General features: G+C 46.2%; 2 protein-coding genes across 2 annotated transcripts; both read left to right on the top strand.

Moving 5' to 3' along the window:
* Window positions 1–33381: 33381 nt before the first annotated feature.
* LOC149431514 (uncharacterized) lies at window positions 33382–36992 on the top strand. Its single transcript, XM_089665516.1, is given in 2 exon segments — window positions 33382–34497; window positions 34500–36992. Coding segments are annotated over 2 exon segments (2568 nt in total). The 5' UTR covers window positions 33382–33440; the 3' UTR covers window positions 36011–36992.
* LOC149431513 (golgin subfamily A member 7B-like) lies at window positions 36018–59678 on the top strand. The gene is made up of 4 exons (XM_089665517.1): window positions 36018–36026; window positions 39649–39801; window positions 55620–55721; window positions 58565–59678. The coding sequence occupies exons 1-4, from the start codon at window positions 36018–36020 to the stop codon at window positions 58673–58675; spliced, it is 375 nt and encodes a 124-aa protein (XP_089521643.1). The 3' UTR covers window positions 58676–59678.
* Window positions 59679–72089: the final 12411 nt, after the last annotated feature.

The raw sequence follows: 72089 nt of genomic DNA, 5'->3' as shown, positions 1-72089 counted from the left end.
AGGAAGGGGGTAGAAGTGCCCGGTAGGCAGGAAGGGGGTAGAAGTGCCCTGTAGACAGGGAGAGGGTAGAAGTGCCCTGTAGGCAGGAAGGGGGTAGAAGTGCCCAGTAGGCAGGAAGGGGGTAGAAGTGCCCTGTAGGCAGGAAGGGGGTAGAAGTTCCCGGTAGGCAGGAAGGGGGTAGAAGTGCCCGGTAGGCAGGAAGGGGGTAGAAGTGTCCGGTAGGCAGGAAGGGGGTAGAAGTGCCCGGTAGGCAGGAAGGGGGTAGAAGTGCCCGGTAGGCAGGGAGAGGGTAGAAGTGCCCTGTAGGCAGGAAGGGGGTAGAAGTGCCCGATAGGCAGGAAGGGGGTAGAAGTGCCCGGTAGGCAGGAAGGGGGTAGAAGTGCCCTGTAGGCAGGGAGAGGGTAGAAGTGCCCGGTAGGCAGGAAGGGGGTAGAAGTGTCCGGTAGGCAGGAAGGGGGTAGAAGTGTCCGGTAGGCAGGAAGGGGGTAGAAGTGCCCTGTAGGCAGGAAGGGGGTAGAAGTGCCCGGTAGGCAGGAAGGGGGTAGAAGTGCCCTGTAGGCAGGAAGGGGGTAGAAGTGCCCTGTAGGCAGGAAGGGGGTGGAAGTGCCCTGTAGGCAGGAAGGGGGTAGAAGTGTCCTGTAGGCAGGAAGGGGGTGGAAGTGCCCTGTAGGCAGGAAGGGGGTAGAAGTGCCCTGTAGGCAGGAAGGGGGTAGAAGTGCCCTGTAGGCAGGAAGGGGGTAGAAGTGCCCTGTAGGCAGGAAGGGGGTAGAAGTGTCCGGTAGGCAGGAAGGGGGTAGAAGTGCCCGGTAGGCGAGGGGTTAATATTTATTTGGGACATTATTTATATCATTAATCTAGTTTTATGGAATTCACAATTGATTCTTCTATTTCTTTCCTTGTATGCAGCTGAATGGAGGTTCTACTAGATTTCTTTTATGTAGAAGATTGTCAGCACCTCATTGAATATATATTGTTACCGGGTATAATCCCTACTACACCATTGGTCTGGGGAAATATTATACAGCCAGTGTTTAAAATAGAGATTCCTTCATCTATAGGGCGCGGCACCCATTTCTAATTGTAACACGTCACCACATATGCAGACGAGAATGTGATTGGGAGCCAGCAAACTTTTTCATAATGAAAATCAACATCTCCGTGGCTCACAAGTCATTTTATATTCATTTTTCCTGCTAAAAATAACACTGACACTGTACTAATGGCACTAGGCAGCAAGAGATTGACATCTGGGGGGGCGATCAAAGGGTTAACTGTGTGCTTTTTCTCTATGTCCTGTGTCTGTGTGCTTCACTGTAATCACACTGCTTTGCATGGCTGTGCTGTTTTCAGCCATCCAAAGCAGTGTGCACGATCCGACAGGGAGGAGAAATGTTTTGTTTACAAACAGTTCTCCTCGTCGGAGATCCTCGGCAAACACCGGGCACCGGTGAGTGATAACCGGCCCGCACCTGGTGATTGACAGCCACGACCACCAATGGCGGCACTTGTAGGGCGCGTACACACCTCTCGTGCGCCCCCTACCACAAATACAATATCACGTGTGTGTGTGTGATTTTGCACACCCGTGTCGCCCTGTAGCAGTATTTCAGCTATGGGGCGGTCGGGAAGCTGTTAATAATGAAATTAATATTTATAATGATAATAATCCCAATAATAATGGTAATAATAGTATTAAGAATGGAAATAATCATTTTTTATTTGTTTTATTTATAGGTGCGCAACAAATTCAATAAATCGTAATCTTCTCATCCATCAACCAATCACATGGTACACATAGTACAGGACCTCTACCGCCATGTCATTGGTTATAATGTATGCGGAATCTGCGTTTTGTTGTATTTGCTTCTCACCTACAAATAAAAAATCAATTTCTAATCCTATTATTGCCATTATTATTCGGATGATTCTCATTATAAATATTATTTCTATTATTAATATTATCACGCCAATACTAAGGAGGCGAAGCAGCCATCTTGGATATTGCGTTGGCTGGGAATCGAACCCAGGTCAGCTGCTTGGAAAGCAGCTATGCTAACCACTACACCACCAACACGAGGTTGCATGTTTTTAGAGTGTGGGAGGAAACCGGAGTACCCAGAGGAAACCCACGCAGGCACAGGGAGAACATGCAAACTCCATGCAGATAGGGTCCTGGTCAGGATTTCAACCAAGGACCCCAGTGCTGCAAGGCTAACCAATAAGCCTCTGTGCTGCCCATGTGTGGCCTCTGATGTATAAGGCCCGCCCCCGCAGAGCGGGGTAAATCAGTGATGTCCAGTAGAGATTAGAGATGATGTCCTCAGCTGTACATTATTGGCTGGACGGGTTCGGGGATGTCGTCCATCTTATTTCCCACATGAGTGTCCTGTCTGTGAACATGAGGAGAACTCTTTGTGTGAGATGTTGGTCTGTGGAGCGGCCATGTGAAGAACGCTTCGTGCTCATGTCTTCTGATGGTGAAGGTCTCCTCTGTGCCCCCAACCTGACCCTTAGACAACCTCATATAGGACGTCGCTGGTAGTCAGAGTTCTCATTGGCCCCAGCAGAAAAGGCCTCAAGCTGGGATGACGACTCCTCCCACTTCTGAAGCCAAGAAGCGTTCCTGACGTTTCTCTGAGACTTTAACCTCCAAGGCCAGACTTAAGCCAGGGGTCCAGTTCAGTCACAATCCTGGGGCCCCTAATACCACAAACCTACAGACAAGTTCTATTAAACATCCTAAGGGGAAGCCACCATTTCTCAAAGTGGGGGGACATCTGTTGGCCTTTGGGGTCACCTGGTCAGAGACATCTCTGCTTGGGTAAGAGACGTGGTGTCCAGAGGCTACAGGCTGGAGTTCCACTCCCTGCCCCCACCACGCTTCGTGTTGCCTTTGTCCCCGCATAGACTACTGGTCCTCCATGCTGCTCCTGCAGATCTTTTTGTTCTTTTTTTTTATTTCATGGCTTTCAAACTAACTGCACCGTGCAGCTTAGTACAAAATTTCATCAATGTCAGGATGACTGAACTCCCACGCCTGCGCGAGATTGAAGTCACCTTGGCCCAGCCAATTAAAATGGCTGGAGATTAGTGCCCAAGAGCCGGCTGGCTGAAGATGTCAGTGGCTGGTGGGGAGCTCCGGTACACCTCAGCACTGGAGCCAAGAAAAGAACAGTTCTGCTTTAAGACTAATGGAGGACCTTTTTGGTTGGTCTTCGCTTCTTCCGTCGCAGCAATAATTTCTGTAGGATAAAACGGGCGGTATCGCTAGGAATTGCTCCTCTGGATTGGACACTGGGATGGACAGTCATGGTTGTCCATTCTCACCTATTGCCAGAACTCGATCGTAGGATCATGTCTTTTGTTGGAAAGACGCCAGAAGTCGTTGATGGTAAAGTGTTATCTAATGCTGGAAAGAGTAAACCTCTTGTTGATGTGCTGGAAGGGTGACCACGGATGGGATCCCTGGGAGGTGCGACGCTGGGAATGGGAACGTCAGTATGATCCGTAGGGCTGTCCACATTTTCATTTTTTGGTGGGATGGTGTCACTCTCTGGTGGATTAAGCTCGCGGTGCCTGAACCCCTTGGTTGGCCTGCGCCTTTTCATTTGCCGGCATAAATCCTTTAGGCGAGCGCAGATGGGATCCCTAGTAGGTGCGACGCTGGGAATGGGAGAGTCAATCTTGTCCATAGCGTTGTCTGCATTTTCCCCTTTTGGTGGAATGATGACACTCGGTGGGATAATTTCTGTCTTCCGTGGGGTCTCCTCTTTGTGCTTGACCACCATTTTTGGCATGCGGTTCTTCATTTGCCGGCATAGGTGAACACTGAGGGAATCCCGAGGTGTGATGCTGCCAATGGGAATGTCGGTATCATCCGTAGCGTTGTCCGCATTTTCAATTGTTGGTGGGAAGGTGTCATTACTTTCTGGTAGAATGATGTCACTCTGTGGGCTGATGTTGCTACTCTGCTGACCCAAGGAGATCTCCCCATTGTACCAACAGCAGAAAGGTTTCCGGGTTTTTACTCCAACCGTTTCCTTGTTCTAAAGCCTCAAGGAGGACATAGGCTGCATTTACTGGGGGGATTAGGGGGCATACAGGGGATTCCTGGGGCTGGGATCACTGTGAATAGTGGGGGGTTGGCATTGCTGAAATTTCGCACTGAGCTGTGCGGGTGCAGCTTAGTGTACTGGGGTGGATAGGCAGGTAAGACACACATCACTCCACAATTGGGATGCCATTGTGATGGTGACCGTCTCTTTGGTGCCTCTTCAGACATCTCCATAAAGGACGTCACTGGCAGGAAGGGTTCTCATTGGCCCCAGTAGAAAAGGCCTCAAGCTGGAAAGACTCCTTCCACTTCTGAAGCCAATCAGAGTTCCTTTCTTTTCTCCCAGGCTTAGGCCTCTAAGGCCAAACCTAGGCCAGGGGCCCAGTTCAGTCACAATCCTGGGGCCCCTAATCCCCAAACCTTCAGACTAGTCCTATTAAACCTCCTGAAGGGAAGTCCCCATTTCCTAAAGTGGGGGGATGTCTGTTGGCCTTTGGGGTCACCTGGTCAGCAGACATCTCAGAAGCTCAGGTAAGAGACGTGGTGTCCAGGGGCTACAGGCTAGAGTTCATCTCCCTGCCCCCACCCCGCTTCGTGTTGTCCAAACTGCCGGTGTCCCCGCAGGGACTAGCGGTCCTCCATGCTGCTCCTGCAGATCTGCTGACCCAAGGAGATCTCCCCATTGGACCAACAGCAGAAAGGTTTCCGGGTTTTTACTCCAACCGTTTCCTTGTTCTAAAGCCTCAAGGAGGACATAGGCTGCATTCACTGGGGGGATTAGGGGGCATACAGGGGATTCCTGGGGCTGGGATCACTGTGAACAGTGGGGGATGGGAAGTCTGTACAAAGCAATGACAGGCTGAGCCGGGACCATTCCCATGTATCCGCACATCCATCGGTCATCTGTGGTCAGGGAAGGATGAGCGATCCTGGCCCTAACCGTAGATGACCGATGGATGTGCTTATACATGGGAATGGTCGCGGCTCCTGTCAGCCTGTCATTGCTTTGTACAGACTTCCCATCCCCCACTGTTCACAGTGATCCCATCCGCAGGAATCCCCTGTATGCCCCTAATCCCCCGAGTGAATGCAGCCTATGTCCTCCTTGAGCTCGGGTTCACACCAATGCGGTGCGGGAAACGCTGCAAATCCTGTACGTTTCCCGCACCGCATTGCAATCGCATCACGTTCATGCGATCTGGTGCGGGAGTCAGTAATAAATTATTGACACCCGAAACAGATGGCAAGACGCGATGTGATTGCCAGAAATCACATGACATGGGTGAGAAGACCCATACCATGTGATTCAGGTGCGGATCTAAAGACAGTCCTGCACCTTTGTGGTGCGGATGCGATGTGATTTGAGCCATAGGAAGTGTATGGCCCAAATCGCAGCGCACAGACATTTGCATGGAATGCGCAGAGGAATGCGGTGTGATTCCTGTGCAGACTCCATGCAGTGTCCCGCACCACATAGTGTGATCCGGCTGGGAGGCTTTAGAACAGGGAAAAGGTTGGAGTAAGGCCCCGGTCACAGGGGGCGTACTAATCCGTACAGCCGTGGGGGGCCGTGTTTACTTGCAGGGGATGTACCGGTGTTCATGCATCCCTGTGCAGGCAGGTTCATTGATGTCAGTTGGGATGCAGCGGCTGCATGGATACAGACACTGCTCCCAATGTAACATCTGTGCGGGTGAACAGCTGTGAACACAGATAGTGTGCGTTCAGGGCCATGCATCCATACGGATGTCAGATTGGGATCAGCATCTGTGTCCATGTTACCACTACGTCCCAACTGACATCAATGGAACTGCCTGCACAGGGGTGCATGAACACCGGGACATCCCCTGCAAATAAACACGGCCCCCCACGGCGGTACAGATTGGTATGTCCCCTGTGAATGTGGCCTAAAAACCGGGAACTATTCTGCTGTTGGTCCAATGGGGAGATCTCCTTGGGTCAGCAGATCTGCAGGAGCAGCATGGAGGACCGCTAGTCCCTGCGGGGACACCGGCAGGTTGGACAACACGAAGCGGGGTGGGGGCAGGGAGATGACCTCTAGCCTGTAGCCCCTGGACACCACGTCTCTTACCTGAGCTTCTGAGATGTCTGCTGACCAGGTGACCCCAAAGGCCAACAGACGTCACCCCACTTTAGAAAGTAGGGAAATCCCTGCAGGGGGTTTAATAGGACTAGTCTGCAGGTTTGAGGATTAGGGGCCCCAGGATTGTGACTGAACTGGGCCCCTGGCTTAGGTCTGCTCTTGGAGGATGAAGCTTGGGAGAAAAGAAAGAAACTCTGATTGGCTTCCGAAGTGGGAGGAGTCTTTCCAGCTTGAGGCCTTTTCTGCTGGGACCAATGAGAACCCTTCCTGCCAGTGACGTCCTTTATGGAGATGTCTGAAGAGGCACCAAAGAGACGTTCACCATCAACATGGCGCCCCGAATGCAGTGTGATGTTGCTGCAATTGTCGCATGGCAAGACGCATGAGAATTGCGGGATGACGTGTGTGTTACATCGCACCTGGCTGAAGGCACCAAAGAGACGTCCACCATCAGAAGACATATATACAATGTTCTCTCTATATTGGGGTGTCCCCCCCCCCATCATATCTGTATATACAATGCTCTCTCTATATTGGGGTGTCACCCCTCCCCCATCATATCTGTATATACAATGTTCTCTCTATATTGGGGTGTCACCCCTCCCCCATCATATCTGTGTATACAATGTTCTCTCTATATTGGGGTGTCACCCCCCCATCATATCTGTGTATACAATGTTCTCTCTATATTGGGGTGTCACCCCTCCCCCATCATATCTGTATATACAATGTTCTCTCTATATTGGGTTCCCCCCCCCCATCATATCTGTATATATAATGTTCTCTCTATATTGGGGTGTCACCCCTCCCCCATTATATCTGTATATACAATGTTCTCTCTATATTGGGTTCCCCCCCCATCATATCTGTATATACAATGTTCTCTCTATATTGGGGTGTCTCCCCTCCCCCATCATATCTGTGTATACAATGTTCTCTCTATATTGGGGTGTCACCCCTCCCCCATATCTGTATATACAATGTTCTCTCTATATTGGGGTGTCACCCCTCCCCCATCATATCTGTGTATCTAATGTTCTCTCTGAGTCTTCTGGCCGGCCTCTTCGGTTGGCCCGCGCTTCTTCTTTAGCCGCAATACATTCTATAGGTGTCAGACACCACCTGACGGTATCTCTAGTGGCCCACAGTGCGGGGTTCCTCAGCACGCGGGGTCTAAGTCCCAATCTGCTTATGCACCAGGGCCCCTGATGGTGGGGATGGACTTGGAGCAGACCGAGACCAGGGCGCGACCCCTGAGTATGTCCAGCAGTGGTAGAGAGTACCGTCAGAGGTGTTGCGGGAAATAGAGCCTGACAAGAAGAGGCTGGTAGGCCTTGCAGCAGGGACTGATCCTTGCGGGATGGATGGATGGACAGTCAGCGTGACGTAAGGCGTAGTCAGGCAGGCCGGGTCAGCAACGTGTGGGCAGTGAGGTACCGGAGGAGCAGGCAGGAGAGTGGTCAGGGTCACGAGCCGGGTTCAGCAACGTGCGGGCAGCGAGGTACCGGAGGAGCAGGCAGAGAATGGTCAGGGTCACGAGCCGGGTTCAGCAATGTGCGGGCAGCGAGGTACCGGAGGAGCAGGCAGGAGAGTGGTCAGGGTCACGAGCCGGGTTCAGCAACGTGCGGGCAGCGAGGTACCGGAGGAGCAGGCAGAGAATGGTCAGGGTCACGAGCCGGGTTCAGCAACGTGCGGGCAGCGAGGTACCGGAGGAGCAGGCAGAGAATGGTCAGGGTCACGAGCCGGGTTCAGCAATGTGCGGGCAGCGAGGTACCGGAGGAGCAGGCAGCAGAGTGGTCAGGGTCACGAGCCGGGTTCAGCAACGTGCGGGCAGCGAGGTACCGGAGGAGCAGGCAGAGAATGGTCAGGGTCACGAGCCGGGTTCAGCAACGTGCGGGCAGCGAGGTACTGGAGGAGCAGGCAGGAGAGTGGTCAGGGTCACGAGCCGGGTTCAGCAACGTGCGGGCAGCGAGGCACCGGAGGAGCAGGCAGAGAATGGTCAGGGTCACGTGCCGGGTTCAGCAACGTGCGGGCAGCGAGGTACCAGAGGAGCAGGCAGAGAATGGTCAGGTCAAGCAGGAGACAACCAGCAGGGTCAGGATCAAGCAGAGGTCGGCAACAGGAAACTTCACAAACCAGATGACAGGAACAGGATAATAAGACATACCTCCTGTCCTGTTTAAATAGCGCGCCCTGCGCTGTCATTGGTGCCGGGCGCCTGTCCGCGATCGGGAGTGCGCATGCGCGGCCGTCGCCGCCGCCATGATCGCCCAGGGCCCACTGGCTAGAGCGTGTCGGTGTTCTGTGCATGCGCCACCCGGCGTATCGCGGCAGAACACCCGACCCCTGACAATAGGTGAATACGGCTGCGATATTTAGGAGGTGACACAGTCGAAGATGAAACAGTCTGCTGGACATATAACTGGATGTCTCCCGCACAAGATGACGGCGACCTGGTATGAGGTGGGATTGTTGAGATTTTTCACCTTAGGTCGCTTGTGCTTCTTCTTTCGCTGGAATAAATTGCGTGGATTAAAGCGGGTGCCATCACTAGGAGATGCACCGCTGGGATGGCCAGTCGGTTGGTCAGTCCCAGAACTAATGTCATCGCTTGGTGGTTGGATGATGTCACTGATTGATGACATGGTAGAATATCTCTTAGGAATGATGTCATGCGTTGATGGGACGGCATCATCACCCTGTGGAATGACATCACTCGTTGATGGGACGGTATCATCAACCTGTGGAATGACATCACTCAGTAATGGGACGGTATCATCGCCCTGTGGAATGACGTCACTCATTGATGAGAACATTTTGCCATAACTGAACTCTGTGGTTGGCCAGCGCCTCTTCATTGCCCGGCATAAATCCCGTAGGATAAAACGGGCGGTATCGCTAGGAATTTCACCTCTGGATTGGACACTGGGATGGGCAGTCATGGTTGTCCATTCTCGCCTATTGCCAGAACTCGATCGTAGGATCATGTCTTTTGTTGGAAAGACGCCAGAAGTCGTTGATGGTAAAGTGTTATCTAATGCTGGAAAGAGTAAACCTCTTGTTGATGTGCTGGAAGGATGAACACGGATGGGATCCCTGGGAGGTGCGACGCTGGGAATGGGAAAGTCAGAATCTCCCGTAGCTCTGTCCGCATATTCATCTTTTGGTGGTATGTGGTCACTCTCTGGTAGATTGAGCTTGCGGTGCCTGAACTCCTTGGTTGGCCTGCGCCTCCCCATTGGCCGGCATAGATCCCGTAGGTGAGCACGGATGTCATCCCTGGGAGGTGCGACGCTGGGAATGGGAAGGTCAGTCTCTTCCATAGCACTGTCCACACTTTCACTTGTTGATGGGAAGATGTTAATGTTCCTGAGCCGCTTGTTTCGCTCGCTCCTCCTCATTTCCCGGAGTAAATCCGTTATGTGAGCACGGACGTCATTGCTAGGAGGTGTGAGGATGGGAGTACGAAAGTCAGCCTGGTCCATAGTGATGTCTGTTGTTAGATCGATGTCAATCGTCGGTGGGTTGATGTTGCTTTTCGTTGGTTGGATCCATTGGTGAAATGGCTTGAAATATTTTAGGAACATTACCAGCAGCAAGATGATAAGTCCCAACAAGCATTCTGATTGGTGCTCAGCAACAGTATTTATAAGCATGGGTAGCACTGTGTTCCCTAAGGCCGCCCACCCATTGGACCAGACTGACTGGAGCCCAGCAACCATCCATTGGTAGCAGTCAGTGGCATTTATAAGCATGGGTGGGGCTGTGTTCCCTAAGGCCGCCCACCCATTGGACCAGACTGACTGGAGCCCAGCAAACATCCATTGGTAGCAGTCAGTGGCATTTATAAGCATGGGTGGGATTCTGTTCCCTAAGGCTGCCCACCCATTGGACCAGACTGCCTGGAGCCCAGCAACCATCCATTGGTAGCAGTCAGTGGCATTTATAAGCATGGGTGGGGCTGTGTTCCCTAAGGCTGCCCACCCATTGGACCAGACTGACTGGAGCCCAGCAACCATCCATTGGTAGCAGTCAGTGGCATTTATAAGCATGGGTGGGGCTGTGTTCTCTGAGGTTGGCCCCTCGCTGTACCAGACATCGAGTAGTTGATAAAAGAATTCAATCAGCTCCAGGAACATCAAATATTGTTCTAATATTGTGGCCAGATGATTCCTGCGCAGGATGTACCTCAGAATGAGAACACTTATCAGGACTGTCCCCTTATACCAGAATGGAATGGTGGCCAGTAGTGAAAACCAACTGATGGGTCCTGGGGACTCATTTTCCAATTCTCTGACCTTTTCCTGCTCCAGTTCTTCCATCATCTTCATGGTCCTCCCCTCCTCCATGCGTATATCTGGGGAGTCTTTGATGAAATATCGGTGTTCCTCCATCATCTTCATGCTCCCCCCCTCCATGCGGATATCTGGGGAGTCTTTGATGAAATTTCTTTGTTCCTCCATAATCTTCATATCATTGTCCTTGTCCATGCCGGTCTTTGTGGAGTCTTTGATGTCCTTCCTGTGTACTCCCCAAGGGAGCAACAGGATAACAATCGCGGCAAAGATTCTGCACATTTTTGTTTTTTTTTTTTTAGAAAAAAAACAGGAGCTCTGTAAGGAAGCAGCTGTCTCTGGTGAGAGAAAACAGCAACTGAGGACTCACAGTGAGGGAGGTCATGTGACCACAGTGAGGGGGGCGGGGTTTATGTGGGACCAATCAGCAGCCTCTGTTCAGCCTGCTTTACTCTGATTGGCTCATCTGGGATCCAGTCTGTTTACAGTGCAAAGTCACAGTGAGGGGGGCGGAGTTTATGTGTGACCAATCAGCAGCCTCTGTTCAGCCTGCTTTACTCTGATTGGCTCATCTGGGATCCAGTCCAGGCGGCTTTGGATTGGATGTTGGGATGTAGAGCAGATCTGGATTGGATCCTATTATATAACATTGATACCATTTCCCTGTATTTATAATATAGACGCCTCTGTTTATATTCATACAATGTTATTATAATGTCATTTTATTTATTTTACTGTATTAATAGGATTGTAATGATTGATATGAATTGTAATATAAACAATAATGGGTGTAATATTAATAATCCCAATAATTATAATACAATAAAGCTGTTCTGTGTATTTGGATGACAGAAATCTCCTGGCCATTCTCTGTGCTGACATTTCCCTGATGTAATGCACACAGGAGCCGCTAGAGGGCAGCAACACTCAGCTCCTCCTGTAGTGTCCCATCACCATAGATTTCCTCCTGGAAGACCCATCACCATGGAGACCAGGCAGGAAGTGATCGGTGTTTTCATGGTGTCTGGAGGGGAAGTTGGGGAAGCTGCGCCCCGGGGTGGCCGGGAAGGGGAAGTGCTGGGGGAAGGGATACACTGGGGGAAGGGAGACACTGGGGGGGGGGGTCAGCCCCCATTATTATTATGGGTAATAAGATGTGTAATCATATATAATGTTATAGTGATACATCGTCATAACTCCTCTGATAGTCACACTTATTGTTATCATTAACCATCATTTCTATACCCGCCCCCATCATCACTATACCCCCCCCATCATCACTATACCCCCCCATCATCACTATACCCCCCCATCATCGCTATACCCCCCCCATCATCACTATACCCCCACCCATCACCGCTATACCCCCCCCATCATCGCTATACCCCCCCCATCATCACTATTCCCCCCCCCATCATCACTATACCCCCCCCATCATCACTATTCCCCCCCCCCATCATCACTATACCCCCCCCATCATCACTATTCCCCCCCCATCATCGCTATACCCCCCCATCATCACTATACCCCCCCCATCATCACTATACCCCCCCATCATCACTATACCCCCCCATCATCACTATACCCCCCCATCATCGCTATACCCCCCCCATCATCACTATTCCCCCACCCATCATCGCTATACCCCCCCCGTCATCACTATACCCCCACCCATCACCGCTATACCCCCCCCATCATCGCTATACCCCCCCCATCATCACTATACCCCCCCCATCATCACTATACCCCCCCCATCATCACTATACCCCCCCCATCATCACTATACCCCCCCATCATCGCTGTACCCCCCCCATCACTGCTATATTCCCCCCATCATCGCTATACCCCCCATCATCGCTATACCCCCCCCATCATCGCTATACCCCCCCCCATCACCGCTATACCCCCCCATCATTTCTATACCCCCCCATCATCACTATACCCCCCCATCATCGCTATACCCCCCCCCCATCATCGCTATACCCCCCCATCATCGCTATACCCCCCCATCATCACTATACCCCCCCATCATCGCTATACCCCCCCCCATCATCGCTGTACCCCCCCCATCACTGCTATATCCCCCCCATCATCGCTATACCCCCCATCATCGCTATACCCCACCATCATCACTGTACACCCCCCATCATCGCTGTACACCCCCCCACCATCATCGCTGTATACCCCCCCCCACCATCATCACTGTACACCCCCCCATCATCGCTGTACACCCCCCCCCCCACCATCATCGCTGTACACCCCACCATCATCGCTGTACACCCCCACATCATCACTGTACACCCCCCCCCCCCCACCATGGCTGTACACCCCCCCCCCATGTTTGGGACCCCCTGTATGACCTTTACCGGGGTAATCAGGACGGATGGCGGATGCAATGCTTTACAAGCTGCTAATAAAACAATTATAAATACACATTTTTTTTACCTGCAAAACACGGCATTTATTTATTTATTTCATTGTTTTTTAAGGTGAACTTCTATTGTTGGAGAATATTTCTCTGGCTGTCAGTTTGCATTTGTATCTTCTATGCTGGGAAAAGGTTTCTTTGAGTTGTGATGATTTGGTTTGTGATTATGATGGGTCACCATTGTGAACTAACCATCCGTTTTACTCTTCTAGAAGATCAGGAAATATTCCCGGACACATTCCTTGCTGACCCCCCAACATTAATAAAAGGGGGCGTTCAGAAGAGGGCGACAGACCCCAGTGTAGGCGAAGGGATGATGGCGTGCCCCCTGTCTTCTCTGACAGCCAATGGTGAGTTCACATGGGGAATGCCCTTCATCACTGAGCTGACAACACTGTCTCTGCTGCACTGAAATCCCAAGCAGTGTTGTCAGCCCCGGCCAGTTCTTCTCTGTATTACTAATAGCGTGTTAGGAGGCCTGGATCCCAAATGGGAAAACAGATTTGATGAAGAGAGGCAGCTCTGTAATGTGGGGTATCCCTGAGGGTCCCCAGAAAAGTGTCCAAGGATGAGAGTGCCCCCGGATAGTGTACGTCCAGTAAATGTTTATCAAATGTTACTTCAACTTTAAAGGATAAATGTAAAGGTGTACAACCCCCCCTCCCATCCCCCGATACCTGCTGTACAACCCCCCCTCCCATCCCCTGATACCTGCTGTACTTACCTTTGGGGTGGGAGCTGTCAGGGCTCCCACAGGTGACCCAGTAGTCCAGGGATTCTCTGGGCAGCACTTCCTGGAAGGAGAAAGTACAGAGGGACCTGTGGGGGGGGGGGGGGGGGGTACGGTGTTCATACACCCTCTGCACTGCATTTGTATTGTGGAGCTCACGGTGAGCTGACTATCTTCTACCCCCTCTGCTATGATATGCCCCCCCCCCCCATGTATGTATGGTGGCATCAGTCTTGGGCAAGCGCCTGGTGCTGAAATCAGCGCCATCCATCAACTCTCATCCATTCTTCAAAACATCACGGTCAGACAGCGGTGGGGGGGGGATAGAGGGGCGTGCTGTCAACCACGCTAGCCCCCAGTCTACAGCACATGTAATACATACATGCACTCTGTCACCTAGAGCTCAGGATGAAATACACATTATAGATTCTCCTTTGAAGCTGGACTCCAGGTATGAAAAGAACATCAATGAATCCTCATAATCTCCTGTACAGCAGAGCTCAGGCTGGGAGATGGAGGAGCATCAGAGGGAACCAATAGGAATAGATAGAATTTGTGGTGGTTTTTGCCCATGTGATTGGTTCTGGCCTCTTTCACATAACCGTTCCAATCAGGTCCACCTGTCAGTTTTTGGATTTGGCTAAACAGGCCAGACTTCCCTCCCCACCTCCATCAATGAGACTTCCCTCCCCACCTCCATCAATGAGACTTCCCTCCCCACCTCCATCAATGAGACTTTCCTCCTCACATCCACCAATGAGACTTCCCTCCCCACCTCCATCAATGAGACTTTCCTCCTCACATCCACCAATGAGCCCCCACTGGGTTGTTTTCTTTTTGTGCTAAAAAGATTGGGGAAAAAAAACCAAACCGTTTTCTTTGTTCTGTTATACAATTTTGCACATTCTCCTCCAGGTTGCTGATGCCTCTCCAGTCGCCGTCATCTCGTCCAGCGTGCCCGCCAGTACTGGGGTGCACTTACCTGCGGGCGCCGTAGTTACTTTGGCTCCGCCCCCAGACATCATCGGGATGAAGGACAGCGGAGGAGATGTAAGTCCCTGATTTCAGTCTTCTGCTTCATTCTGCCTCAAGTATTCAGGGAAAGGGAAAAGCTGTCACTTTGTAACAGGTTCTCTTTCTAGCCCCGCCTCCTCTGCGGCTCTTTTTGTATAAACGGTTTGGTTAGGAAGGGAAGGATTACCATACACTTACAGATCTAAAGCCAGCGAGTTATAGAGGAAATAATGCAGCATGCAGACCTTTTACTAAAGCGCAACTCCACCAAAAAGGGGAAATTCCGCTTTAACCACTTGCCTACCGGGCACTTATACCCCCTTCCTTACCAGGCCAATTTTCAGCTTTCAGCGCTCTCACACTTTGAATGACAATTACTCAGTCATGCAACACATATAAAATTTTCGTCCTTTTTTTCACACAAATAGAGCATTATTTTGGTGGTATTTACTCACCACTGGGTTTTTTATTTTTTGCACTATAAATGAAAAAAGACCGAAAATTTTGAAAAAAAATGCGTTTTTCTTAGTATTTGTTATAAAATTTTTCAAATAAGTAATTTTTCTTCATATATCTTCACCAAAATTTATACTACTACATTTGTTTGGTAAAAATAACACAAATCAGTGCATATTATTTGGTCTGTGTGAAAGCTAGAAAGTCTACAAGCTATGGTACCAATCATTGAAAATTGATCACACCTGATGTACCGATGCCCTATCTCATTTCTTGAGGCCCTAACAAGCCAGAACAGTACAAATACCCCATAAATGACCCCTTTTTGGAAAGTAGACATTCCAAAGTATTCAGTAAGAGGCATGGTGAGTTTTTTAAAGCTGTAGTTTTTTCCAAAAATTCTTTGGAAAATTAAATTTTATTTATTTATTTTTTTTTTTCCCAAAAGATTGGCATATTAACAAGTTATTTCTCACACACAGCACAGGTATACTTGCAACTACACCCCAAAATATTTTCTGCTGCTTCTCCTGAATATAATGATACCAAATGTGTTAGACTTTTGAACATCCTGACCACATAGAGAGGCCCAACATGCAAGGAGCATCAACAAGTGTTCTAGGGACATAAATTACACATCTAACATCTTGACTACGTATTACAATTTTGAAGGCCTTAAAGCACCAGGACAATGGAATTACCCACAAAATGACTCCATTTTGAGAAGCAAACACCCCAACCTATAATCCATGAGGCATAATGAGTCTTTTGAACATGTCGTTTATTTCCAAAAGTTTTCGGAATATGCGGGAAGAAAATGAAAATATATTTTTTTTACACAAAGTTGTCGATTTATAAGATATTTCTAAAGCATAGCATGTAAATACCACAAAATACACTCCAAAATACATTTTGCTACTCCTCCTGAATATAACGATACCAAATGTGTGAGACTTTTCCGCAGCCTCACCACATAGAGAGGCCCAACATGCAAGGAGCACCATCAGGTGTTCTAGGGACATAAATTGCACATTTAACATCTTGACTACCTATTACACTTTTGAAGACCTTAAAGCACCAGGACAATTGAATTACCCACAAAATGACTCCATTTTGAGAAGCAAACACCCCAACCTAACTTCCATGAGGCATAATGAGTCTTTTGAACATGTTGTTTATTTCCAAACGTTTTTGGAATATGCGGGAAGAAAATGAAAACTTATTTTTTTTTCCACAAAGTTATCCATTTATAAGATATTTCTAACACATAACATGTAAATACCACAAAATACACCCCAAAATACATTCTACTACTCCTCCTGAATATAACGATACCAAATATGTGAGACTTTTCCGCAGCCTCACCACATAGAGAGGCCCAACATGCAAGGAGCACCATCAGGTGTTCTAGGGACATAATTTACACATCTAGTATCTTGACTACCTATTACACTTTTGAAGGTCTTGAAGCACCAGGACAACTGAATTACCCACAAAATGACCACATTTTGAGAAGCAAACACCCCAACGTATATTCCGTGAGGCATAATGAGTCGTTTGAACATGTCAATTATTACCCAAAGTTTTCAGAATATGCGGGAAGAAAATGAAAACATATTTTTTTTTACAGAAAGTTGTCCATTTATAAAATATTTCTAACACACAGCACGTAAATACCAAAAAAAAAACCCCAAAATACATTCTGCTACCTCTCCTGAGTATGGCAATAGCAAATGTGTGAGACTTTTCTACAGCCTGGCCATATACAGAGGCCCAACATCCAAGTAGCATCTTTAGGCGTTCTAAGGGCAAAAATTACACATCTAATTTCTTGACAACCTAAAACACTTTTGATGGTTTTGGAGGACCAGGACAAAGGAAGCACCCACAAAATGACCCAGTTTTGGAAAGCAAACACTCCAACGTATTTTTTAGGAGGCATAATGAGTCTTTTGAACATGTCGTTTTTTTCCACAAGTTTTCAGAAAATGTGGAAAAAAAATTAAAACTTTATTTTTTTACACAAAGTTGTCGATTTATAAGATATTTCTAACACATAACATGTAAATACCACAAAATACACCCCAAAATACATTCTGCTACTCCTCCTGAGTATGGTAATACCACATGTGTGAGACTTTTCTACAGCCTGACCACATAGAGAGGCCCAACATGCAAGGAGCACCATCAGGTGTTCTAGGGACATAAATTACACATCTAATATCTTGACTACCTATTACAATTTTGAAGGCCCTGAAGCACCAGGACAATGGAATTACCCACAAAATGACCCCATTTTGAGAAGTAAACACCCCAACATATATTCTATGAGGCATAATGAGTCTTTTGAACGTGTCATTTTTTTCCACAAGCTTTCGGACTATGTAAAAAGAAAATGAAAACGTTTTTTTTTACACAACGTTGTTCATTTATAAGATATTTCTAACACATAGCATGTAAATACCACAAAATATACCCCAAAATACATTCTGCTATTCCTCCTGAGTATGGCAATACCACATATGTGACACTTTATAACAGCCTGGCCACATACAGAGGCCCAACATCAAGGTAGGTGTTCTAGGGACATAAATTACACATCTAATTTCCAGACAACCTATCATTTTTGAAGGCCCTTCATATTTCTAACACATAGCATGTACATACCAAGAATTACACCCCAAAATACATTTGAGAAAATGGTAAGCAAAAGATTACCTGTGGTTTTAGTAGTGCAGTTGTCCACAGAGGAGAGCATTGATCCAGGCAGCAGGCAGGGATGTGGTCAGCTACATCAAAAGCAATTGTCCAGGCAGCAGACAGGATTATTGTCCATTGTCAGTACAGGAAGCAGGCAGATATATCATCAGAGCAGCCAAACCATTGGTCCAGGCAGCAGGCAGAGATGTGGTCAGCAGCCAAAGGATTGTCAAGGCAGAGACACGGCATAGCCAAAATATCAGTCCCGGTAGTAGGCAGGAACATGGTCCATGGTACAGGTAGCAGGCAGAGGCGTGGTCAGTTCATGTGTCAGGCAGCGGCATGTTGGCAATAAGTTGGCAGCAGGCAGAAATATCAGGTTTAGGGCCCCGTCAGCTAAGACAGGGGTAGAGGCTTCGTCCCACCCATCTCTTCGAAGCCTCCGGACTAACAGACCCTTTTTTGGGAATTATAAAACCCAGAGAAAACCAAAAACTTAGTTTTCTCCACTCCGAAAAACTATTCTGAAGCCCCTCACATATGTGAGACCCCTGTATTATTTTGAATCATAATACTACAAAGCAGGGCAGAAGATCAGTCCAAGCGGCGGGGCAAAAAACGTGGTCAATTAACAAGCCGAGGTCAGTTCTGATGGAAAGCAGAGGCATCGTCAATAAACAGGCCAGGGTCATTTCCAGAGCAGGCAGAGATATGGTCAGTTTAGGCGGCAGGCAGAGGCGTGGTCGAATAACAGGCCAGGGTCAGTTCCAGAACAGGCAGAGGTATGGTCAGTTTAGGCAGCAGGCAGTGGCGTTGTCAAATAACAAGCTAGGGTCATTTCAGGAGCAGGCAGAGGCATGAGGAGTGAATGGCAGGAAATTCATAATTACGTTTACCATACTTCACTAATATTTTACAGAAGTATGGTAACGGCGGAAACAGTAACCTATGCAGAGGCCTGGTTGGGAAGGACACTGAGGACAATAAATGCTGGTGTCTCGTCTAACTCCTCTTCTGGAGCACACCCGACATTTTTTTTGAAGTCTTTGACCTCCTTCTCTGCGAGGGACTTTTTCAGGAAAATGCTGTTCCTGGAGTCTACTCACTACATCTGAGTGAACACTTTCTGGTGGGCCTCCAGGGTACAAAAGGGCAGTGACAATTTCTTCCTGATACCAAAGAAAGGGCATGGGTGTCTCGGTGGATTTCCGGTAGATTATATATGTGTTATAAACGGCCAAATTAAAAAAATAAATGGAGACTTTTTTATACCAATGGCGGGTTCTTCTTACAGCAAGGTAGGGCTGGATCATCTGATCATTGAAGTCAACTCCCCCCATGAATAAATTATAATCATGGACACATTCTGGTTTTTGGAATGCGCCATTTTTTCTGGTGATTTGCACGTGGTTGTCATTATGAATTGATGAGAGCATGTAGATGTCTCGTTTGTCCCTCCACTTCAAAGCCAATATCTCTTCGTTCCGCAAAGTCACTGACTCCCCTCTCTGTAGTCTTGTGTTCACCAGCCTTTGCGGGAATCCCTTCCTATTCGATCTCACGGTGCCACATGCTAGTGTTCTCCTTCGGTGAAGATTGCGGAAAAGGGGTAAGCTGGTGTAAAAGTTATCAACATAGAGATGATAACCCTTTTCAAAGAGTGGAAACACAAGCTCCCAAACAACTTTTCCACATGCTCCAATATAATCTGGGCATTCAGGGGGATGCAGTTGGCTGTCCTTTCCTTCGTACACGAGGAAGGCGTACACGTACCCCGTGGCTCTGTCGCATAACTTATAAAGTTTAATCCCATATCGGGCCCTTTTGCTGGGGATAAACTGCTTGAAACTCAGCCTGCCACTGAAGGGGACAAGTGACTCATCCACGCAGATGTGTTTTTCTGGGACAAATAATTGGGCAAATTTATCAGAGAAGAAATTAAGGAGTGGCCGAATTTTATATAGTTTATCATATTCTGGGTCATTTTGAGGAAGGCACTGGGTGTTATCATTGTAATGCAGGAACCTCATGATCATTTGATATCTTGTTCTGGACATGACTGATGAGAAAACTGGCATGTGATAGATTGGGCGGGTAGACCAGTAGGAGTGTAATTGATTTTTTTTGTGAGTCCCATATTAAATGTGAGGCCCAAAAATGTTTTAAATTCCTCCACTGTCAACTGCTTCCATTCATACGGACGGGCATAACATGAATCTGGGTTTGTAGCTATGAACTGTTGGGCATAGAGGTTGCACTGGTCCACAATTAAATTTAGAAAGTCATTGGTAAAAATTAAATTAAAAAAATCAATAGGGGCAAAATTTTCTGTGTTTACCTGGACTCCTGGCTGGGCAGTAAAAGGGGGGATGTTAGCTGCTCCAGAGTTAGAGGGAAGCCATAGGGGGTTTTGAAGGGCATATGGAAGAGTGGCATGGGTCCTAACCCTTTGGGGCTGAGGTAACACCTGACTAGGACCTGGTCTTTCTTGACGTCCTCCATTTCTTGTGGAAGCCACTGCTCTGCTAGTGGATGCTACCGCGCTACTTTTGGTAGCCTGCTCCTCACCAGAACGCCTTCGTTTGATGGGCACAATTTCCTCCTCCTCCGATGATGATTCTGTAACAGATCCACTGCTTAAAACGGGCTCATACTCCAAATCAGAACCACGCTCATAATCCAAATCAGAATCATGCTCTGAGAGCTCCCCGCTGCTCTCGTCGGTCATGGATAAAATTTGGTACGCCTCCTCGCAAGAAAATAATTTTTTGGACATACTGGGACAGTTGAGGCTGCACTGATGGGTGCTGATGAGGCTGCACTTGTGGGTGCTGATGGGGGTACACTGCTAGGTCCTGATGAGGGTGCGCTGATGGGGATGCACTGATGAGAGTGCACTGACGGGTGCTGATGAGGCTGCACTTGTTGGTGATTATAGGGGTGCACTGCTGAGCACTGATGAGGGTGCGCTGTTGGGGGTGCACTGATGGGTGCTGCTGATGAGGCTGCACTAATGGACACTGATGAGGTTGCACTGCTGTGCAATAATGGGCTGCACTGATAAACTGCCACTGATGTGCTCTGATGGGTGCTAATGAGGATCCACTGATAGGGTGGTACTGATGTGTATGAATAAGTGGCACTGATGTACACTGATAAGCTGCAGTGATGAAGCAGCACTGGTGGACACTGATGAGCACCGATAAGTTGCAGTGATGAGACAGCACTGATGAGCACTGATAAGCTGCAGTGATGAAGCAGCACTGGTGGACACTGATGAGCCCTCACTAATGGGCACTGATGAGCACTTGCTGATGGGCACTGATGTGCACAGATCGGCACTGATGAGCACCGATATGCACAGTTGAGCACTGATGGGCACTCACTGGTGGGCACTGATGAGCACAGATGGGTACTGACAGGCACCGATGAGCAGATGGGCACTGATGTGCACTCACTGGTGGACACTGATGAGGACAGATGGGCACTCACTGGTGGGCACTGATGAGCACTGACAGGCACCGATGAGCACTGATGTGCACTCACTGGCGGGTACTGATGAGCACAGATGGGCACTCACTGGTGGGCACTGACATGCACAGATGGGCACCGACGGGCACCGATGAGCACAGATAAGCACTGACGGGCACAGATGAGTACTCACTGGTGGGCACCGAGGAGCACAGATGAGCACTGATGGGCACTGATATACACACTGGCAGGCACAGATGAGCACAGATGGGCATTCACTGGTGGGCACTGATGAGCACAGATGGGCACTGACAGGCACCGAGGAGCACTGATGGGCACTGATGTGCACTCACTGGCGGGTACTGATGAGGACAGATGGGCACTCACTGGTGGGCACTGACATGCACAGATGGGCACTGACGGGCACAGGCACTGATATACACACTGGCAGGCACTGATGAGTACAGATGGGCACTGTAGATCACAGATGGGCACTGATGAGCAAAGATGGGCACTGTAGATCGCAAATGGTCACTGTAGAGCACAGGGCACTGTAGAGCACTGATGGGCACTGTAGAGCACTGATGGGCACTGTAGATCACAGGTGGGCACTGTAGAGCACTGATGGGCACTGTTGATCACAGGTGGGCACTGTTGATCACAGGTGGGCACTGTAGAGCACCGGCTATGCGCGGTCGGCAAGAAGTTAAAGTGACATCAACCACTTGCCTACCGGGCACTTTTACCCCCTTCCTGCCCAGGCCAGATGTCACACTTTGAATAACAATCGCACGGTCATGCAACATTGCATCCAAACTAAATTTATATCTTTTTTTTGACAAATAGAGCTTTTTTTTTGCTATTTAATCATCACTGGGGGGGGGGGGGGGGGAAGGGGGGTTATTTTGTGCTAAACAAAAGAAAGACCAGACATTATGAAAAAAATATATATTTTCTCTAAAGTTTTGTAAATAGGTGATGTTTCTCCTTCAATGATGTGTGCAGATGAGGCTGCACTGATGGGCACTGAGAGCCAGCACTGATGGGCATTGATTGGTGGGACTGATGGGCACTGACAGCCAGCACTGAGAAGGCACTGATAGTCAGCACTGATGGGTATTGATCAGGAGGCACTGTTGAGGCTGCACCAATATGCAGAACTGATAGACGGCACTGCTGGGCACTGATGGGCACAGACAAGCGGCCCTGATGGGCATTTATTGGAGGGACTGATGGGTACTGACATCCAGCACTGAGGAGACACTGATACTCAGCACTGATGGGTATTGATGAGGAGGCCGTGTTGAGGCTACACCAATATGATGCACTGATGGGACCTTAAATTCAACACTTATAAGCACTGATAGCGTGCACTGATGGCACCGATACAAAGCACTGATGGGGCTACACTGATAAGTGCCCTGATGATCAGTGTATTTGTCCCCTCTGAGAAATGCCGCTTCCCAGCTCTCCTCTCCTCATGTGCTGTGAGCGGAAGGAGAGGACTGCCGATATCCAGCATTTCTGATTTACACTGATCGGCTGTGATTGGGCACAGCTGACCACATGGTAAAAGGCTGCTCTGATTGGCCCTTTTCTTGGACATATGATCAGCTGTGGCTGAAGGAGACAGGGATCAAAGAATTCTATGTTTTATTGTATTTGCTTCTCACCTACAAATAAAAAAAAATATTTTTTCCATTTCTAATCCTATTATTGCCATTATTATTCGGATAATTATCATTATAAATATTTTTTCTATTATTAATATTATCACGTCAATACTAAGGAGGCGAAGCAGCCATCTTGGATATTGCGTTGGCTGGGAATCGAACCCAGGTCAGCTGCTTGGAAAGCGGCTATGCTAACCACTACACCACCAACACGAGGTTGCATGTTTTTAGAATGTGGGAGAAAACCGGAGTACCCGGAGGAAACCCACGCAGGCACAGGGAGAACATGCAAAGTCCATGCAGATAGGGTCCTGGTCAGGATTTCAACCAAGGACCCCAGTGCTGCAAGGCTAACCAATAAGCCTCTGTGCTGCCCATATTTTGGCCTCTGATGTATAAGGCCCGCCCCCGCTGAGCGGGGTAAATCAGTGATGTCCAGTAGAGATTAGAGATGATGTCTTCAGCTGTACATTATTGGCTGGACGGGTTCGGGGATGTCGTCCATCTTATTTCCCACATGAGTGTCCTGTCTGTGAACATGAGGAGAACTCTTTGTGTGAGATGTTGGTCTGTGGAGCGGCGATGTGAAGAACGCTTCGTGCTCATGTCTTCTGATGGTGAAGGTCTCCTCTGTGCCCCCAACCTGACCCTTAGACAACCTCATATAGGACGTCGCTGGTAGTCAGAGTTCTCATTGGCCCAGCAGAAAAGGCCTCAAGCTGAGACGACTCCTCCCACTTCTGAAGCCAAGAAGCGTTCCTGACATTTCTCTGAGACTTCAACCTCCAAGGCCAGACCTAAGCCAGGGGCCCAGTTCAGTCACAAGTCTGGGGCCCCTAATCCCCAAACCTACAGACAAGTTCAATGAAACGTCCTAAGGGGAAGCCGCTATTTCCCAACGTGGGGGGACATCCCAATATAGAGAGAACATTGTATATACAGATATGATGGGGGAGGGGTGACACCCCAATATAGAGAGAACATTGTATATACAGATATGATGGGGGAGGGGTTATACCCCAATATAGAGAGAACATTGTATATACAGATATGATGGGGGAGGGGTGACACCCCAATATAGAGAGAACATTGTATATATGTCTTCTGATGGTGGACGTCTCTTTGGTGCCTTCAGCCAGGTGCGATGTAACACACACGTCATCCCGCAATTCTCATGCGTCTTGCCATGCGACAATTGCAGCAACATCACACTGCATTCGGCGCGCCATGTTGATGGTGAACGTCTCTTTGGTGCCTCTTCAGACATCTCCATAGAGGACGTCACTGGCAGGAAGGGTTCTCATTGGCCCCAGCAGAAAAGGCCTCAAGCTGGAAAGACTCCTCCCACTTCGGAAGCCAATCAGAGTTCCTTTCTTTTCTCCCAAGCTTCATCCTCCAAGACCAGACCTAAGCCAGGGGCCCAGTTCAGTCACAATCCTGGGGCCCCTAATCCCCAAACCTGCAGACTAGCCCTATAAAACCTCCTGAAGGGAAGCCCCCATTTCCTAAAGTGGGGGGACGTCTGTTGGCCTTTGGGGTCACCTGGTCAGCAGACATCTCAGAAGCTCAGGTAAGAGACGTGGTGTCCAGGGGCTACAGGCTAGAGGTCATCTCCCTGCCCCCACCCTGCTTCGTGTTGTCCAACCTGCCGGTGTCCCCGCAGGGACTAGCGGTCCTCCATGCTGCTCCTGCAGATCTGCTGACCCAAGGAGATCTCCCCATTGGACCAACAGCAGAAAGGTTTCCGGGTTTTTACTCCAACCGTTTCCTTGTTCTAAAGCCTCAAGGAGGACATAGGCTGCATTCACTGGGGGGATTAGGGGGCATACAGGGGATTCCTGGGGCTGGGATCACTGTGAACAGTGGGGGATGGGAAGTCTGTACAAAGCAATGACAGGCTGAGCCGGGACCATTCCCATGTATCCGCACATCCATCGGTCATCTGTGGTCAGGGAAGGATGAGCGATCCTGGCCCTAACCGTAGATGACCGATGGATGTGCGGATACATGGGAATGGTCGCGGCTCCTGTCAGCCTGTCATTGCTTTGTACAGACTTCCCATCCCCCACTGTTCACAGTGATCCCATCCGCAGGAATCCCCTGTATGCCCCTAATCCCCCGAGTGAATGCAGCCTATGTCCTCCTTGAGCTCGGGTTCACACCAATGAGGTGCGGGAAACGCTGCGAATCCTGTACGTTTCCCGCACCGCATTGCAATCGCATCACGTTCATGCGATCTGGTGCGGGAGTCAGTAATAAATTATTGACACCCGAAACAGATGGTAAGACGCGATGTGATTGCCAGAAATCACATGACATGGGTGAGAAGACCCATACCATGTGATTCAGGTGCGGATCTAAAGACAGTCCTGCACCTTTGTGGTGCGGATGCGATGTGATTTGAGCCATAGGAAGTGTATGGCCCAAATCGCAGCGCACAGACATGTGCATGGAATGCGCAGAGGAATGCGGCGTGATTCCTGTGCAGACTCCATGCAGTGTCCCGCACCACATAGTGTGAACCGGCTGGGAGGCTTTAGAACAGGGAAAAGGTTGGAGTAAGGCCCCGTGTTAAATATCGTGACACTTATATTATTTAAGTGTCTGTCTTTAGGTGTTTGAGGTAAAGTGTTCTAGTGCCAGGCTGATTTAAAACAGTGTGACTTTTATTTAACTCACACTTGGCATCAAAAATGAATACAAAAGATAAAATAAAATACAGAGTAAAATATAACAAAAGTTGTAGATTATGGAAAAAGAAATGAGCTTTGGAGAAATGTCTAATCTCTTGCCTGTTCTATGACAAGTGTTTCAGTCTCGGCAAGGAAGACAACAGGTGTATCAAGGCTTTGCAGGCCTTACCAGGAGACAAATATGTCAGTGCGTGTCAGCTGTATAATGTCTTGATGTATGAGTGTGAGTGAGTGTATGTGTCTCTCTATCTCTAAGGCACATGTTATATATATTTTACCAGACCAACCCACTAAACAGTTATTTCCTAATTCAGTGTGAGCTAAATAAGTAAAACCCTTATTTGTGCTTCTTCTAAACTTATACTCTTAGGGGTTTATTTACTAAAGCTGGAGAGTCCAAAATCAGACTCCCTTCTGCATAGAAACCAATCAGCTTCCAGGTTTCATTGCCAAAGCTTCATTGAACAAGCTGAGGTTAGAAGCTGATTGGTTTCTATGCAGAAGGGAGTCTGATTTTGGACTCTCCAGCTTTAGTAAATAAACCCCACAGTGTCCATATATGTAAGCCTTCTAAACTATACTTAGTATGACGTTATTTGAAAACCTCTTAGAAGACAGAAATACATGATACTGTAATATAATATACACAATGGCTTCACATATCTTTAGCAAGGGACAATGTTCACATAAATGCATATAACCAACTATAATTGATACTAAACTTATCACACACTATTCCTAACTAATAAATTGATTATATGAAATAATTATCCAACTAACTATATTATGGATTAGACATGATTTTCTTTATAAAAGACATATCCTTTCTTTGTTCTACTACATATCAATATCTTTTTACATTCCAATTGCTATTCTTAAAACTAAGCTTATGACCTGCTGACCTCTTAGACATGAATATACCATGGTTCATCTTTAACACCTGTTTTCCAAAGCTTCATTCACACGCAAAGTTAAAATTACTTCTCAATGACTTTTGCTGTCATTTTGAAAGATATGAGACGTCTGTTTTATGGTGAATTAATTTCTACAATATTCCCCCTAAATATAATTTATCATATAATATTATATATACATTCATACTTCATTCATGGCCCAACTATACGCGCTCTGAATCAGTTGTTCCAGATGCACCATTTTCTATAACCAGGTCAGTTAGGTCAGAGGTAACCTTCCTTCTAATAATACCTGACAGGATTTTTTCACCTTCTTTCATTTGTTTCTTAATCAATTTGTAAAATTGTTTCATTCTAATCATAATACATATTTGAAATAAAATACATAAAATCATAATAATAAATATAATAATTAATGGGTGTAATAATATATTTCCGACAGCTGCTGTTACTGAAGTTTTTCCCCACATTGATACAGTATTTTTAAATTTTGACCACCATGAATGTAGAAATTATGTAGCTTAAAACAGACATCTCATATCTTTCATAATGACAGCAAAAGTCATTTAGAAGTAATTTTAACTTCACGTGTGAATGAAGCTTTAGAAAACAGGTGTTAAAGATGAACCATGGTATATTCATGTCTAAGAGGTCAGCAGGTCATAAGCTTAGTTTTAAGAATAGCAATTGGAATGTAAAAAGATATTGGTATGCAGTAGAACAAAGAAAGGATATGTCTTTTATAAAGAAAATCATGTCTAATCCATAATATAGTTAGTTGGATAATTATTTCATATAATCAATTTATTAGTTAGGAATAGTGTGTGATAAGTTTAGTATCAATTATTGTTGGTTATATCTATGCATTTATGTGACCATTATCCTTTCTAAAGATATGTGAAGCCATTATATCAGATGACAGTATCATATATTTCTGTCTTCTAAGAGGTTTTCAAATAACATCATACTAAGTATAGTTTAGAAGGTTTACATATATGGACACTAAGAGTATATGTTTAGAAGAAGCACAAATAAGGGTTTTACTTATTTAGCTCACACTGAATTAGGAAATAACTGTTTAGTGGGTTGGTCTGGTAAAATATATATAACATGTGCCTTAGAGATAGAGAGACACATACACTCACTCACACTCATACATCAAGACATTATACAGCTGACACGCACTGACATATTTGTCTCCTGGTAAGGCCTGCAAAGCCTTGATACACCTGTTGTCTTCCTTGCCGAGACTGAAACACTTGTCATAGAACAGACAAGAGATTAGACATTTCTCCAAAGCTTATTTCTTTTTCCATAATATACAACTTTTGTTATATTTTACTCTGTATTTTATTTTATCTTTTGTATTCATTTTTGATGCCAAGTGTGCATTAAATAAAGTCACACTGTTTTAAGTCAGCCTGGCACTAGAACAATTTGCCTCAAACGCCTAAAGACAGACACTTAAATAATATAAGTGTCACGATATTTAACATTTGGCTAAGCCAGCCTCCGCCACCGTTTTTCCGGGTTTTTCATTCCTTGCTAAAGGGGGAGAGAGCACAGACTGATCAAGTCTTGGAAAAACACGGTGCAAAGAACCTAGAAGTGAAGGCGTTTGTGTTTCGTCAGACGTGGACGAGAGGTCCAGTGACGGAGCCACCGGCTGAAAAAAAGAAAATCATGTGATTACGGTGAGTAAAAGTTATGGAATTTATTGATAAACTAGCTATAGAAAGCAAGTTAGAGTTTAAGGATGTTTCTTTATATCCTGATGATGGTAAATTATGGCAGTACATGTACAAGGAATGTTTACAGGCCAATGTTCAGATAGATAAATCTAGATTTACTGTAAACAAACAGCATAAGAAGATATCTAATATCTTAAAGTTGGTAAGAATATTCAACAAAATGATTTTGAATATTGATTTACCTGCTAAAAGTGTTTCTACACTAAAGCACACAGAATGTAGCACTGTACAGAACACAGAAATGCATGAAAATTTGTCTCAAGATCCTCTTAATTGTCCAAATTGTGACATACTTTGTAATTACATAGAAAATCTTGAGGAGCAAATTGATTCTAAAACAAATCTTTTGTTAAGACTGCAGAATGACAGAAAAGAGGTTGCTGTATTAACAAAAGGTGGTAAAAAGACTGATTCTAAACAGTCAAAGCCTCAAGCTTCCTGCATTCCTGAAATGGGGGAAGATGACGCAAATGACGAAGCCGAAGTTAGAAAGAAAAAACTACTAGACCGTGCAGCTAAATTAAAATTACAAATTCATGATCAATTAATTAAAATTTTAAAAGATATTCCAGCGTATGACTCAAAGGTCGATGCCTTTTATAATGCGGACATCTTCGAGTCTTATACAGATCGTTATCACTTGACTGACGAACAGCGTAACCGTATCTATTATCTTTGGATCCCAGCTCATTTTGCTAGACGACTTGTGCAATCACCTGTTATTGACGATGACGGACAGGAGATACATAGTGACGCATCAGACAGATTACGACAATTGTTGTTATGTACCACAGGTGAGGAAGTACCTTCTTTAGAAGTACTAGACTCATTACAGACTTCAGTTAGAGAAGACCCTTATGAATTTAAAATTAAATTCACAAAGGCATACAAAATGGTCTTGGGCGTAGATGATGAAAACGATACAGGGATGAATTTAAATATCTTGATCCAACTTCTTTGGCCATTGTGCAAGATAAAACTTCGATTACAGATGCTTGTTCATTCATTGATAAAATCAGAAGACAAATGAAACAGAACTATCTCAAGTCTAAGATAGCTCTAGTTCAAAATGACACTTTAAATAGGAACGGTCAAACTACAGCTAAGACAGGAATGACTGCTCTTAGTAAAAGTGACAGATACAAGCAGGTGAGACAGAGAGAGCCAATAACTTGTTACTACTGTCAAAAGCCTGGACATTTAAAATGGAAATGTAAAAAATTCTTAAAGGATATGCAGATAAAGGATTCAAGAAATTTAGGTAAAGAAAATGGACTTATCTCTCTTGAACCATCTGCTCCTCCTAGTCAGAAGGAAACTCAATCTTCTTCTCCCTATGCTCCTCTGATAAAACAGATCAGAGAGTTATCGGTCAGCAGCGGTTTGACTGAAAAGAACTTGCAGTCAACCACTGTTAATTCAGCTCCATTATTGCCTACTCCATGACTAGACAATAAAAAGGAAATAAAATCTCATCATCTAGAATATGTAACACCAATATGTCTAGATAAATGTGGACGCCCTTACATTAAAGCAAAATTGAATGGACAAAAGCTCAAGTTTCTAATCGATACAGGTGCCGAAATTTCTATTACTGGTGTAAGATTACCTCTTTTGACAGATGCAACAGTATGTACAGTTGTTGGATTTAACGGATCAGGTAATTCGAAAGCTTCAATGTGTAAAAATGTTTCATTTGAAATCCCTGATTATTTGGATACTGAGATTGATATTTGGTATTGTCAAGGTGCAGAGAATATCATTGGGACAGATATCCTTCAACGAAGAGGTTGGATAATTGATCTTGGTAATGGCATTGTATGGAAAGGTTCCATTAATCGTAAGCCTGTGGTAATTGACCCAGCAGATTACTGTGAGGTCGGCAGCATCTGTTTAACAGAAGTGCTTGCTGCAGACCATAAATGGCCAGATAGTGGTGACAATCAACAATTAGAACAATTGGTCAAATCATACAAAAATCTTTGGAGCCAAGGCAAAAATGAGGCCGGTCTATTTAAAGACATAGAAGTAGACGTGCAAGGCAAGGATCCGCCCCCACAGAAGCAATACAAATTGCCACCAGAATCTATTGAACCAGTATCAATAGTCATACAGGAGCTTCTGCAACAAGGTATTATCAGAAAAACAAATTCTGTAACAAACAATCCATTTTGGGTAGTACCTAAACGTGATGACCCTAAATCATTCAGGCTTCTGGTAGATCTCAGAATGCTGAATAAATATACCCCAAGCTGCGCTCCAATAGTGGCAGATACACCAGATATAATGTCCCGAATTGATGCAAAAGCAAAAGTGTTCTCTGTGATTGACATTGCAAATGGATTTTTCTCAATCTCTTTATCTAAAAGCTGTCAATATAAATTTGCCTTCTCCTTTGCAAATTCTCAGTATACCTTTAATCGTCTTCCGCAAGGCCTCCATTTGAGTCCTAGCGTATTTCATCAAGCTTTAGCGGAAGTCCTATCCAAATTTTCTAGGCCAGATTGTATCCTACAATATGTGGACGATATCTTGTTATCAACAGAAAATGACCAAGAACATTTAACCCTTTTGGCAGAATTGTTTGATCTGTTGCAAGATGCAGGTCTCAAGCTGAATACTCGTAAGGTTCAGCTCATGAAAAGCGAGGTCAAGTTTCTCGGCATTCAGATCAGTCCGGGTAAACGCCAACCTTTGCAAGAAAGGGTTAATGCTATTGCTGCACTTCCTGTACCAACAACATTCAAAGCACTAAGACAATTCCTAGGATTAGTGAATTTTTCTAGAGAGTTCATTGAGTCATTTGCTGATAAAGCAAAACCTCTGTATGAACTTCTAAAGAATAATGAGGAAAATGGTTTTGGTCCTTGGACAGAAGTTCAGCAAAAGGCCTTTGAATCTTTGAAAAAAGATTTGCAGACAGCACCAGCCCTAACTACAGTAGAAAAGCAAGCACCATTTGCTTTGCAGGTACATACATCTGAAACTGCTATTTCTTCGGTGTTGCTTCAGCTACAAGGAGGAAATTGGAGGATCCTAGCATATTTCTCTAGGCTTTTAACACCTGTTGAGAAAGGTTTTGACACATGTGTTAAACAATTGGTAGGAGTTCACTATGCAGTAAAAGCAACTGAGCACATTGTAGGATTCAACAAAATTATCTTACAAACACCTCATTCCACCCTGAAATTTCTCCTTGAAAAAAACATCCCAGGTGTTTCCAATCAAAGATTTTCACAATGGTTGTTGGCTTTATCACCCAAACAGATCCAGGTTGAACATAATGCCAAATATGTACTCCCTCAATTGATGGAATATAATGGATCAGAACATGAGTGTTCATGTGAAGTCCAAGACACTCACTCTCCTCTGTTTCGCAGAGAAGCAGAGAAGACTGATGAACCTGTGTTTGTGGATGGTTCACGTTATTGTGTCTCAGGGGAGTATTTTTCAGGTTATGCAATCTGGTTTCCAAAGAGAGGATATGCCATACAACACAGACTTCCAGGACACTTTTCAGCACAAAAAGCAGAACTGATAGCCATTGAGACAGTGTTAACTGTAGACAAAGAAGAGAATCAAGGTCCACTAGTGATTTATAGTGACAGTTCATATGTTGTGCGTTCTCTTACTGATTATCTTCCAATTTGGAAAAGACAAGGTTTTGTAGATGCTTCAAACAAAGCTTTAGCACACAGAGAGATACTAGAGTCAATTTTTGCACTAGCAGGGATAAACCCTTGTGCCTATGCAATTGTTAAAGTACCAGCGCATAGGAAAGACAATGATGAACTGAGCATAGGAAATATGATAGCTGACACATTAGCAAAAGAAGCAGCTGTTAATGAACAGTCAGAGACTCCATCTGAAGTAGTTTCAGTAAACACAGTCAGAAAAACAGATACACAGATCCCCTCATTTGCAGAAGAACAGAAAAAGGACCCGTCCCTTTCTGCTTCTCAGGTTGATACAGAATCTTCCTTTGTTTTTGAAAACGAGATTTTGTTTCATGACTGTAACGGGGTTCTGCGTCCTGTCATACCAAAACATTTACAAGTGGAGTTCACAAAATACAATCATGAAAGTTTAGGCCATGTAGGTAAGCAGAGATTGTTAGAGATTCTCAAAGAGAAATTTTTCTGGGAAAAAATGGATGAGACTGCAGACAATGTAATTCAATCTTGTCTTATTTGTGCTCAAGTGAACCCCAGGCCAAAAGGACAGAAACCTCCTTTACAAAGAACTCCTCCAGCTAATGGTCCATGGTCCACATTACAACTTGACTATATAGGACCATTACCAACAGGAAAAAATGGTTTCAAATATGCTCTCATAATTGTTGATGTTTTCTCAAAATGGGTTGAGATTTTACCTGTACGCACAGACGATGCACTAACAACTGCAAGAATGTTAATTAATCATGTTTTTCCTACTTGGGGGATCCCAATTGATATCAGTTCAGATCGAGGAACTCATTTCACAGGTAAAGTAATGCAGGCAATGTGTAAAATTTTGGGAATCCAGCAAAGATTTCATGTTCCATACCATCCGCAATCTGCAGGTATTGTGGAAAGAATGAACAGGACTATCAAATCCAGAATTGCTAAAATGTTGTTAGACAAAGGACATACATGGGTAGATGCCGTGCCTTTTGTTCTGATGAGTATCAGAAGTACAACATCTTCATCTACACAATACAGTCCATTTGAACTGATGACAGGTAGAAAAATGCCGCTTGTTTTTCCACATGATCCGTGTTTTTTGTCAACTCCGCAGAAAGAAGCAATTGAGAAAACCAAATGGTTACAGATGTTGCAAGACCATCTAAATGCCATTTTGCCACATGCAGCTACTCACATGCAGAAAATGATCCCTCCACACTCCTCAAAATTTGAGAAAGGTGGACAAGTCCAAAGACCTCTCAATTCTGTTAAAAATGCACGGAGACAACAAAAAATATGGGTTCACACTGATCAATGCAAGCTGTTTATGCCAAGATAATGATACTGCATTTCTTTTGCAGAAATTACATCTGATAATCAAATATGGAGGAACATCAAACTCCAAAAAGAAATACTGACAACATCAGAAAAGTGGAAAGAAAGAAAGAACATTAAAAGGAGAAAATTCGTCATCACAGGACTCCTTTTCTCATTAATGACATTTTTATTCCTAAAAACTTATATGACTTTTTCCAGCCCAGCAGAGAAGAACAAGTCTGAGACCCTGCATAAAAGAGAATTGCCTTTATCCAGAAACAAGAGACATTTTCCAAGATACAGTGACATTGACACAGCCGTAGACTTGTATGGACTTGCTTGTATAGGTCATGGAGCTACTTGTTGTATGCAGTTTTATTTTCTTCATAGTAACTCTATTGAAATACAAGCTAGAATAGAATCTAAAACAAAGTTTACAAAAATGCAAGGATCATATGTACATAATAATAAAACTGGTACATATGAATGTAATTTAACTGAGATGGGCTTCTGGTCCATAGTTTTAAAAGGAAATGAGTCTACAATTTGGACTGGCGATGTAACTGGAGATAGAGTAGGTTCTTCTTCTGTAGGAGGATCCAAAACAGATATTTGGTTTTTGACCCAATATTATTTACAGTTTATGGATCCTGAACACTTAAAGATTACAGGAGATGAAGAAGGAGATGTAATTAGAGTATGGGATTTTCAAATAACAAGAGGTTCAGCTCACGTTAAAGTGAGAGTAACTATTTCAATTGTAGACTTGATTATTCCAGATATAAAAGTATCCCCTCAAGCTGTTAAAATTATTGAAGGAAAGGATGATTTAAATTTGATATGTACTACACAAATATATTTACCTCAAAATTCCCTATTAACTTGGAAAAGAAATGGTGAATTTTTGGGCAGTCTTTTCCATAGCTCTACTAATATAATTCGTAAGAGTAATCTTGGAAATGTAGATTGGACTAACAATAACTTTATTTATCAACACAGTAGTCCAAATCTTAATGACAGAGGCATATATGAATGTTGCATATCATTAGAAAATAATCCAATGAAATGTGATACTGCAAATGTTATAATTTCATCTCCTAGGAACATTAAGTGTATTGATGAAAAATTTATTCCTTCTAGTCCATTTCAAATTAATCATTTCCAACCCAGACATCTCTTAAGAGAAGGACATTTTGTGATTATACTTTGGAAATTTAATGTTTCTGAATGGAAAACTAGTATCCTCAATGTCAAGAATACTTAATTAATATGGAATTGGGTATGGATAAATGGTTTGGAGCTAATAATAAAAATAACAATAGGAATAAACGAGGTATCATAGAAGGAATTTTAGGTGGAATTGGTACTATTGGAAGTATTACCAATAGTATGGATATTAATACATTACAGTCTGATCTGGAAACAGCGGGCTTAGTGGGTAGTAAAAGTATTAAAGTTCAAAGAAATGTAAATCAAATATTAGAAAATATGTTAATGAAGACAGCTACGGTTATAGGCCCAGCTGTAGTCCACTTACAAGATGTTACTTTGAATTTAATGGACAGAGAACAACATTCCCACATAGCCAGAACATGTCTAGAAATACAGACAGAGTATTCTACCAATTTTAAAATAATTGCACAAGCATTCCAAAGTGGAATAACTCCTCTAAGTCTTTTGCAAAGTTTACCTAATGAATATGTATTTGCAAAAAATCATACAGATTTATGGGTAAATAAATGGGTAGGATGTAATCAACATGAATGCTATGGTACCTCAATGATTCCCATTGCTGGGAAAGAACAAATGTTAGTTCCAGTTACAGTCTTAGGATTGCCAGTTAGTAATACCCAGTTGTTATATTATCAATTACAATTTGTAGATTTTGCTTTGGATACTAATACATCTGAACCAGAACAATTAGATTTATCTTCTTGTTTACATTTTCAATCAAAAGTAATATGTTTGCCTAATCAGGACAAAAGTATTTTTCACTCTTGTTTTCATAATCATTCATTATGTACAGCAAGAATAGAAAAAGTAAAAACTTCACTTGACCTAGTCACTGTTGTAGGAAAGAGGAAAGTCTGTTTTCAAGTCATGACAGACACTGAAACAGTGAAAGCTTTCTTCCTATCCTGCACACATACAGATATCCTGAGTCGAGGCTTGTATTGTATAGAAGGAGATCTTACAGGAATTAGTTTAAATGAAATTAGAGTAAATTTAACTAATATACTTACGAAAAATGTGAGTGTTCTACCTATACAATATAATATATCTCAAGTAGATGAGTTTCCATGGAAGGAATGGGCAGAGATCATACAAAAGGATAAGGGATTATTAATTGCTTTGTCTGAAGAACTTCAGAAAGCAGAAATAATATTTAAGCATGAACAAGGAAATCTACTAGAGATAGAACATGATTGGTCTGAATTTTCAGGTCGTTCATGGTGGTCAAAATTTAAAAATACTGTATCAATGTGGGGAAAAACTTCAGTAACAGCAGCTGTTGGAAATATATTATTACACCCATTAATTATTATATTTATTATTATGATTTTATGTATTTTATTTCAAATCTGTATTATGATTAGAATGAAACGATTTTACAAATTGATTAAGAAACAAATGAAAGAAGGTGAAAAAATCCTGTCAGGTATTATTAGAAGGAAGGTTACCTCTGACCTAACTGACCTGGTTATAGAAAATGGTGCATCTGGAACAACTGATTCAGAGCGCGTATAGTTGGGCCATGAATGAAGTATGAATGTATATATAATATTATATGATAAATTATATTTAGGGGGAATATTGTAGAAATTATGTAGCTTAAAACAGACGTCTCATATCTTTCATAATGACAGCAAAAGTCATTTAGAAGTAATTTTAACTTCACGTGTGAATGAAGCTTTAGAAAACAGGTGTTAAAGATGAACCATGGTATATTCATGTCTAAGAGGTCAGCAGGTCATAAGCTTAGTTTTAAGAATAGCAATTGGAATGTAAAAAGATATTGGTATGCAGTAGAACAAAGAAAGGATATGTCTTTTATAAAGAAAATCATGTCTAATCCATAATATAGTTAGTTGGATAATTATTTCATATAATCAATTTATTAGTTAGGAATAGTGTGTGATAAGTTTAGTATCAATTATTGTTGGTTATATCTATGCATTTATGTGACCATTATCCTTTCTAAAGATATGTGAAGCCATTATATCAGATGACAGTATCATATATTTCTGTCTTCTAAGAGGTTTTCAAATAACATCATACTAAGTATAGTTTAGAAGGTTTACATATATGGACACTAAGAGTATATGTTTAGAAGAAGCACAAATAAGGGTTTTACTTATTTAGCTCACACTGAATTAGGAAATAACTGTTTAGTGGGTTGGTCTGGTAAAATATATATAACATGTGCCTTAGAGATAGAGAGTCACATACACTCACTCACACTCATACATCAAGACATTATACAGCTGACACGCACTGACATATTTGTCTCCTGGTAAGGCCTGCAAAGCCTTGATACACCTGTTGTCTTCCTTGCCGAGACTGAAACACTTGTCATAGAACAGACAAGAGATTAGACATTTCTCCAAAGCTTATTTCTTTTTCCATAATATACAACTTTTGTTATATTTTACTCTGTATTTTATTTTATCTTTTGTATTCATTTTTGATGCCAAGTGTGCATTAAATAAAGTCACACTGTTTTAAGTCAGCCTGGCACTAGAACAATTTGCCTCAAACGCCTAAAGACAGACACTTAAATAATATAAGTGTCACGATATTTAACAGATCCCCTATCATTCAGCAGGATTTCTGGCTCCCAGGTGTCTCTCATACAGGTAACAAGCTGAGATTAGAAGCAGTCTCTTAAAGGAAGTGCTGCTAATCTCATTGTGTTACCTGTATAAAAGACACCTGTCCACAGGAGCAATCAAACCATCAGATTCCAAACTCTCCACCATGGCAAAGACCAAAGAGCTGTCCAAGGATGTCAGGGACAAGATGGTAGACCTACACAAGGCTGGACTGGGCTACCAAACTATGGCCAAGCAGCTTGGTGAGAAGGTGACAACAGTTGGTGCAATCATTCACAAATGGAAGAAACACAAAACAAGTGTCAGTCTCCCTAGGTCTGGTGCACCATGCAAGATCTCACCTCGTGGGGTGTCAATGATCATGAGAACAGTGAGGAATCATCCCAGAACTACACGTGAGGATCTTGTCAATGATCTCCAGGCAGCTGGGACCACAGTCACCAAGAAAACAATTGGTAACACACTACGCCGACAAGGACTGAAATCCTGCAGTGCCCGCAAGGTCCCTCTGCTCAAGAAAGCACATGTCCAGCCCGTCTGAGGTCTGCCACTGAACATCTGAATGATGCAGAGGAGGACTGGTGGGAAGTGTTGTGGTCAGATGAGACCAAAATCCAGCTCTTTGGCATCAACTCAACTCGCCGTGTTTGGAGGAGGAGGAATGCCGCCTATGACCCCAAGAACACCATCCCAACTGTGAAACATGGTGGTGGAAACATTCTGCTTTGGGGGTGTTTTTCTGCTAAGGGGACAGGACAACTGCACCGCATCAAAGGGACGATGGACGGGGCAATGTACCCTCAAATCTTGGGCGAGAACCTTCTTCCCTCAGCCAGGGCATTGAAAATGGGTGGTGGATGGGTGTTCCAGCATGACAATAACCCAAAACACACGGCCAAGGCAACAAAGGAGCGGCTCAAGAAGAAGCACATTAAGGTCCTGGAGTGGCCTAGCCGGTCTCCAGACCTTAATCCGAATACTTATTTCCCTCATGAACATCCAGCCACCTCCTGTACAATGCCTACAGCTCCCAAACATCAACTGTATTATGCCCGCAGTCCCTAGCCATCTCCTGTCCCATGCTTACAGTCCTTAACAATCTCCTTTACCATGACTGCAGTCTCTAACCATCTCTTAAACCATTCCTGCAGTCCACGAACATCTCCTTTACCATTCCTGCAGTCCCCAACCATCACCTGTACCATGTCTGCGATTTACAACCATCTCAATTTTCATGCCTACAGTTCCCAAACATCTCCTCTACTAGGCCCGCAGTCCTTAACATTCTCCTGTACTATGCCTGCAATCCCCAACCATCTCCTGTACCATGCCTGCAGTCTCCAACCATCTCCTGTACCATGTCTGCAGTCTCCAACCATCTCTTGTACCATACCTGCAGTCTCCAACCATCTCCTGTACCATGTCTGCAATCCCCAACCATCTCCCGTACCATGCCTGTAGCCCCCAACCATCTCCCGTACCATGCCTGTAGCCCCCAACCATCTCCTGTATCATGCCTGCAGTCTCCAACCATCTCCTGTACCATACCTGCAGTCCCCAACCATCTCTTGTACCATGCCTGTAGCCCCCAACCATCTCCTGTACAATGCCTGTAGCCCCCAACTATCTCCTGTACCATGCCTGCAGCCCCCAACCATCTCCTGTACCATACCTGCAGTCCACAACCATCTCCTGTACCATGCCTGCAGTCCCCAACCATCTCCTGTACCATTCCTGCAGTCCCCAACCATCTCCTGTACCATTCCTGCAGTCCCCAACCATCTCCTGTACCATTCCTGCAGTCCCCAACCATCTCCTGTACCATACCTGCTTTCCCCAACCATCTCCTGTACCATTCCTGCAGTCCCCAACCATCTCCTGTACCATTCCTGCAGTCCCCAACCATCTCCTATACAATGCCTGCAGTCTCCAACCATCTCCTATACCATGCCTGCAGTCCCCAACCATCTCCTGTACCATGCCTGTAGCCCCCAACCATCTTCTGTACCATGCCTGTAGCCTCCAACCATCTCCTGTATCATGCCTGCAGTCTCCATTCATCTCCTGTACCATGCCTGCAGTCCCCAACCATCTCCTGTACCATACCTGCTTTCCCCAACCATCTCTTGTACCATGCCTGCAGTCCCCAACCATCTCCTGTACCATGCCTGTAGCCCCCAACCATCTTCTGTACCATGCCTGTAGCCCCCAACCATCTTCTGTACCATACCTGCAGTCCCCAACCATCTCCCGTACCATGCCTGTAGCCTCCAACCATCTCTTGTACCATGCCTGTAGCCCCCAACCATCTCCTGTACCATGCCTGCAGCCCCCAACCATCTCCTGTACCATGCCTGCAGTCCCCAACCATCTCCTGTACCATGCCTGCAGTCCCCAACCATCTCCTGTACCATGCCTGCAGCCCCCAACCATCTCCCGTACCATGCCTGCAGTCTTTTCAGCAGTCTGTCTGAACAATGATGTGGAATAATAAAATATCACAGTATCGGTTGTTCATGTCAGTTTTGTATTTGTTCTTTATGTTTTCACCAGATTGAGAAGCAACTGTTTGAGGAGACAGTGAAGACTCTGAATATGTACTACATAGAGGCGGAGAAGATCGGAGGCAGCTCTTATCTAGAGGGATGCCTGGCTTGTGCTACAGCGTATTTCATCTTCCTGTGCATGGAGACACACTATGAGAAGGTAAACTGGATTATGTCATCATTGTTGAAGAGATCCGGTCATTGCACCCATGTAGGACGAGTCCTCCGGAAGGACAACCCTCCACCCGCCGTTCTATTCTTCTCTGCTTCAATCCCCTTGTTAGCTCTGTGTTGGGCCTGTGATGGTATTAATATCCTCTTTCCCTCCCTCATCTACACAACATCCTGGGACCAGACTGTGGGGGGGGCTCCCCCGGGGGCTCCCCCATGTTCAAAAGCATGGTGTATTAGCAAGGTGAATTTTTGGGAAGAGTTAGCACCCTTGTCTAGCTTTAATTGCTTAGGTAAGCCACAAAGATTGCCAAATGATTGTCTCGGAGTGAAATGTCTTCTACTGATATTACAGATGACAATACAAAAAAATGAAAGACAACCAACATGTTTCAGGGGCTCAAAAAATCCCCCTTCATCAGGGCTTAAACAATGTAGCAACAGTATCTATACGACTCCAAATAAAAGCTCCTGGATAGAAGGTTGGGGGCTGACCAGATAAGTCCACCCAATGCTGCTTCCTGTGATGAGGTGACAACGATGCTGCAATGCTCCCAAATTCAGAGCAGTGTTGTCACCCTGTGCATGCTTGTACTACACTGGGAGGAGATGTTGCAGGGTTCTTGGCTATTGGCATTGTCATTGCTAACTGACACGCCTGTAACTTGTCAACCAGCACTTGGGCACACCTCATGCTGCCCAACTGCAGGCTTGGTACATGAGATGGTTGGGGATTGCAGACATGGTACAGGAGATGGTTGGGGACTGCAGGAATGGTACAGGAGATGGTTGGGAACTGCGGGCATGGTACAGGAGATGGTTGGGAACTGCGGGCATGGTACAGGAGATGGTTGGGTACTGCAGGCATGGTACAGGAGATGGTTGGGGACTGCAGAAAAGGTACTGAAGGTGGTTGGGGACTGCAGACATAGTACAGGAGATGGTTGGGGACTACAGACATAGTACAGGAGATGGTTGGGGACTACAGGAATGGTACAGGAGATGGTTGGGGACTGCAGGAATAGTACAGGAGATGGTTGGGGACTACAGGCATGGTACAGGAGATGGTTGGGGACTGCAGAAAAGGTACTGAAGGTGGTTGGGGACTGCAGGCATAGTACAGGAGATGGTTGGGAATTGCAGAAATAGTAAAGGGGTTACTGAAATCCTCCCACCATGAGCTGCAGTGTCTGTGAGGGGGAGCGTGTGAAACACGAAGGAGGATTTAGCTCAGTCATAAGGCTTGTACATCACATAGGAACTGGATTTCAGACTTGTTTTGCTTGGTATACAGAAGCCTTTAGATGTCTCTTAGTTGTCCATCTTTAAAGGGTAAGTACACCTCTAGTAAACGTAAATTCTGCCGTCCTTTTTATTATAATAAGAATGTAAAGTCGGATGAACAATGTCCTGATGAATCAATGATGGTCTCATGTGTGGTCCATATTGATGCCCGAGAGCAGGAACAGTCCTTAGCCTGGGGTGGGACCTTCCACTTTGCCCCGTGTGTCCCACAGGGAGAATTGGTAGGAATTCTGCTTACATTATGTTACCAAAGGGCAAGAAAGGATTTGAATTTCGCAGAGCCGCCGAGTCTCAGCGCCACGCTACAGCTTTGAACTCGGTCCATCATAGACATAGCTAAACTGTGGAGGGCGGGATGGAGTCGCACGTCAGGGCCGGCATTTCACATTATTATCCGGCTATTTCTTGGTGAGCAGATTTAATCCTTCCTTCAAACACTTGGGAAAGGTTGTCTCAACACGCCGGCACTCAGCAAGCTCAGCTAATTGCACGGTCTCTTTATATCACACCGTCCATCTGGGCATCGGGCCAAAGCAAACTCAACCTTTGTAAGCTGGAAATTAATTTCCCAGCAGATTCTGTTCCCACTTCAACCCGAGCTGATACCGAGAGAGGATACATGATGTAGTAGGGAGGGATCCGGAGCTTTTCTATAGATACGTACCTCCAGCCGATGGAACCTAGTAAAATACATTGGTTGATGGAGCCTTTTATTAGAGTCACATGAATCGAGTTGGTCAGCTGTACCCAATCACATCACTCCTTTTATTCTTGCCTTCAGTGATAACCTGCTAATTCCAAGCTTCCTCGAGTCCCCATCTACAGTGGAGGAAATGCGTATTTGCTCCCCTGCTGATGTTGAATGTTCGCCCCTCACACAGAAATGATCGGTCTAACAATGGAATGTTCGCCCCTCACACAGAAATGATCGGTCTAACAATGGAATGTTCGCCCCTCACACAGAAATGATCGGTCTAACAATGGAATGTTCGGTGTAACACTGAGAGACAGAATACAACAACAAATTCAGCAGAAATGCGTCTAACGAATGATGACTGATCTGCATGTTCATGAGGGAAAGAAGGATTTGATCCCCTTCACAAAACATGACTTGGTACTTGGTGGCAAATCCCTTGTTGGCACAGAGGTCAGACGTTTTCTGGAGTTGGCCCCCAGGTTCGCACACATCTCAGGAGGGATTTTGGCCCACTCCTCTTGGCAGATCCTCTCCAAGTCATTAAGGTTTGGTGACTGATGTTTGGCAACTCAAACTTTCAGCTCCCTCCACAGATTTTCAATCGGATGAAGGTCTGGAGACTGGCTAGGCCACTCCAGGACCTTAATGTGCTTCTTCTTGAGCCGCTCCTTTGTTGCCTTGGCCGTGTGTTTTGGGTCATTGTCATGCTGGAACACCCATCCACCACCCATTTTCAATGCCCTGGCTGAGGGAAGAAGGTTCTCACCCAAATTTGATGGTACATTGCCCCGTCCATCGTCCCTTTGATGCGGTGCAGTTGTCCTGTCCCCTTAGCAGAAAAACACCCCCAAAGCAGAATGTTTCCACCACCATGTTTCACAATTGGGATGGTGTTCTTGGGGTCATAGGCAGCATTCCTCCTCCTCCTCCAAACACGGCAAGTTGAGTTGATGCCAAAGAGCTGGATTTTGGTCTCATCTGACCACAACACTTCCCACCAGTCCTCCTCTGCATCATTCAGATGTTCAGTGGCAGACTTCAGACGGGCCTGGACATGTGCTTTCTTGAGGAACCTTGCGGGCACTGCAGGATTTCAATCCTTGTCGGCATAGGCAACACACAAAATGCCCCCCCCCCCCACCCAAGAGAGAGACTTGCCATCACAGCTCTCCGAAATGAAACCATTTTTAGATGTCTTCATTCCCACCGACAGCCCTCTGCTCCATCAGTGCTACCTATATCACTCACCCGACTCCCCTCCCGGAGTCTCAACGCCACTCCCTCGGCTCCCCTCACTCCGCTCTGCTCTTCCACCTGCTGCCCAGCCCTAGTGTCCCTTGCAGCCTCCTCAGACACACCGCCACCCGCTCCTGGTCACCGCACAGGAACCGGTGGCTGAAGGCTCAGGGCGTGCAGTACAACCAGTGTCCCTTCTTCCAGGGGGCCGCACCACCCCCCTGAAAGAGGCCGCCCAAGGCAAACGCCTTGTTTGCCTCGCAGTAAATTCGCCCCTGGGTACAGATTGAAGGCTTTTGGCACCCAGAAGTGTCAGATGCCAAAAGATTCTGCTGGAGGCTGTAGCTCTTCAGAAGAGCTGGTTATTATTGACCTCTCCCAACTTAAATGGGCAGTCATATGACCGCTGTGATTGGCTGTTCCAGTGGTCACATGGTCAGGGGCTGGTCCTGTCAGCTACTGATTGTTAGTGGGGAACGAGAGTTGTCCTTGACAGCTTGGGGGTGGGAACACCCAGTGATGCATATGTGCAGGGCGTGGGCATTAAAGCCCACCTATGTACCACATCATTACATGCGATATGTGGGCAGTAACAGGTTAAAGGATAAGTACACCTTTAAGAGAAAAAAAATAAAAGCAAAATGTGCAAATATATATATAAATAATTTTTTTTCCCACTGGATCCTGCAAAGCATTGCACTCACAATCAGTGGCTGGCTGGTGCAATGCCAGGCTCCTGCAGCCTCTTCCTCCAGCTCACTGTCTGTAGCTCTGTATTGGCTGCCGGAATCCTCCATGGACTCTGAGTGCGCTGAACATCGCCTTTGTGATTGATAACTGCAAGTCCGTCTGTGTCCATTTGGGGCCATGCACCCATGCTGATGTCACATCGGGAGCAGCGGCCATGCCCGTGCGGCCGCTGCATCCCAATTGACAGCAATGGGACTGCCTGCATGGAGCACCTGTGCATTCTCATGCAGCCCCCACACGGGGAATAGATTCCTACACCCCGTGTGAACAAGGCCTTAGATGACAGGTGTCAAACCGCGGCTCTCCAGCTGCGGAGAAACTACAAGTCCCATCATGCCTCAGCCTTTGGGAGACTATCAGCCCTGCAACACCTCATGGGATTTGTAGTTCGGTGAGGGCTGCAGTTTGACACCACGGCTTAGATTCTCCAGTCTCTGTCATTTGTTCTTTTGGTTTTCTTCTTTTTTTTTGTGCTTTTTTGTCGTTTTCCTCCTTCCTCTTCCCACTTTTTATGATGGTTTCCTTTCTTGTATTCTCTGATTCCTTTTTATTATCTTGTTTTCATATTCGCTGAGCTTATAAAATAGTATTTCGGGTTGTAGGCGTAGATTAGGATAACCGTACCATTCTTCTTATTCAATAGTTTTTATTGTAGAGTTTTGTGCACATTTACGGATACAAAGAAATGTATACAAAAGACAAAACTCTACCTTGACGGTACATCTGTGCAGGCGTAGCAATGCTGCCAAATATTACTTATTCTTTCTCTTTCCAGACCTCTACTTTTTCTTCTTCATTGATGAATAAATGCCCCCCCAGTACATATCAGCCCCTCCACCCCACCTTCTATTACAAGTCCTCTCCCGTCCCAGTGTGCCCCCCAGTACATATCAGCCCCTCCACCCCACCTTCTATTACAAGTCCTCTCCCGTCCCAACGTGCCCCCCAGTACATATCAGCCCCTCCACCCCACCTTCTATTACAAGACCTCTCCCGTCCCAACGTGCCCCCCCAGTACATATCAGCCCCTCCACCCCACCTTCCATTACAAGTCCTCTGCTGTCCCAACGTGCCTCCCAGTACATATCAGCCCCTCCACCCCACCTTCCATTACAAGTCCTCTGCTGTCCCAACGTGCCCCCCAATACATATCAGCCCCTCCACCCCACCTTCTATTACAAGTCCTCTCCCGTCCCAACGTGCCCCCCAGTACATAGCCCCTCCACCCCACCTTCTATTACAAGTCCTCTCCCGTCCCAGTGTGCCCCCCCAGTACATATCTGCCCCCCAGTACATATCAGCCCCTCCACCCCACCTTCTATTACAAGTCCTCTCCCGTCCCAATGTGCCCCCCCGTACATATCAGCTCCTCAACCCCACCTTCTATTACAAGTCCTCTCCCGTCCCAATGTGCCCCCCCAGTACATATCAGCCCCTCCACCCCACCTTCTATTACAAGTCCTCTCCCGTCCCAATTTCCCCCCCGTACATATCAGCTCCTCAACCCCACCTTCTATTACAAGTCCTCTTGTGCCCCCCAGTACATATCAGCCCCTCCACCCCACCTTCTATTACAAGTCCTCTCCCATCCCAACATTCCCCCCCCCCGTACATATCAGCCCCACCACCCCACCTTCTATTACAAGTCCTCTCCTGTCCCAGTGTTCCCCCCACCACCCCACCTTCTATTACAAGTCCTCTCCCATCCCAATGTGCCCCCCAGTACATATCAGCCCCTCCACCCCACCTTCTATTACAAGTCCTCTCCCGTCCCAACGTGCCCCCCAGTACATATCAGCCCCTCCACCCCACCTTCTATTACAAGACCTCTCCCGTCCCAACGTGCCCCCCCAGTACATATCAGCCCCTCCACCCCACCTTCTATTACAAGTCCTCTCCCGTCCCAACGTGCCCCCCAATACATATCAGCCCCTCCACCCCACCTTCTATTACAAGTCCTCTCCCGTCCCAACGTGCCCCCCAGTACATATCAGCCCCTCCACCCCACCTTCTATTACAAGTCCTCTCCCGTCCCAATGTGCCCCCCCGTACATATCAGCCCCTCCACCCCACCTTCTATTACAAGTCCTCTCCCGTCCCAATGTGCCCCCCCATACATATCAGCTCCTCAACCCCACCTTCTATTACAAGTCCTCTCCCGTCCCAATGTGCCCCCCCAGTACATATCAGCCCCTCCACCCCACCTTCTATTACAAGTCCTCTCCCGTCCCAATGTGCCCCCCCATACATATCAGCTCCTCAACCCCACCTTCTATTACAAGTCCTCTCCCGTCCCAATGTCCCCCCCCCGTACATATCAGCTCCTCAACCCCACCTTCTATTATAAGTCCTCTTGTGCCCCCCCCAGTACATATCAGCCCCTCCACCCCACCTTCTGCTACAAGTCCTCTCCTGTCCCAATGTGCCCACCGGTACATATCTGCCCCCCAGTACATATCAGCCCCTCCACCCCACCTTCTATTACAAGTCCTCTCCCATCCCAACATTCCCCCCCCCGTACATATCAGCCCCACCACCCCACCTTCTATTACAAGTCCTCTCCTGTCCCAGTGTTCCCCCCACCACCCCACCTTCTATTACAAGTCCTCTCCCGTCCCAGTATTCCCCCCAGTACATATCAGCCCCTCCACCCCACCTTCTATTACAAGTCCTCTCCCGTCCCAACGTGCCCCCCAGTACATATCAGCCCCTCCACCCCACCTTCTATTACAAGTCCTCTCCCGTCCCAACGTGCCCCCCCAGTACATATCAGTCCCTCCACCCCACCTTCTATTACAAGTCCTCTCCCGTCCCAACGTGCCCCCCAGTACATATCAGCCCCTCCACCCCACCTTCTATTACAAGTTCTCTCCCGTCCCAGTGTTCCCCCCAGTACATATCAGCCCCTCCACCCCACCTTCCATTACAAGTCCTCTGCTGTCCCAACGTGCCCCCCAGTACATATCAGCCCCTCCACCCCACCTTCTATTACAAGTCCTCTCCCGTCCCAACGTGCCCCCCAATACATATCAGCCCCTCCACCCCACCTTCTATTACAAGTCCTCTCCCGTCCCAACGTGCCCCCCAGTACATATCAGCCCCTCCACCCCACCTTCTATTACAAGTCCTCTCCCGTCCCAACGTGCCCCCCCAGTACATATCAGCCCCTCCACCCCACCTTCTATTACAAGACCTCTCCCGTCCCAACGTGCCCCCCCAGTACATATCAGCCCCTCCACCCCACCTTCCATTACAAGTCCTCTGCTGTCCCAACGTGCCCCCCAATACATATCAGCCCCTCCACCCCACCTTCTATTACAAGTCCTCTCCCGTCCCAACGTGCCCCCCAGTACATATCAGCCCCTCCACCCCACCTTCTATTACAAGTCCTCTCCCGTCCCAGTGTTCCCCCCAGTACATATCAGCCCCTCCACCCCACCTTCTATTACAAGTCCTCTGCTGTCCCAACGTGCCCCCCAGTACATATCAGCCCCTCCACCCCACCTTTCTCACTGATCATTCTATAAGGCCTGGTTCACACCAATGCGGTTTTTATATTACCTTTTTGCATTTTTACAGTCCATTTAACATGGTTTATTATGGGACACGTTCAGCTCTGCTTTTTTAAGCTGTTGCATTTTTTGGAAAGGTTCGGGGACTTTTTTTTAAGCCCAGCAACAAGTTGGCCTAAAAAAAAAATGAAGAAAACGCAAAGCGCACCTCAAACAGCGCTGCAAAATGGACAAAATGCAAACTTCATTGTTGTGATCCAGGCCTAGCTCATAGGGCGGTTGGGTGTCCTCCTAATCTCTACGAAGTCCATACCTTTCCATCCATCCTCAAAACCCTTCTAAACCTTTTGTTTGTTGTCTCCATTTTGAACTGTAAAACCTCTTCTGTTCTTAGACCTTTTTGTATCCATATGTGTGTGTTTTTTCCTTTAATTGGCTCAGTGTGTGTCCTTCAAGTGTGTAAGTCTCAACACTGAGCTGCACAAAGCCCCCTAATAGAATGGCCCAGAATAGCCCCTTATGGTGTAAAGTTCTCGAGAGTCTGGTCTGGTTCCCAGATCCTGGAGACAAAAGCGAGGAGCCGGTAAGAAGGTGGATTCCTCTCCAGGAACTTCCCGGCGGTCTGTTTTGCTGATAAATGTTACATAGAATCTGAACAATGGTTGGAAGTGCTCTCCATCCAATAAGTGGACTCAATGGGTGGCTGCTGGTCCACACAATAGAGGCACCATTTTCAGGCAGGCCTACAAGGGTGCTAACCAGGACTTCCTTCAGCAGATAGAACATCTTCCAAACGTGTATTTTTCATGTTGTGTCTAGTTCAGGGTTTCTCATCAAGGGTTCCATTGAACTCTAGGGTTCCTCCAGAGGTTGCTAGGGGTTCCTGTCTCTCAGAAAAGTTCCCACCAACATCATTGATCTTTTTAGTTATCTATAAGGGGGGTAATTCTTCCCACTGACCAGAAGTGTAAGCAGCATTCTTCCCAGTGACCACAACACTCATGTATCGTGAGTTGTATATATGGTTGTCACTCTTGTGATGCATAGCCCCCTCTGGACTGCATAGCCCGGTATTCACTAAAGTGGTAAAGGTAACCTGGAAACACTTGGGTTGGCTCCACCAGGGCCGGGGTTGCTACTAACAGAATATACCTATCTTTTCATGACGCAAGACCTGCAAGAGTTTAAATATTTTTTTATGGCAATGAACACCCAAGTTACCTACTTCATATACGAGGTGGTCAAAAGGTTTTGAGAGTTTTGTAACATGCCAGCAAATGGGAACACAAGGCTACACGCACAGTCAAGGGGAGCACCGACCTTCATAAGTCAATGTGCCAAAAGACATCGCCCTGTGTACATCAGGAGCTGTGTAACTGGTGTGGTTCTGACCACACCAATAGACATCGTCCTGTGTACATCAGGAGCTACTAGTGCCATTCTGACCACACCAATAGACATCGCCCTGTGTACATCGGGAGCTGTGCAACTGGTGCTATTCTGACTACGCCAATAGACATCGTCCTGTGTACATCGGGAGCTGTGCAACTGGTGCTATTCTGACTACGCCAATAGACATTGCCCTGTGTACATCGGGAGCTGTGCAACTGGTGCTATTCTGACTACGCCAATAGACATTGCCCTGTGTACATCGGGAGCTGTGCAAATGGTGCTATTCTGACCACGCCAATAGACATAGCCCTGTGTACATCGGGAGATGTGTAACTGGTGTGGTTCTGACCATGCCAATAGACATCGTCCTGTGTACATCGGGAGCTACTGGTGCCATTCTGACTACTCCAAAAGGACATCTCCCTGTGTACATCGGGAGCTGTGTATTTGGTGTTATTCTGACCACGCCAATAGACATCGTCCTGTGTACATCGGGAGCTGTGTAACTGGTGCCATTCTGACCACACCAATAGACATTGCCTTGTGTACATCGGGAGCTGTGTAACTGGTGCTATTCTGACCAGACCAATAGACATCTCCCTGTGTACATCGGGAGCTGTGCAACTGGTGCTATTCTGGCCATGCCAATAGACATCGTCCTGTGTACATGGAGAGCTGTGTAACTGGTGCTATTCTGACCACGCCAATAGACATTGCCCTGTGTACATCGGGAGCTGTGGAACTGGTGCCATTCTGACCACACCAATAGACATTGCCCTGTGTACATCGGGAGCTGTGGAACTGGTGCCATTCTGACCACGCCAATAGACATTGCCCTGTGTACATCGGGAGCTGTGCAACTGGTGCTATTCTGGCCATGCCAATAGACCAATAGACATCGTCCTGTGTACATGGAGAGCTGTGTAACTGGTGCTATTCTGGCCACGCCAATAGACATCTCCCTGTGTACATCGGGAGCTGTGTAACTGGTGCCATTCTGACCACACCAATAGACATTGCCCTGTGTACATCGGGAGCTGTGCAACCGGTGCTATTCTGACCACACCAATAGACATAGCCCTGTGTACATTGGGAGCTGTGCAACCGGTGCTATTCTGACCACGCCAATAGACATAGCCCTGTGTACATCGGGAGCTGTGCAACTGGTGCTATTCTGACCACGTGCGTTACCATGTCTGCCATTTCATCATGGACAGCAAGTTAGAACAAAGAGCAAATGTGAAATTCTCAAACACACAAGTTTCACCACCGGTAATGATCCTCAACATGAAGGATGGATCATCCATGGCATGCTGATGGAGTTCTTGGCAGACTTTGACATGGTGTTCTTTCTGTTCCTGGGTCAGCAGCCTGGGGACGAACTTGACAGCAACATGGTGAATGTTCAAATCACATGTGAGGATTGCCTGGACTGTCCCATATGACACACCGACAATGGCAGCAATATGGTGGATTGTTCTCTGACCATCATCATGCACAAGTTGCCGAATGGTTTCCACATTTTTGGGGGTTGAGCTCGTTGAAGGTCTTCCTGATCTCTCGTTGTCTTCCAGCGATGTTCTGCTCTTGAAGTGCGCGTGCCGCTCAAAACACCTTGAATTACTCATTTCAGCATCGCCGTAAACTTGCTGAATCGTGCCAGATGTCTCTGTGGCAGATTTACCCCGTTTCATGCAGAATTTCACGTTTGCTCTTTGTTCCAACTTGCTGTCCATGATGAAATAGCAGACGTGGTAACACATGTGGTCAGAATAGCACCAGTTGGACAGCTCCCAATGTACACAGGACGATGTCTTTTGGCACACTGACTTATGAAGGTTGGTACTCTGTGTGACTTCATTCCCTTCACTGGAACTAGGGGGCCAAGCCCAACCCCTGAAAAACACCCCCACACCATAATCTCCCCTCCATCAAACTTTACATTTGGCACAATGCAGTCACGCAAGTACAGTTCTCCTGGCCACCACCAAACCCAGACAGGTCCATCGGATTGACAGACAGAGAAGTGTGATTGGTCCCTCCAGAGAACACGTCTCCACTGCTCTAGAGTCCAGTGGCGGTGTGCTTTACACCACGGCATCCGACGCTTTGCATTGCACTTGGTGATGGAAGGCTTGGATGCAGCTGCTCGGCCATGGAAACCCATTCCATGAAGCTCTCTACGCACTGTTGTTGGGCTCATCTGAAGGCCACACCAAGTTTGGAGGTCTTTAGCTATTGACTCTGCAGACAGTTGGTGACTTCTGCGCACTGTGCACTTCAGCATGCGCTGACCCCGCCCTGTCATGTGACGTGGCCTACCACTTGGTGGCTGAGTGGCTGTTGTTCCCAGTGGCTTCCACTTTGTTATAATCCCACTAACAGTTGAGCGTGGAATATTTAGTAGCCAGGAAATGTCACGGATGGATTTATTGCCCAGGTGGCCACCTATCACGGGACCACGCTTGGAGTCACTGAGCTCCTGAGAGCGACCCATTCTTTCACCAATGTTTGTAGAAGCAGTCTGCATGTCTAGGGGCTTGATTGTATACACCTGTGTCCATGGAGCAGCACAGTGGCTAAATGGTTAGCACTTCCGCCTGGCAGTACTCGGGTCGTTGGTTCGAATCCCAGCCACGGCACCACCTGACTGGAGTTTGCATGTTCTCCCTGTGCCTGCGTGGGTTTCCCACAGGGACTTCGGTTTCCTCCCACACTCCAAACACATGCTGGTAAGTTCATTGGATCCTTTATAAATTGGCCCAAATATGTGTATGTATAAATGTAAGTTAGGGACCTTAGATTGTACACCCCTTGAGGGTTAGGGACTGATGTGAATGTACAATATATACAGTCATGGCCGAAATTGTTGGCACCCTTGATATTTTTCCTGAAAATCAAGTATTTCACACAAAAAAGGTATTGCATTAACACATGTTTTGCTATACACATGTTTATTCCCTTTGTATGTATTGGAACAAATATAAAACAGAGGCAGAAAAGCAAATATGACATAATGTCACACAAAACCCCAAAAATGGGCTGGACAAAAGTATTGGCACCCTTAACTTAATATTTGGTTGCACACCCTTTGGAAAACATAACTGAAATCAGTCGCTTCCTATAACCATCAATAAGCTTCTGACACCTCTCACCCGGAATTTTGGACCACTCTTCCTTTGCAAACAGCTCCAGGTCTCTCTTATTGGAAGGACACCTTTTCCCAACAGCAATTTTAAGATCTCTCCACAGGTGTTCAATGGGATTTAGATCTGGGCTCATTGCTGGCCACTTCAGAACTCTCCAGCGCTTCTTTGCCATCCATTTCTGAGTGCTTTTTGACGTATGTTTGGGGTCATTGTCCTGCTGGAAGACCCAGGATCTTGGACGCAAACCCAGCTTTCTGACACTGGGCCCTACAGTGCGACCCAAAATCCTTTGGTAATCCTCAGATTTCATGATGCCTTGCACACAGTCAAGGCACCCAGTGCCAGAGGCAGCAAAACAACCCCAAAACATCATTGAACCTCCACCATATTTTACCGTAGGTACTGTGTTTTGTTCTTTGTAGGCCTCATTCCGTTTTCGGTAAACAGTAGAATGATGTGCTTTACCGAAAAGCTCTATCTTGGTCTCATCTGTCCACAAGACGTTTTCCCAGAAGGCTTTTGGCTTACTCAAGTACATTTTGGCAAACTGTAGTCTTGCTTTTTTATGTCTCTGTGTCAGCAGTGGGGTCCTCCTGGGTCTCCTGCCATAGCGTTTCATTTCATTTAAATGTCGACGGATAGTTCGCGCTGACACTGATGCTCCCTGAGCCTGCAGGACAGCTTGAATGTCTTTGGAACATGTTTGGGGCTGCTTATCCACCATCCGGACTATTCTGCGTTGCAATCTTTCATCAATTTTCCTCATCCGTCCACGACCAGGGAGATTAGCTACAGTGCCATGGGTTGCAAACTTCTTGATAATGTTGCGCACTGTGGACAAAGGCAAATCTAGTTCTCTGGAGATGGACTTGTAACCTTGAGATTGTTGATATTTTGCCACAATTTTGGTTCTCAGGTCCTCAGACAGTTCTCGTCTCCTCTTTCTGTTGTCCATGCTTAGTGTGGCACAGACAGACACACAATGCAAAGGTTAAGTGAACGTCTCTCCTTTTTATCTGCTTTCAGGTGTGATTTCTATATTGCCCACACCTGTTACTTGCCCCAGGTGAGTTTACAGGAGCATCACATGCTTGTAACATTCTTATTTATCCGCAGTTGTGAAAGGGTGCCAATACTTTTGTCCAGCCCATTTTTGGAGGTTTGTGTGACATTATGTCGAATTTGCTTTCTTTCCTCCCTTTTTTTGTTTTGTCCCAATACACACAAAGGGAATAAACATGTGTATAGCAAAACATGTGTTAATGCAATACGTTTCGTGAGAAATACATGATTTCCTGGAGAAATATCAAGGGTGCCAACAATTTCGGCCATGACTGTATGTGTGAAGGGCTGCGTAAATTGACGGCGCTATATAAATACCTGAAAAATAAAACAAAAATAAATGGAGGGGGTTGGAACACCTGAATCACATATTATGGAGGGGATTGGAACACCTGAATCACATGATATGGAGGGGATTGGAACACCTGAATCACATGATTTGGAGGGGATTGGAACACCTGAATCACATGATATGGAGGGGATTGGAACACCTGAATCACATGATATGGAGGGGATTGGAACACCTGAATCACATGATATGAAGGGGATTGGAACACCTGAATCCAATGATTGGGAGGGGTGGGGACAATACGTCTGGCAATATAGCGTGTGTATGTATGTATATATACAGTTGTGTTCAAAATACTAGCAGTCAGACATCACTAACCGGATCAATCTCTGTTTTTGATAGAAATGATATTTCTACATGGCAAATAATTTCCTAGCAGGTGTAGTAGAGTCATAGAAATCCAACAGACCCGACAGTCATGACATGCATGCTGCTGATTCTGTGTCATTGAATCACTCATTGAAAGGGGCGTGTTCAATATAATAGCCGTGTGATGAAAAAAGTGACTAAAGCTGCAAATCCTTCTAATAGCTTTTATTTCCATCCACACAAATGCATTGGGAACACGACACATTCTATTCTAAATCACAACATGAAGAAAAATACATCAAATTTGTGTTGTTCCTCTAAAAAAATGGAAGAAAAGTGAATATTAGACGGTTCAAAAAAATCTCAGTGTTTGTATTCTTCTTTACAAACTCAAACATTCACTATATAAACTGAGAAATGTTTGAAGATTTTGCTTTCCTTTGAATGACTTCATGAATATTTGGTTGTAGTCGCACTGTTTCTGAGAACTGCTGTACATCTGTGTTGCATGGAGTCCCCCAACTTCTGGCCCCTGTGATCAGGTTTTCCAGCCCAGGATGATTGGACCACATTCCACAGTTCTTCTCTATTTCTTGGTTTGGCCTCAGAAACGGCATTTTTGATGTCACCCCACAAGTTTTCTATTGGATGAAGATCCGGGGATTGGGCTGGTCACTCCATAACGTCCATCTTGTTGGTCTGGAACCAAGATGTTGCCCGTTTACTGGTGTGTTTGGGGTCGTTGTCTTGTTGGAACACCCATTTCAAGGGCATTTCCTCTTCAGCATAAGGCAGCATGACCTCTTCAAGTATTCTGATGGATTCAAACTGATCCATGATCCCTGGTATGTAATAAATAGGCCCAACACCGTAGTATGAGAAACATCCCCATATCATGATGCTTGCACCACCATGCTTCACGGTCTTCACAGTGTACTGTGGCCTGAATTCAGTGTTTGGGGGTCGTCTGACAAACTGTCTCCGCCCACTAGACCCAAAAAGAACAATCTTACTTTCATCAGTCCACAAAATGTTGCCCCATTTCTCTTTAGGCCGGTCAATGTGCTCTTTGGCAGATTGTAACCTCTTCAGCACACATCTTTTTCCCAACAGTGGGACTTTGCGGGGACTTCTTGCAGATAGCTTGGCTTCACATCGGCGTCTTCTAATTGTAACAGTCCTCACAGGGAACGTCACACCTTCTTTCATCTTCCTGGAGCTGATTGTTGGCTGAGTCCTCACAGGGAACGTCACACCTTCTTTCATCTTCCTGGAGCTGATTGTTGGCTGAGTCCGCGCCATGTTGGCTATTCTTCTATCCATTCCAATGGTAGTTTTTCGCTTTCTTCCACGTCTTTCAGGTTTTGGTTGCCATTTTATAGCATTTGTGATCATTTTAGCTGAGCAGCCGATCATTTTCTGCACTTCTTTATATGTTTTCCCCTCCAATCAACTTTTTAATCAAGGTACGCTGTTCTTCTGAACAATGTCTGGAACGACCCATTTTCCTCAGAATTTCAGAGAGAAATGCACTGTAACCAGCATGTCCAACATTTGCTGCCTTCCTTCCTTAAATAAGGGCAATAATTGCCACCTGTTTGTCAAAGAATGAATGACCTCACTAATAGAACTCCACACGGCTATTATTGTGAACACGCCCCTTTCAATGAGTGATTCAATGACACAGAATCAGCAGCATGCATGTCATGACTGTTGGGTCTGTTGGATTTCTATGACTCTACTACACCTGCTAGGAAATTATTTGCCATGTAGATGTATCATTTCTACCAAAACCAGTGATTGATCCGGTTAGTGATGTCTGACGGCTAGTATTTTCAACACAACTGTCTATATTAGAATCCATGAATCACATGTAATCTCTATATTGTATATAATATATTTAGTATGATTATTATTGGTACGGCATTGACTGGTATTAATATTCCCAGAACTTCCGGCTGGCCGCCCGGATCTTCCACGGTTCCCCGATAATTCAGAATTTCAGCGTATTCCTATTCTCATCCAGCCTCTATTTCTGTGTTGAAGGTTTTGAAGAAAATCTCAAAATACATCCAAGAGCAAAATGAGAAGATCTACGCTCCCCGAGGTCTCCTAATCACTGATCCCGTAGAACGAGGATTGCGTGTCGTATCCTTTTTGTAACAATTTTTTTTTTTTTTTGCATCGGGTCGGGTAAGTGTTCGTTGTTTTACAGTTGCAAGAAAAAGTATGTGAACCCCTTGGGATTACGTGGAGTTTTGCATGAATTGGGCATAAAATGTGCTCTGAACGTCATCTAAGTCACAACAATAGAAGAACACAGTCTGCTGAACATAATACTACACAAACATTAGACGTTGCCATGGTTTAATTGCACATAACATGTAAACATTCACAGTGCAGGGAGGAAAAAGTATGTGAACCTTTGGACTTAATAACTGGTTGACCCTCCTTTGGCAGCAATAACCTCAACCAAACGTTTCCTGTAGTTGCAGATCAGACCTGCACAACGATCTGGAGTCATTTTTACAGGACGACCACGCCTAGGGAGAGTAGCAACAGTGCTAAACTTTCTCCATTTGTAGACAGTCTGTCTTACCGTGGACACAGGAACATCAAGGCTTTTGGAGATACCTTTGTAACCCTTTCCAGCTTCATGCAAGTCAACAATTCTTGATGGTAGGTCTTCTGAGAGCTCTTTTCTGCGAGGCATGGTTCACATCATACAGTGCTTCTTGAAACCAGTAAACCCAAAACAGGTGTCAGCAACACATCCAATATCATCACACTGATTGGAGTCAAGGTTGGCTCACTCCTGGCTCCAATTAGCTCAGGGAGAAGTCATTAAGCTAGGGCCTCACATACTTTTTCCTCCCTGCACTGTGAATGTTTACATGTTAAGTGCAATGAAACCATGGCAACATCTAATGTTTGTGTAGTATTATGTTCAGCAGACTGTGTTCTTCTATTGTTGTGACTTAGATGACGTTCAGAGCACATTTTATGCCCAATTCATGCAAAACTCCACGTAATCCCAAGGGGTTCACATACTTTTTCTTGCAACTGTACACTTTCCACTGGCTGCTATCCTGATTGGTTCTAATGCCAAAAGGTTCTTTAGTATCTTAGTGTGTTACCTGCATTATGGTAAAAAAACCTTCCACAGGTTGTCCCCCTCTCCCCCAAAATACTTACCCTGTAGTCCTGTATTGATCCAGCGCTGTGCCCATCTGCAGCAGCGCTCTCTCTCCCCTCTCATGGGCTCAGAGACAGTAGATGGCTCCTGCTGCTGTCAATCAAATCCCGTGAGGAGAAAACAGGGGGTGGGGCCAAGCCACTCTGTGCGTGTCTATGGGTGCACACAGCCCAGCTTGGGAGCAAGCCAGCAGGTGCGCCCTCTGTAGGAAGCGGATTCCTATGGTGGCGCACAGGGAAGAGGAGTAGCCAATATTACCGGTGCGGGACCCCAGAAGAACCCCAGAACCAATAGTATTGCACAGAGCAGGTAAGTATGACAGTTTGCTATTTTAGTTAAGAAAAAAAAAAAAACTTTATAAATGCTTTAATGATGCAGCTGTAATACTGCATGTCACGCGAACCGAGAGCGCAGGGAGAGAGCACACGGAGACAGATTGCACGGAACCCGACATGCCGGTGTTTATTGGGGTACAGACAATAGATCCGTTAATCTACAGATCCACACCAGACACAGCAACACAGTAACTTTCTTTGGAAGGCAATATGGAACAACAGGGAGCTGGTAGTCCACAGTGTTCAGTAAGACAGGGGCGTGGCAGTTTCGTGGGACTTCAGGTTCCTGGGGAGAATTGGGCTCAGTCTTTTGGGCAGCACGGGGTTAGTCCACTTACTGGATGCAGGGAGCTGGACACGGAGGGTTGCAGTCCACACAGGAACCACAGCAGAGGGCAGTTCAGGCAGGCGATGGGTAAGTCCGGGCGCACAGCAGAGGGCAGTTCAGGCAGGCGATGGGTAAGTCCGGGCGCACAGCACAGGGCAGTTCAGGCAGGCGATGGGTAAGTCCGGGCGCACAGCAGAGGGCAGTTCAGGCAGGCAATGGGTAAGTCTGGGCACACAGCAGAGGGCAGACTGGCAGGCGATGGGTAAGTCTGGGCACACAGCAGAGGGCAGACTGGCAGGCGATGGGTAAGTCCGGGCACACAGCAGAGGGCAGTTCAGGCAGGCAATGGGTAAGTCAAGGCACACAGCAGAGGGCAGACTGGCAGGCGATGGGTAAGTCCGGGCACACAGCAGAGGGCAAGCTGGCAGGCAATGGGTAAGTCGGGGCACACAGCAGAGGGCAAGCTGGCAGGCAATGGGTAAGTCGGGGCACACTGCAGCGGGGCAGACTGGCAGGCAATGGGTAAGTCGGGGCACACAGCAGAGGGCAAGCTGGCAGGCAATGGGTAAGTCGGGGCACACAGCAGAGGGCAAGATGGCAGGCAATGGGTAAGTTGGGGCACACAGCAGAGGGGCAGACTGGCAGGCAATGGGTAAGTCCGGGCACACAGCACAGGCAGTTCAGGTAGGCAGCAAGCCTGGAGGATGGGGGGGGGGGGAACCAGCTCCGTGACACTGCACAAAGGCAATAGGGGTGGCCATTAAATTTTAAAAAAGTTACATTTTCCAGGAAATCCTATCTTTTAGCCGTCAACAATATATTATGATAGTAATTCTGTACAATGCCCAATACGCGGAATTCGAACCATGTATGGCCTGCATAAGTCAACATTCCAATTTTTTTGCTGTCTTGCAGACCACTCTGGTTATTTTCCGCCATTGTCCATTCCGAATGGATACCAAATGTTGCATTGATACCTTTCCATTGTGTCCCTACTAATGAGGACCCCTGTTGTATTCATTCTTGGAGAAGGTAGGTAAGTATTGCTGTGTGTGTATAAAATCCAGAGGCCCTGGATGGAGGTAGGAGTGACCAATCACACAAGTGTCTTCCTTGATCCCTTCTATTAAAGATCGAGATCTCCATCTATGAAGATCGATGCAGTAGCGGCAGCAGCAGCAGTGGGAGCTCCAGCAGCACCAGCAGCGCCGGCGGCGGCGGAGTAGCCAGTCGTGCCCGATGACTGGCAGAGAGTCCCTGCGGGGACCTGTACTGCCGAGATGATGGCCTTTCTGAAATTCGAAGACTGCGATATCAGAGCACCAGGTTCTAACTGTAGATAGGACTCCTTGTAGCCGGACACGACGTGGAGCATCTGTAACGGAACCGGACCCCAACTGCACTAGGGTATTTCCGTTAGATTCCCGCTTCCCTGTCCGAACACAGATCCATGGCCACCACTGCTGACCATACAAGACGAGACAGCACCAGGCTTGTATTAAAACAGGAAATAGACTGCTTTATTTTAACAGACACAAGATATATACACAGGGCGGGGCAATACATTTAGTAACAAGAGACACATCCTAACAGACAGTCCCATCAGGGGGAAGGGCTGCCGGAAACACCCCCCACCAAGCCAATACACATAAACACATACATCCCATAATAGTTTTCTCCCAAGCAAGACACAATAGAACAATGGGACTTCGTGGCAGTAAACAATGAACAACCCCCACACCCCACCTATACCTGTCTACACAATATCAGGACATTCCACCCTGTACCCCTAACAGGCACAGGGTGACTTACACATAATATGGATATGGGGAGCTGAGAAAGGGGTCTCCCCACCTCTCCAAAGGGGGCTGTGTTCCATGGGCCCCCCCACCCAAAGTCACTCCCGTCACAACTTCACAAGGTTTCCATCGACTTCCTTGACAAGAACCTGAACAAATCGAGCAAAACAAACAGACGCACCTTTTAATGAAGGCTTCCACCGTTCCACCCGCCATGGAACGTGCAATCACATAGGTTTATATATTCTAGTTTCTATTTATTTTTCAGATTAAGCAATTCTAGCTGCTGCGTATGAAATGACGCATCATCTCCAAACGTTACTTTGTAGCTGTAACTGGGATACATATCAATCTTCTGCCTGATCTAAGGAACGTATCGTGGAAAATGAAATCTATTTTAGGAAATATATATATATATCACTGAGTTTAAAAACCATTTGGATGATACCTGCATGTTTCCACAATGGAATCTGTAACCACAGACTAATTACTAGATGTTTCCTGTATTTATAACAAAAAAAAAAAAATAATTCAACCTATTAGGAATGCTTCCATTGACGGAGATTTCTGAACAACGCAAGTTGGAGAAAACTCTCAAGTTCAACTTCCTGACCCGAAACCTCATCTTATTCTGTTGCCTTAAATTGAATAAATGTGTAGACGATTGTAAATATCTCATTGGACGACAATGACTTGGAGCAGAGCCCTTTTACCATTGGACGTTGGTGTAATAATGGAGATTAATGAGGTATTTTCCATTGTGCTGAGAATTGTTCATGGATGATCATGTAGTAATGTTTTGGGGGGGGTTTCCTGCATTCTTCCTTCCCATGACTTGTACATTTGTATCTCTGGTGGTTTTACATAACGTTGTGATCTCCGGATGCCATTGAAAACCTAACGCTGAACTACGGGTAAAGGAAAAGCCCACCATTGCAATGATTCTGCACCCCCATTCCATTGGGTTACCTGCTCGTTTGTGTCTAGGGGGACGGGGCAAAGCAGGTTTACTTTGGGGGTGCAGCCCTACGGCAAGGGCTTGGGCTTTAATGGCTGTGTATTATCTAGTAGTAGTCACATTCAGTTGGACCTGTGTTGTAATGTTGACCTTTTGTAGCTTCCCCCAACCACCTCTTTAGTTCGAATCAGGGTCAGGAACATAGCCCAGCATTTATATCCACAGAGGTGGCACGCAAAGGCAAAGGTTATTGTCCAAGGACCGGATTGGAGGTGTGAAAATGGTGGAACCACCATGCTATACTTACATAGTTCCAGCCTTGGAGGTCAGGAAGGCTTCATCCATGTAATACTTTGATTTACTTGGCTGAAGGTGCGTATTGTTATCAAAAAGCCACATTAGATGTCACGGTCAGGAGTCAGGCTCGGAGTCCAATAGCTTTAATAGTAGAGAGGCTCCCACTGATCAGCAGGACAATTATACAAGCAGGACACCCTGACGGAGCTCACCCGAAGGTGCAGGGTCTAAGTACTAACCACCAGAGCTCCTGATGGTGGAAATGGGTTTTGCTGCGTGTTAGTACCAGGTCAGGGTCGCCCGACCAGGAGGTGAGCAAACCCAGGTACAGTAGAAAATATAACGGGTTGGGATCACGCAGAAGCGTAGTCAGTAAACAAATCAAAAGGACGGTAACAAGTAGTCACAGGTTGGGATCAAGCGGAAGCGTAGTCAGTGAACAAGTCAAAGGATGGTAACAAGTAGTCACAGGTTGGGATCAAGCGGAAGCGTAGTCAGTAAACGAGCCAAAGGTCGGTAACAAGTAGTCGCAGGTTGGGATCAAGCGGAAGCGTCGTCAGTAAACGAGCCAAAGGTCGGTTACAAGTAGTCGCAGGTTGGGATCAGGCAAAAGCGTAGTCAGTAAACGAGCCAAAGGTCGGTAACAAGTAGTCGCAGGTTGGGATCAGGCGGAAGCGTAGTCAGTAAACGAGCCAAAGGTCGGTAACAAGTAGTCGCAGGTTGGGATCAAGCGGAAGCGTAGTCAGTAAACGAGCCAAAGGTCGGTAACAAGTAGTCGCAGGTTGGGATCAAGCGGAAGCGTAGTCAGTAAATGAGCCAAAGGACGGTAACAAGTAGTCGCAGGTTGGGATCAAGCGGAAGCGTAGTCAGTAAACGAGCCAAAGGACGGTAACAAGTAGTCGCAGGTTGGGATCAAGCGGAAGCTTAGTCTGTAAACGAGTCACAGGACGGTAACAAGTAGTCGCAGGTTGGGATCAAGCGGAAGCGTAGTCAGTAAACGAGCCAAAGGAAGGTAACAAGTAGTCACAGGTTGGGATCAAGCGGAAGCTTAGTCTGTAAACAAGCCACAGGACGGTAACAAGTAGTCACAGGTTGGGATCAAGCAGAAGCGTAGTCAGTAAACGAGCCAAAGGTCGGTAACAAGTAGTCGCAGGTTGGGATCAAGCAGAAGCGTCGTCAGTAAACGAGCCAAAGGAAGGTAACAAGTAGTCACAGGTTGGGATCAAGGGGAAGCGTAGTCAGTAAACGAGCCAAAGGAAGGTAACAAGTAGTCACAGGTTGGGATCAAGGGGAAGCGTAGTCAGTAAACGAGCCAAAGGACGGTAACAAGTAGTCGCAGGTTGGGATCAAGCGGAAGCTTAGTCTGTAAACGAGCCACAGGACGGTAACAAGTAGTCGCAGGTTGGGATCAAGCAGAAGCGTAGTCTGTAAACGAGCCAAAGGTCGGTAACAAGTAGTCGCAGGTTGGGATCAAGCAGAAGCGTAGTCAGTAAACGAGCCAAAGGAAGGTAACAAGTAGTCACAGGTTGGGATCAAGGGGAAGCGTAGTCAGTAAACGAGCCAAAGGAAGGTAACAAGTAGTCACAGGTTGGGATCAAGGGGAAGCGTAGTCAGTAAACGAGCCAAAGGAAGGTAACAAGTAGTCACAGGTTGGGATCAAGCAGAAGCGTAGTTAAGGAAGAAGCAAAAAGTCGGTAACGAAGGGTATCAAAGATGAAGACGGCAGCAGGAGAGACAAAAGTGAGATATTGGCTGGAGAGAGCATAATAATCTGGAAAACAGGAACTGCAGAGACGTGGCTTAAGTAGGAAGTTCATGGGAGGAGTAAAGAGTTCAAGGATGACCAAAAACAAGGTACAAGGCAAGATTGGCTAAAGCAGGTGTCTCCAAACTTTCTAAAGACAGGGCCAGTTTTTTTACCTTCAGACTTTACAGGGGCCAGACTCTGGTCAGTGGGAGTAAAAAACGACCTGGTATTAGTGGGAGTAAATAATGCCCCGTTGTTGACATCATTAGTGTTTGTGGAAGGAATAGTGTCCAATCATTGGTGTCAGCGGGAGGAATGGTGCCCCAGCACTTGTCAGTTGTGGATAAAATAGTGCCTCAAGGTCCGGATAGAGGCAAGCAAAGGGCCACATCTAGCCCCAGGGCCACAATTTGGAGACCACTGGTCTAAAGGGTCAGAAAGGAGCTATCCAGCATCTCAGGTAGTTCAATAAGGAGAATTACTGCCAGACACAGCAGAGGTCCCAGGTTCAGATCTTGGTCCTGACAGTAGAGATGGTAAATTGGCATTATATGTGGAAGACAGAGGGTATCGAAGGCCTCCACCCCTATCCAGTAAAGGTTGCTCCTGTTTGACATAGATGGCCTTTTTCACAGAAGCTGAGCCTCCGTCCAGAACTTGAACCTCAGGAGGTTGTCTTTTCTCCATAAGGAGTATGAAAAGTCTTGACCTGTAGAATTTGTCCTCCTGTTTGGCTGTTTACTTGCTAAGAAGTTGCATCATCTCCTCAATGTCCAGGTCTTTGTGTTGCTCAGTACCTTGCACTCCAGATACCAAGTTACTTGTGTGCACCACCAGCCATCTACATCAAAGGACTAACGCCAGTGAAGCTTTCCTTTGGGATGGGATAATAAAACTACAACTAGCTTTCACACCTCCCAACCTTGGACAATAACTTCTGTCCTTCCATGTTGACTGAATGAAGGTGTCAGTGCTCTCGGTGGGGTTGTGAATGTTGGGGGAGTCTCCTGACGTGGGTTGGATCCAAAGAAGTGGCTTGGACGATCTACAAAATGTCTTCAACGTTACCGAACAAGACCAGGTAAATGTGACCTACGCCCTCCCCCATGACCTCGATGAAGGAGAACCTTCACAGACTTGTAGATAAGACCCTCGCCGTTACACAAATCCGGGTACAAAAACGCATTGGAATATGGCAGAACTTGGCATGAAGACCAAAGGCTGCGATCTTATGGGCCACCTGCTTTCAACTAACCTATTGTGTTACAGATGATTAACAGATAACCTGCAAAAAGAAAGCGAAATATTTACCTCTTGGTTGGTGGTTAGTAAAATTCTTCCATCAGTTCCAGAGATATAGGTGCTGCTGCTCTCCAACCCTTCCGGGTGTGTCCACTATCAGCAGGGCCTGAGGCACTTCAGGAGCATAAGGATTTAAAACAGATCTTTCCAAACAAAGGGCCAGTTTATTGTCCTTCAGGCTTTAGTGGGGCTGGACTGTGGCCAGTGAGAGAAGAAAATGCACTAAATTTGGTGGTCAGTGGGAGCAAAAACAAAAAGCATAGCACCTGTGGTCAATAAGAGGAATAATGCCCCGTCATTGGTGTCAGTGGGAGGAATAGTTCCCCATCATTGGTGTCAGTGGGAGGAATAGTGACCTATCATGGTGGGGAGGAATAGTGCCCCATCATTGGTGTCAGTGGAAGGAATAGTGCCCCATCCTTGGTGTCAGTGGGAGGAATAGTGCCCCATCATTGGTATCAGTGGGAGGAATAGTGCCCCATCATTGGTGTCAGTGGGAGTAGTGCCCCATCATTAGTGTCAGTGGGAGGAGTAGTGCCCCATCATTAGTGTCAGGGGAAGGAGTAGTGCCCCATCATTGGTGTCAGTGGGAGGAATAGTGTCCCATCATTGGTGTCAGTGGGAGGAATAGTGCCCCATCATTGGTGTCAGTGGGAGGAATAGTGCCCCATCATTGGTGTCAGCGGAAGGAGTAGTGCCCCATCATTGGTGTCAGCGGGAGGAATAGTGCCCCATCATTGGTGTCAGCGGGAGGAGTAGTGCCCCATCATTGGTGTCAGCGGGAGGAGTAGTGCCCCATCATTGGTGTCAGCGAGAGGAATAGTGCCCCATCATTGGTAATGGTGGGAGGAATAGTGTCCCATCATTGGTGTCAGTGGAAGGAATAGTGTCCCATCATTGGTGTCAGTGGGAGGAATAGTGCCCCATCATTGGTGTCAGTGGGAGGAATAGTGCCCCATCATTGGTGTCAGTGGGAGGAATAGTGCCCCATCATTGGTGTCAGTGGGAGTAGTGTCCCATCATTGGTCTCAGTGGGAGGAATAGTGCCCCATCATTGGTATCAGTGGGAGGAATAGTGCCCCATCAATGGTGTCAGTGGGAGGAATAGTGCCCCGTCATTGGTGTCAGTGAGAGGAATAGTGTCCCGTCATTCGTGTCAGTGGGAGGAATAGCGCCCCATCATTGGTGTCAGTGGGAGGAATAGCTCCCCATCATTGGTGTCAGTGGGGGGAATAGTGCCCCGTCATTCGTGTCAGTGGGAGGAATAGTGTCCCATCATTGGTGTCAGTGGGAGGAATAGCGCCCCATCATTGGTGTCAGTGGGAGGAATAGCTCCCCGTCATTAGTGTCAGTGGGGGGAATAGTGCCCCGTCATTGGTATCAGTGGGAGGAATAGTGCCCCGTCATTGGTGTCAGTGGGAGGAATAGTGCCCCGTCATTGGTGTCAGTGGGAGGAATAGTGCCCCGTCATTGGTATCAGTGGGAGGAATAGTGCCCCGTCATTGGTATCAGTGGGAGGAATAGTGCCCCGTCATTGGTGTCAGTGGGAGGAATAGTGCCCCGTCATTGGTATCAGTGGGAGGACTAGTGCCCCGTCATTGGTGTCTGGGAGGAATAGCGCCCCATCATTGGTGTCAGTGGGAGGAATAGCGCCGCATCATTGGTGTCAGTGGGAGGAATAGCGCCCCATCATTGGTGTCAGTGGGGGGAATAGCGCCCCATCATTGTTATCAGTGGGAGGAATAGTGCCCAGTCATTGGTGTCAGTGGATAGCATGGTGTCCCATCATTGGTGTCAGTGGATAGCATGGTGCCCCAAGAGCAAGACAAGTATAAAGGGAAGCAGAGGGCTACATCCATCCTGTGGGCCGCAGTCTGGAGACGACATTTGTAGGAGACAAAGGTGTTGCTTAGTACTACCAGTCCTCTTCATCACGTCACTGCATCTATGGAGGGGCAGTGTAGCCCACCCTGGTCAGCAGCATTGTCAATAGGTGGAGAAAGTGGTGTTGGATGGTCAAGGAGATGGACTTTGCGTTGGTGACAACGAATGTGAAGCCTGACTCCAGCCAACACTTCAGCAGTTACAGCAATAATTGATTTCCTTTTGGGATAAAGATATAGCATACATGAATAAAGCTGATGGTTGTAAGCACCCCTATCAGTGGTAAATGGTTTATCCCAACTGGCTAACTGCCATTTTTTTATGCACCACTTGGCTCTATAGAGGAAACTCATTAACAACAGACTTTCTAGCATAATCATCGGGTAACAAACTATGGTACAGGGGGGACTCAGAAAAACAAAGATTGCTGTGTTGATGTACTGACAGACTGGACCGGATACATTGTGTCATTTTGTATTCCTATCTGTCACCATTCATCTATATAAACAATCTGTTCAGACTTTCCACAAGAACCGAAAGGTCCATCTCACTGTCCTGCCCCGGAGAAAAGGCGGCGAATCCCTTAAAGCTGAACTCCAGGCAGATATAAACAACAACACAAAAAATAATGCCACTCTGTAACCATCAGCACAACAATAATTGCACTTTGTATAGGCTGGTCCCTGAATGGGACCTGGTGTCAGCCCCTTGCAGTCCCCGTACGGCAGGGCTGGACTGCGAGCGGAAGCAGCAGCGCAAGAGGCCAGTCGGTTCATGTGCATACTGTTAGGAGAAGAGAGCAGAGAGATGAGCTCATCGCCATGCTGCTTCTCCTTTCACTCTCCAGTCACTGGTTGGAGGATCGTCCGGGATGACCTGGGCTGAAGGGAAGGCGGTTGTATGATGCCGGCCATCAGACCGAGGACATCTTGTGGCTGAGAAGGACTGCAGGGGTGATCTCTGGATTCAGAGTCGGTGGCAGCCATTGGCTAAAGGCGCCGGGAAATTTTCCAACATCCAATCTTGTGTTTTTTTTATTAGTTTTCCTTGGATATTTTTCAGCAAATGAAGCTCTGGAGATCAGTAGACCAACCCCCAATATCGCCACACATGGAGTGTTCATTTTATCTTGTCGTTTTTGGCTGGAGTTTAATGCTGTTACAGTTATGACCTTTCCTATAATAATAATAATAATTGCATTGTCAAAATGATCCCCTAAATGTTTCCAACCCAGTAAATGTAAATTCTTGTGTTTTGTTGTGAAATGTATTTTATTATCAGAGAATTCCAAGGATTTGGTGGAGATTCCTCTGTTGACAGTTAAATCAAGATGGGGGTAAAAAGGGGGGAGGTGCCTGTGACCACTGTGTGTCAAAGCTCCCATGAGATAGAACACTGTGGTCACTGACACGCCCCCATTTTTTAATTACAGTGGGTATTCATGGGCGGAGCATGCTTTTCAGAATCCCGCCCCCACCAGGCTAATGTCGGCATTACCACCCTGGAGCCGAACGACTCAGACAAGGAGCAGAAATTGTAAAATAAAATGAACACGGGGATTCCCTATATCATGAAAAACAGTCCAGTTGTATCGCACAGCATTTCAAGATGGCTACAGTTTAGTTTTGGATCGTGTGGGGGAGGAGTTAAATTTGGGTTTGGAGCTCTATCTGTGGCCCCGTTGCGGAGCTTTTTCTTCACTTTCTGTTCCTTGTGATTCCCATACAAGAGAAAAGTCGTAGAGCAATAAAAACGTCACAAGTTCATCCTGTTCTTCACGTTTGTGTCTGTGTCCATGTTGGAGAGATTTCCTCTCACTTCCTGTCCTGACGGCGAAACCTGGACAGGAGCTCTCTAACTCTTCTCTAGGATGGCCTCCAATTTTCCAAAAAAAAAAAAAAAATACTCCAGCACTTAATTGGGTGTGGCTCTGGGTTTGGAACCCATGGAACCTTGTGGATTTGGAACCTTGTGGGTTTGACTAAACATGGGTTCCGAACTTGAAGTCCTGAAGCTCGACTCATTGGCTTAGCACCCATCGACACCGACAGCTCCAGTTATGGAACCCTTGTTCAGGTTAACCCAGAAGACAGCTGTCGGTGGTGGGCCAATGAGCTGTGGGTGGGGGATTTTCCACCTATGGCTTCACATACACAAAGGGGTGGGGCTGCTCATGATATCATTGACCTATTTTGGACATGTGGCCATAATAGGTCAATAAAATGGTCATACATATTGGACTAATGTCATTGACCTATTTTGGACATGTGGCCATGTTAAGTCAATGACGTGGCCATAGTAGGACAATAAAATGGTCATACTGGGTAAATGTAATTACCATGTGACCATATTAAGTCAATGATGTCATGAGCATCCCCGCCCCTTGTGTACATGCAGCAGAAAATCCCCCACTGGGTTTGGCTAAACATGGGTTCCGAACTTGGAGTCCAGAAGTTGGCTCATTGGCTTAGCACCCATTGGCACCGACAACTCCAGTTATGGATCCCTTGTTCAGGCAAGACCCAGAAGGCAGCTGTCGGTGGCGGGCCAATGAGCTGTGGGTGGGGGATTTTCTACCTATTGCTTCACATACACAAAGGGGTGGGGCTGCTCATGACATCATTGACCTATTTTGGACATGTGGCCATGTTAAATCAATGATGTGACCATATTAAGTCGATGATGTCATGAGCATCCCCGCCCCTTGTGTACATGCAGCAGAAAATCCCCCACTGGGTTTGACTAAACATGGGTTATGAATTTGGAGTCCAGAAGTTGGCTCATTGGCTTAGCACCCATTGGCACTGACAACTCCAGTTATGGAACCCTTGTTCAGGCAAGACCCAGAAGGCAGCTGTCGGTAGCGAGCCAAAAAACTGTGGGTGGGGGATTTTCCACCTATCACTTCACGTACACAAAGGGGTGGGGCTGCTCATGACAGCATTGACCTAATATGGCCATATTGGACTAACGTCATTGACCTATTTTGGACATGTGGCCATGTTAAGTCAATGACGTGGCCATAGTAGGACAATAAAATGGTCATACTGGGTAAAGGTTAAGTGTCATGTGACCATATTAGGTCAATGATGTCATGAGCATCCGCGCCCCTTGTGTACATGCAGCAGAAAATTCCTCACTGGGTTTGGCTAAACATGGGTTCCGAACTTGGGAGTCCTGAAGCTCGACTCATTGGTTAGCACCCATTGGCACCGACAACTCCAGTTATGGAACCCTTGTTCAGGCAAGACCCAGAAGGCAGCTGTCGGTGGCGGACCAATGAGCTGTGGATGGGGGATTTTCCACCTATTGCTTCACGTACACAAAGGGGTGGGGCTGCTCATGACATCATTGACCTAATATGGTCATATTGGACTAACGTCATTGACCTATTTTGGACATGTGGCCATGTTAAGTCAATGATGTGGCCATAATAGGACAATAAAATGGTCATACTGGGTAAAGGTAAGTGTCATGTGACCATATTAGGTCAATGATGTCATGAGCATCCCCGCCCCTTGTGTACATGCAGCAGAAAATCCCCCACTGGGTTTGACTAAACATGGGTTCCGAACTTGGAGTCCAGAAGTTGGCTCATTGGCTTAGCACCCATTGGCACCAACAGCTCCAGTTATGGAACCCTTGTTCAGGTTAACCCAGAAGGCAGCTGTCGGTGGCGGGCCAATGAGCTGTGGGTGGGGGATTTTCCACCTATTGCTTCACGTACACAAAGGGGTGGGGCTGCTCATGACATCATTGACCTAATATGGTCATATTGGACTAACGTCATTGACCTATTTTGGACATGTGGCCATGTTAAGTCAATGATGTGGCCATAATAGGTCAATAAAATGGTCATACTGGGTAAAGGTAAGTGTCATGTGACCATATTAGGTCAGTGATGTCATGAGCATCCCCGCCCCTTGTGTACATGCAGCAGAAACTGGGTTTGACTAAACATGGGTTCTGAACTTGATGCCGCACCATGTTCAGCACTGAAGCTCAGCTCATTGGCCCAGCAGTCAACAGCTGGGCGTAGCTGCAGAGTCAGAACCCATGTTCAGTCAAATCCAGAAAGCAACTACAGATATCACCTGATGGCAGAATGACCACATTTACACTTGTTTTATTTCATGTCATTTATTCTCTTTATTTATTGTATCTATTTATTTTCTTTATTATATGTATTTATTTTGTTTATTGCATGTATTTTATTTATGTAATAAATAAAATAAATTAATAAAATAACATTTACTTATTTACAGTGGGGCAAAAAAGTATTTAGTCCCCACCAATGGTGCAAGTTCTCCCACTTACAAAGATGAGAGAGGCCTGTAATTGGCATCATAGGGAGACCTCAACTATGAGAGACAAAATGAGAAAACAAATCCAGACAATCACATTGGCTGATCTGGAAAGAATTTATTTGCAAATTATGGTGGAAAATAAGTATTTGGTCACCTACAAACAAGCAAGATTTCTGGCTCTCACAGACCTGGACCTTCTTCTTTAACCACTTCCAGACCGGACACTTTTACCCCCTTCCTGACCAGGGCAATTTTCAGCTTTAAGCGCTATCACACTTTGAATGACAATTGCGCGGTCATGCAACACTGTACCCAAATGAATTTTTTACCATTTTTTTGAGATAGATAAAGCTTTATTTTGGTGGTATTTATTCACCACTGGGATTTGTATTTTTTTTGCTATGTAAATGAAATGTCCGAAAATTTTTTAAAAAAGTGTTTTTTTAATAAAATTTTGCAAATAAATAATATTTCATCATAAATCTTAGCCAAAATTTATTCCATTATCTTTTTAGTAAAAAAAAAAAAAATCCAAATTAGTTTATAAGCAAAAATTATAATTTTTAAACATTTTTTTTTACATTTTTATTTTATTTTTTTATATTATTATTTTTTATTTTTATTTTTATTTTTTACATACTGTCACCCTAGCAGTACAGTGTCACCATGGTGACACTGTACTACTTGTGAGGGGTGATGAAGATTTTTTTTTTTTTTTTACACTGATTGCTTTTACACCCATATAGGATGTAAAAGCAATCATTTCTCTTTCTCTCTGTGTGCATTCATGCACTCATTGAGAAGAACTGAGTGAGCTGTGATTGGTCACATCCTGTCACATGGTACAAGGCTTTTGTGAATAGCCTTGTACCATGTGACCTCTGTGATCATTCACAGATTTCACACGTAGTAAGCAATGATGTCACAAGTGACATCTTGCTTACTACTTTGCATGTGATCACTGATTGGCCAATCAGTGATCACATGATCGGGACCTCGTACAGAGGTCCCGTCCGACGATCGGTGTTTCACTGTGTCCGGAGGACACAGCGGGCACCGGATCGCAGTGCTGCGCGCTCCCAGGGAGCGTGCACAAGCAGGGTGCGGGGAGGCCGTTTATTGACGGCCACCCGACCCTGCAGTGCCACCGTCCGGCCGTTTATATACAACGGCCGGTCGGCAAGTGGTTAAGAGGCTCCTCTGTCCTGCACTCATTACCTGTATCAATGGCACCTGTTTGAACTTGTTATCAGTATAAAAGACACCTGTCCACAACCTCAAACAGTCACACTCCAAACTCCACTATGGTGAAGACCAAAGAGCTGTCGAAGGACACCAGAAACAAAATTGTAGACCTGCACCAGGCTGGGAAGACTGAATCTGCAATAGGCAAGCAGCTTGGTGTGAACAAATCAACTGTGGGAGCAATAATTAGAAAATGGAAGACATACAAGACCACTGATAATCTCCCTCCATCTGGGGCTCCACGCAAGATCTCACCCCGTGGGGTCAAAATGATCACAAGAACGGTGAGCAAAAATCCCAGGAATACACGGGGGGACCTAGTGAATGACCTGCAGAGAGCTGGGACCAACATAACAAAGGCTACCATCAGTAACACACTACGCCGCCAGGGACTCAGATCCTGCAGTGCCAGACGTGTCCCCCTGCTTAAGCCAGTACATGTCGGGGCCCGTCTGAGGTTTGCTAGAGAGCATTTGGATGATCCAGAAGAGGATTGGGAGAATGTCATATGGTCAGATGAAACCAAAATAGAACTGTTTGGTAGAAACACAACTCGTCGTGTTTGGAGGAGAGAGAATGCTGAGTTGCATCCAAAGAACACCATACCTACTGTGAAGCATGGGGGTGGCAACATCATGCTTTGGGGCTGTTTCTCCGCATAGGGACCAGGACGACTGATCCATGTACAGGACAGAATGAATGGGGCCATGTATTGTGAGATTTTGAGTGCAAACCTCCTTCCATCAGCAAGGGCATTGAAGATGAAACATGGCTGGGTCTTCCAACATGACAATGATCCCAAACATACCACCCGGGCAACGAAGGAGTGGCTTCGTAAGAAGCATTTCAAGGTCCTGGAGTGGCCTAGCCAGTCTCCAGATCTCAACCCCATAGAAAACCTTTGGAGGGAGTTGAAAGTCTGTGTTGCCCAGCGACAGCCCCAAAACATCACTGCTCTAGAGGAGATCTGCATGGAGGAGGAGATCTGCATGGAGGATGGGCCAACATACCAGCAACAGTGTGTGCCAACCTTGTGAGGACTTCCAGGAAACGTCTGACCTCTGTCATTGCCAACAAAGGATATATAACAAAGTATTGACATGAACTTTTCATATTCA

The sequence above is a fragment of the Staurois parvus genome, unplaced genomic scaffold, assembly GCF_062004578.1.
Source record: "Staurois parvus isolate SC_StPar_1 unplaced genomic scaffold, SC_StPar_1.0 ptg002227l, whole genome shotgun sequence".
In the NCBI taxonomy this organism is placed as follows: domain Eukaryota; kingdom Metazoa; phylum Chordata; class Amphibia; order Anura; family Ranidae; genus Staurois; species Staurois parvus.
Note: the sequence above shows the minus strand (reverse complement) of the source record. Positions and strands in the feature narration are given on the sequence as shown.

Bases quoted from the DNA above. Each gene is read 5' to 3' on its own strand.
- LOC149431513 (XM_089665517.1), top strand. The intron at 39,802-55,619 runs GTAAACTGGATT...TCTGTGTTGAAG, and splicing joins TGGAGACACACTATGAGAAG to GTTTTGAAGAAAATCTCAAA. The intron at 55,722-58,564 runs GTATCCTTTTTG...CTTCTATTAAAG, and splicing joins TAGAACGAGGATTGCGTGTC to ATCGAGATCTCCATCTATGA.